Source organism: Phascolarctos cinereus, unplaced genomic scaffold, assembly GCF_003287225.1.
Source record: "Phascolarctos cinereus isolate Bilbo 61053 unplaced genomic scaffold, phaCin_HiC Scaffold_4;HRSCAF=312, whole genome shotgun sequence".
Taxonomy (NCBI): Eukaryota; Metazoa; Chordata; class Mammalia; order Diprotodontia; family Phascolarctidae; genus Phascolarctos; species Phascolarctos cinereus.
In genome coordinates this window covers 408,733,836-408,805,924 of record NW_027555847.1, presented here as the reverse complement: position 1 = coordinate 408,805,924, position 72,089 = coordinate 408,733,836, and the positions used below count along the sequence as shown (strand labels likewise).

The 72,089-nt window shown below is 38.5% G+C and overlaps 1 pseudogene; it reads left to right on the top strand.

Annotated features, from left to right (window-relative positions):
- The first annotated feature begins 45,823 nt into the window (after nucleotides 1-45,823).
- LOC110220388 (large ribosomal subunit protein eL19 pseudogene) lies at nucleotides 45,824-46,425 on the top strand (annotated as a pseudogene).
- The last annotated feature ends 25,664 nt before the right edge of the window (nucleotides 46,426-72,089 follow it).

Below are 72,089 nucleotides of genomic sequence, written 5' to 3'. Positions count from 1 at the left end.
TTATGTTTACCACTGTAAACCTCCATGGGTGCAAAGAACTGGTTCCCAAGCCAATCCCCACATTTATAGGCAATGGAAATTGGGATGATGTAGATGAGGATAGAGGGCTGATATATGTCCAATTGTGGTGCAGCATATGAATATGGCTAGCACACATCACAGGGGAGTTATTGAAATTTGTGCTGAGTCAGTCTGAGTCACCCCATTGTTTCCAGTTTTGCTTGTCTTCCATGTATGTGCCAGGCAATCTGTAGGGAAAGAGGGTGTGTACTTTTATCTCATCCCCTTGTCCTGAAGTACCTGCTAGTCAGCAAGTAGGTTCATGTGCTTTCATCCCTTCTCCTTACCTCTAATCTCATTTCCCTCTGATACAGCAAAAAAGGGAGGAGCTGAGAGATTCTAGCCCATCCTATTTTAGAAATGTGTCCCCATCAGGATTGTTTTTTCCTTATTATGAAATTTGTCTATAAGTGGGGTTTGAATTTGGGGCCTGGCCGCTTTCAACTCCTATTTGCCTTAAGGTGCTTAACAAACTCCTTTTAACTTTCTCTTCTTAAGTTTGCTTCATCATTGAGGACAAAACCCAGACAAAGATTTTCTTTTAAATGTACAGAGTAATAGATTTCATGTATGAGACAGCTGTTTATTTCTTGTATCACAAAAGTAGTCCTTAAAACACAAAAGATCCATAAATACACATTAATGCATTCAAGATGACTTGTGGAATTGCTGAAAAGATATTTCACATTCATTGAGAATTTGTATTGTTTGAGTAGAAACTCAAAGTCAATATCTTCTTCCCAGCCAGGCATGTAAAACTCATCCTCCTGGTAGTGGTCATTATCTTTTCTAAAATGATAGACCTGTAGGGAACACCTTTTGCTAAACAAGCTGCACTCAGTTCAATACCTCCTGACTTTTCAAATTTAGGAGGTAGCTGCCAAGGCTGATAATGTCCCCATCACAGGATTGCTGTGGTCAATTGTGCTCAGGAAAGGAAAAAGGCAGCTTGGGACTTCCTAAGGTTCAGTCTCAGAGTCACTTAGGGAAGTATTGTTCTTGTTGTTATGTTCTCATAGCTTCTAGAGCTGTTACTTGAGTGAAGAGAGAGAAATTATCTTTCTCTCTCTCCCCTCCCCAACCCCCTTTCTTTTGCTGGAAGTCTATGGGGAGAGCTGGCTTATCTACAAGTTACATTCTTAAAAGAGAGGAACTGAGAGAGGCAGAGACTTTGGCCTCTCCTTTTAAGGCCTAATGAGCGAAGGGTTCTTCCTGGCTCAGGAAGCTCCCTCTGCTCTCCCTCCCTCCCCTCCCTCACCTATCCTCCAACTGGTCCCCAGCCTCTGATTGTGTATGTTCTTAATTTCTATTTATTTATAAAAAATCTTTGAACTTTGTAACAGTAAAAGAGCATTTTTGTACATATAGATAAACTCAAAAAGAGGATTCTCTTTTTTTAAAAAGAATTATTTATTTTAGTATTCATTTACATTTTTAAAAATTTTATATTCTTTGCCTCTCCCGCCACTGAGAAGGCAAGAAATATGATATCAGTTATACACATGAAGTCATACAAAACATATTTCCACATTAGCCATGTTGCAAAAACAACAACAAATAAAGGAAGTGAAAAAATATGCTTCAATCTGCACTCAGGGTTTATTAGTTCTCTCTAGAAAGAGGATTCTCTATGAAGCTATGAATTTCCTTTGGATACCACCTTTTTTGGGGGCAAGGACAGTATGTAATAAATTCTACTTATCACTTTCAAGTATGTCCTGCTCGTCTGTGCTTCCTTCTGAATTTCCTTCCTTTCTTTTCTGTGATTTTAAAAATAAATGTTTCAATGGTCCTCCTTTTTTTAAACATTACTATTGCTACTCCTTGCTGCTCTTTTCTTCCAGTTAAATTAGAGAAAAGTTTATATTTAAAATTATGAATTAGGTTTATATTTTCTTCTATTTGTCTTTAATATTGGCTTCCCCTCAAATTATAATTTTTTTCCTTCTTCTACTCTAAATTCAGTTATTTTAGCTTAATCTTCTTTTGACCTTTTATTCATTTTCTTCATTATTTATCTTCCCTTTCTGTCCATTCTAGACTCTTAATCTTTGATTCATGGTACTTATACTTAGTCCTTCTTTATTCTCTGCATATCTCATGGAATTAAAACATTTTAGACACCTATTTTAGGTGCTCTCTTCTGAACAGTTTCTATTATTGTCTTGTAGATCTTGCCTCCTACCCCCCCCCCTTTTTTTTTTGTTATGCCTTACTCTTAGAAATACCAGTGTCCTACAAATGATGGAGAATATTCATGAAAGGATTCTTCTTATCTCCCTGATTGGGCATGTCATTACTGACCTTCAACCTCCCCTTCAGATAATATGCATTGTAAAGTCCCCATCTCCCTTTATAGGATATCTCTTATAGGAGTGTTCTTCAGTGGGGCTCCCTTCCACCACAGAAATAAGTTCCCCACTTTTCTATTTCTCCCTTAGCTTCCTCACCCATTCTCTTGTAGGCTCTTTTATTCCCAAGTGGCTATAGATGCTATTTTCTCTTCATTATTAGCTTTTGACTTGGCTGCAGTACATCATATATTCCCATCTGTCTTTTTTCTCCCCTCCTCCTTTTTGTGCATTCCCTCTACCATTTTGTAATTTAGTCTTACAAAAAATATTCATCTGAAGATGGGGTATTGTGAGGTTTAGTCCATGATGTTTTAGACTATAAACTCCTTGAAGAGCCATCTTTTTTGGTTAGATTTATCTAGTTCTTTTTTTTTAAGGCGATTGGGGTTAAGTGTCTTGCCCAGGGTCACACAGCTAGTAAATGTCAAGTGTTTGGTCTGAGGTTGGATTTGAACTCAGGTCCTCCTGACTTCAGGGCTGGTGCTCTATCCTCTAATGATAACATTCTTAAGGGTAACAAATATAGTTTTCTCACATAAGTAAAAAGTTTAACCTTATTAAATCCCTTATAATAAGTCTTTCACGATTACCTTCTTATGTTTCTCCTGATTCTTGTAAGTAAAATTTTCTATTTAGTTTTGATCTTTTCCTCAAGAATACCTGAAACTCCTTTGGTGTATTAAATATCCATTTTTTCCCCCTCGCAGGATTAAACTTAGTTTTGCTGGGTAGGTTATTCTTGATTGCAAATCTAGCTCCTTACTCTTCAGAATATCATATTCCATGACCTTAGGTCTTTTAATGTAGAAGCTGCTAAATCTTGTGTTATCCTGACTGTAGTTCCATTTATTTAAATTGTTTCTTTCTGTTGTTCGTAATATTTTCTTCTTGAACTGGGAGCTTTGAAACTTAGCTATGATGTTCCTGTGAGTTTTCATTTTAGGAGATGATTGGTGGATTGTTCAATTTCCATTTTATTTTATTTTATTTATTTTATAATTTTTAAATTTATTTTTAGTTTTCAATATTCACTTCCACAAGTTTTTGAGTTCCAAATTTCTCACCCCTCCCCCACCCCAAGATGGCATGCATTCTGAATACCCCTTCCCCTGGTCTGCCTTCTCTTCTATCTCTCCCCCCTCCCTTCTCTTATGCCCTTCTCCTTCTATTTTCCTGTAGAGCAGGATAGACTTCTGTACCCCATTTCCTGTATTTCTTATTTCCCAGTTGCATGTGAAAATATTTTTTTAAAAACACGTGTTTTTAAAACTTTGAGTTCCAAATTTTCTCCCTTCCTCCCTCCCCACCCACCCTCATTGAAAAGGCAAGCAACTCAGTATAGGTTGTACATGTGCAGTTATGCATAACACTTCCTTAGTAGACATGTTGTGAAAAACTAACTATATTTCCCTTAATCCTATCCTGCCCCCCATTTATTCTTTCTTTCTTTTGACCCTGTCCCTCCTCAGAAGTATTTGCTTCTGATTACCCCTTTCCCAATCTGCCCTCCTCTCTGTCATCCCCTGCTTTCTTGTCCCCTTCTCCCCCTATTTTACTGTAGGGTAAGACAGATTTCCATACCCAATTGAATGTGTATGTTATTCCCTCGTTAAGCCAAATCCTATGAGAATAAGATTCCCTCATTCCCTCTCACCTTCCCGTTTCCCCTCCACTGTGAGAGACTTTTCTTTTTTTTGTGAGATAATTTACCCCATTCTACCTCTCCTTTCTTCTCGAGTATCATCCTTTCTCATCCCTTAATTTTATTCTCCAGATATGACCCCTTAATCTTCAACTCACCCTGTGCCCTCTATCTATCTATCTATCTATATATACTACATACAATTTTTTTCCTTCAACTACCCTAATACTGACAAAGTTCTCATGAGTTACAAATATCATCTTTCCATGCAGGAATGTAAACAGTTCAATCTTAATAAGTCTCTTATGATTTCTCTTTCCTGTTTACCTCTTCATGTTCCACTGGAGTCCTGTATTTGAAAGTCAAATTTTCTATTCAGCTCTGGTCTTTTCATCAGGAATGCTTGAAAGTCCTCTATTTCACTGAATGACCATTTTTTCCCCTGAAGGATTATACTCAGTTTTGCTGGGTAGGTGATTCTTGGTTGTAATCCTATCTCCTTTGCCCTCTGGAATATTATATTCCATGCCCTGGTCCTTTAATGTAGAAGCTTGCTAAATCTTGTGTTATCCTGATTGTGTTTCCACAGTACTTTGAATTGTTTCGTTCTGGCAGCTTGCAAGATTTTCTCCTTGACCTGGGAACTCTGGAATTTGGCTACAATATTCCTAGGAGTTTTCCTTTGGGGATCTCTTTCAGGAGGAGATCTGTGGATTCTTTCAATTTCTATTTTGCCCTCTGGTTCTACTATATCAGGGCAGTTTTCCTTGATAATTTCTTGAAAGATGATGTCTAGGCTTTTTTTGATCATGGCTTTCAGATAGTCCAATAATTTTTAAATTCTCTCTCCTGGATCTATTTTCCAGGTCAGTTGTTTTTCCAATGAGATATTTCACATTGTTTTCTAATTTTTCATTCTTTTGGATTTGTTTTACAGTGTCTTGATTTCTCATAAAGTCACTGTCTTCCAATTGCTCTATTCTAATTTTTAAGGAAGTATTTTCTTCAGTAAGCTTTTGGACCTCCTTTTCCATTTGGCCAATTTTCTTTTTAGGGCATTTTCTCCTCATTGGCTTTTTGGACCTCTTTTGCCATTTGGGTTAGGCTGTTTTTTAAGGTGTTATTTTCTTCAGTATTTTTTTGGGTTTCCTTTAGCAAGCTGTCGACTTGTTTTTCATCATTTTCTTGCATCACTCTCATTTCTCTTCCCAGTTTTTCTTCTACTTCTCTTACTTGCTTCTCAAAATCCCTTTTGAGCTCTTCCAAGGCCTGGGACTGATTCATATTTTTCTTGGAGGCTTTGGATGTAGGAGCTTTGATTTTGTTGTCTTCTTCTGGTTGTATATTTTGATCTTCTTTTTCACCAAAATAAGATAATATAGTCTGACTCTTTTTGCGCTGCTTGCTCATGATCCCAGCCAATTACCTGAGTTTTAAACTCTTTGTTAAGGGTGGAGAGTGTACTGTCCCAAGCTTCAGGGGTTTGTGTAGCTGTTTTCAGAGATACTTGTAGAGACGTGTAAATTTTCAGTTCTTCCAGGGTGGTATGATAAGGGGTGAGGCGTTTACTCCTTTCCTGGCCTGTGAGCACAAGTATTCCTTTCTGTCCCATAACTGTGAGGAGGGGTTCCTCTGCACAGCCACTACAAGCTCCACCATGCCGAAGCTCCTCCTCACCCCAGCACTGCTGCCCAGAACTGTGACCCAGATCCACACACGGGCAAAGCAAGAGATTCCTGCCTCAGCACTGACAAAGAGATCCCTGCAGTCCCTCTCCGATCAGCCACTGGATCAGCCAGAAGCTCGGGAAGCAGCTGCCCCCCCCACCCCGGGCCACGCTCTTGGGGAATAGAGCTGAAACCCGCCTTCCTCTCTAACCACCGACAGAAACAGACTTTTCCCACTGACCTTCTAAGTTGTCTTTGGCATTGGTGGATTGAGGAGTCTGGAAACCTCCACAGCTTCCCTTGCTTCAGGTTTGCTGCAGCCTGCGCACCCACACGGCGCTGTGCTGCGCTCCCAGCCCGGCGCGATACACCTTTCTGATCAATCATCCAGGTTGTCTTGGGCTGGAAATTTGTTTCACTCTGTCTTTTTGTGGGTTCTGCTGCTTCAGAATTTGTTTAGAGGCATTTTTTATGAGTATTTGGAGGGGTTTGGGGGAGAGCTGAAGCAAGTCACTGCTTTCACTCTGCCATCTTTCAATTTCCATTTTACCCTCTAGTTCTAAAACTTTAGGGCAATTTTCCTTAACAATTTGAAGTATGGTGTTTAGACTCTTTTTTTAAAAAGTTGTAACTTTCAGGTAGCCTGACAATTCTTATATTATCTCTCCTTAATCTGTTTTCCAGGTCAGTTGTTTTTCTAATGAGATGTATCATGTTTTCTTCTAGTTTTCATTCTTTTGATTTTATTTTGTTATTTCTTGATGTCTTATGAAGTCATTGGCTTCTGCTTGACCAATTCTAATTTTTAACAAGTAAGTTTTTGGATCTCTTTTTCTAATTGGTTGACTTTCTTTTCCTAATTTTCTTGAATTACTCATTTCTTTTCCCAATTTTTAGTGCTGTTGTTTTCTGAGTCCTATCTGGAGGTCTGTAACTTTTTGGTTCTTCCAATGTGTTATAATCCAAGGTCAGATGTGGTCACTGTTCCTCTTGGCTTATGCCTTGGTCTACGAATGACCTCAGGTACTTTTCTCCACCCCTGAGCCATGACCAGGAGCCCCAGCACTACCACAGCAAATACTCTTGTTCCCTGCAGTCCGTGGTAGTCACAAGCATCAGCTTGCCCCTCTGCCCTGGAACTGAAACCAGAGACTCTGCTCTCCTGGAAGTGAATCACAATCAGCAGGACCTCACAACTAGAAAGGTCTCTACTCCTCTGCTACTGCATTCACCTGTATGTGCTTGTTCCTCCTCACCAACAGCCACAGTCTAGTACTGTTTTGCTGTGAGCAATTTAATGCTTCAGTCTCTGAAGAATTAAAAATGAGTATCATGCAGAGGGAAATGGAGAGATGTGTGGAGGGTGTGAAAAGGGCTGCAATATAGAACAAATAAGAAACTTAGAAGGTGTAGTATGTCAAGGGGAAACTGTAGGAAAAGATGGGCTGGTCACACAGTGATGGAGTGAGGCAGACAGTCTGAATCCTCCACTGGTATCCTCATGATGCCAGGAGAAAGAGAAGGTGGCTGTTGTCTGCTGGGTGAACTCCTTATGGCAAACTTGCAGGAAAGTATGGACTAGTTTCGAGCAGCTCTGGATAGGTTCATAATAGAAAGAACCTTCTAAATAGATAAGATAATAGATCCACTTGAGTATATTGAGTATCAACTTTTTGTATATGAAGGAGAGTTTCTATAGTACTTAACAAATTTATTCTTTTAAATAGGTTAAACTTTCTTTTCTAGTACTTAAATTATCCTTTTACTATCTTGCTAGTGCAAAGGCAAACTACTAAGGACTATGCTGAATTAATGCAAATCACAAATTAATGAGGTTAAATTACCAAGATGTTACTGTTTAGAATGAATATATTCTAACATACATTATATAGTAGGAGATACTGTACCTGCTTAAAATATTATTACTGCATGATCATTATTATTATTATTATTTTTATTAGTAATAATAGCTACTATAATAATAAAATGTCTGAGAGCCATAAAGCTGTAAAGGAATTTAGGAGCAAACTAATCAAGTCCCCTGGATAAGGAAATTGGAGTCCAGAGAGATTAAACAAATTGTTCTAAATCACATAGCTAGTTAGTCACAGAATGAAGAGATTAGGAGGCAGATCTTCTGTTTTTATTATACCCCATTATCTTCCCATTCAATCCAATTTAGTAAGCATTTATTAATCACCTACCATACCCAAGACACTATGTTAGAAAAAAGTCCCTGTGCTCAAGATGCTTATAGTCCTTTGTGGTGGTGATTGGGGAACAAAACACTTAATCAGATAAATTAACATAATGTAATTTGAACAAAGAACAAATACTAATTACTAGGGGAATCAGAAAAAGTTTCCTATAGGAGGGGACACTTAAGTAGAGCCTTGAAGGAAGCTAAGGACATAATGGGGCAGAGATGAAGACAGCCTAGATTGCAGATATGGGATAGGAGATGAAAATCTGTCTGTCTGGAACCAAGAGTATGTTAAGTAACCTGAAGAAAGTCTGGAAGGTAGGCTGGGGCTAGACTGAAAACATCAAGGTTTCAATGCCAAATTGACTTGTGTGAGGTGCATGACAATATAGTTAATAGAGGTCTGGTCACTCTTGATTATACTGGCAGGTCATCACTGGGTTCTTTTTTGTTATGCTATGGAAAGAGTAGTAGTTGATGAAATATGTGACCTTGCACATCGAAGTTGCTTAATAAATGCTTATTAAATGGAATAGAATTGAATTGTTTTCACTGAATGTACATTGTCATAAGGGAATGTGTTGTAATGGATAGTGCCCTGGGAAGCTAAGAGATGGCTCTAGTCCTGACTAGGCTAATAACTTAGCTCAGCAGCCCTGGACAAGTGCCTCTCTTTCTACATCACTCTCTTTATATTCAAAATGAAATGTTGGATTCTGATTCGGATCTAAACTGTTTTTATGACATGGACTCTTTGGTAGTCTCATAAAGTCTCTGAATCCTTTCTCAGAAGAATACTTTCAAGTGTATAAAATAAAATATAGAGGATTATAAGGGAAGCCAATTATACTGAAACACAGTTATAAATTTTTTTAAACAAGTTTAGGGAACTCTGGTGTTGTGAGGACTATCTCCTGCATGCAGCACGAGGGTATTGTTGCTCAAAGGTGAGGCAGAATAGACATCTCTAGGCTCTTCTCCACCCATCCTTCTTCAAGGGAGACTTCAGTTCTTGCCAGAAGAGGAAGCAGGAGGGCAAGGATCAAGGATCATCACTCTGCTCTCTTTAGAGAGAGGGAGTACTGGGCTAGAATATCTATCTGCTCCCTTAAATATTGTTAGTCTAGGTGATATGGTTTTCACTTTCAAGGTAATTCTGATCACCAGTTCACTAATGGGAATAAGAGGACCCCAAGCTTTATATCAGAGGCTTGACCCCCTTCCCACCAGCTCCTCAATGAACATGCATAGCAGGTAGCAAGAAACCCATTTCCTAAGTTGAAGAGCAAAAACCAGAAATCAGAGAAAGTATGCATATGAGAACATATACCAGATAAAAAGAGTGAAGGCGCTCTCCCATTGAGAGTTAGATTACTCAGCTCAACTAAGAGAATGTCCCAGATCTTACCCAAGGGAAGTGGTGTAGCAAGGTGGGGGTAGGGACATGATGGAGATTGCCAGCTTCTCTCATGTCACCTTCTTACCAGAATCTTTTCCTTCAGCAACCTGGAGTGAGGTTGGCATTCAGTTTCTCTCCGTGGCTGGAAGACAGTCAGAAGCACTCAAAGTGACTGCAGAGGCTGAAGAGATTCAAAGACTCTTTGAGTTTGAAGAATGGGAACCTCTCCTCTCTCCCACTCTGGCCAGCTCTGTCCCATCCGTCATGACAGGCTCAGGGTATTTATCTCCACCAATGAGGAGAGAGTTCCATCCCAGTGGGAGTTTGGGACTCAGGTTACACAAGTTTTAACCTGAGAAAATCAGAAGGACCACAGAACCACAGAATCTCAGAGTTGGATGAGACTGAAAAGACCATTTAATTTAACCCATTATCTAAACAAAAATCCTTTCTACACCATTCTGGACAAGTGGTCATTCAACATCTCCTTGAAGACATCTAGTGAAAAGGAATCCATTCCTCTGTAAGCAGTGAATTATACCTTTTGATGGTTCTAATTGTTAGAAATTTCTTCTGTTGAATTTGATTACTTTCTCATTTTCCAAGTTTTGCTTTCTTGGGTCAAGCTAAATAAGTCTATGGCCAATCCTTAACAAAACAAGAGACTCTGTCACTGAACTTTTAACTCTTCTAGAACAGGACTTCGATTAAATTGATCAGGGCTCTTTTCGCGGAGCTTGGCTCCTGGGGCACAGGGGGCACTGTCCCAAACTTCTTGTATTGGGGCCCAGGGTCACTGGCTTTCTGCACTGGGGCCTCAGGTGCTGGCAGTTGGCCCACTGGACTGGGGTGCACAGGGCACAGACCTGTCTGTTGTGCCCTGGGCTTGGGGCTGACAGTTTGCCTTCTGTGGTGGGGCTGGAGGCCTCACAGCTGGCCTGCTGTGCCACTAACCTGCTGAGCCAGTACCACAGGCCTCAGGTGCTGATCTGTATTGTTGCTAAGAGCCTGCCATGGGTTTGCCTGGACACTGTCTGCGCTGGGCTGCGCTTCCCTTTTGCCCAAGTGAGATAGATCTTTCCCAAAGTCCTTCCAAGATATCTTGGGCTGGAAAATTGTTTCACTCTGTCTTTTGGTATCTGTCACTCCAGAATCTGTTTATAGGCTTGATTTAACATCGTTAAGTGTTGTTTCTGAAGGAAACTGGGGAGAGCTCAGGCAACTTCCTGGCATCTCTCCGCCATCTTGGCTCTACCCTAATACTAATGTAAAATTAAAATAATTTAAAGATTCATCTAAGCTCTGGTCAGGAAGAGTATAAATGTCTGTACTGGTCACATTGTCCATTGTAGTGGCATATTACTTGGGAAAAAGCTATCCTAGCTACATTGAGCTGTGCCAAACTTTGTCATGCCTGTTTTCTGCTAAGTTGTAGGGTCGTATTCTCCTTTTCTTACCTGAAATTCACTGACATAGGCATAGAGGTAGCAATATTAGTCTATTATCTAATTATCTCATCTTCCTTCTGTATTATAAACAGAGATTACCAAATATTAGGACTGCAAGGGACGTTGGTAATAATCTAAAATAACTCCTTAGTTTAAAAAAATAAGGAAACTGAGCTCAAAAGTACTTAAGTCACATTTTCAAAGTCAGACTGCTAATGGGGGCAGATTCTGGACTTAGAATCCACTCTTTTCACTCTCATTTCAATTTTTTTTTTATTGAAGTGAGCTTATTTGATCCACTACAAAAAGGTTTGTATCCTCAGCTAGGTCCTTACTACTGTTTCACAATCCTTTTATTTAACATTCCTCAACTCTCTATCTTATTCCACATAGCATTGTTTCAAAATTTTCTTTTCTCTTCCTGTGCCCAATTGTACTTCAAAACCTGTAATTGTAGCAGACAGCCTAGTCTCCAACTCCATTGAGAAGACTGAGGACATCTTGACTAAACTCTCTCATCATCCCTACTCTGTTCCACCCATTTTCTTAGTACCAGTACCCTCTCTTTCATCTTTTCCCTTCAGTTACAGAAGTAGAGCTATTTCCACTTCTCACTAAGGCTAATCCCACTACCTATGCCCTGGATCCCATTTTTCCTCTTCTCCTCCAGGACCTTCCTTGTATAGTCATCTATTAGGTTTTTTTTCCATTTGAATGGCTCCTTCCTGACTGTGAACAAACATGCTTAAGTCTCCTCAGTCCTGAAAAAGCCTTCCCTTGATCCTTCCATCCTATTCAGCTACTGGTTCATCTTTTTCCTCTTCTTCATTGTTAAACTCCTTTAAAGAGCTGTCTATTACCAGATATTTCTACTTCCTCTTTGTACCTTCTCTTCAATCCCTTGCAGTTCGGCTTCATCTCTAGACTGGAATGAAATCAAAGGTTGCCAGTGAACTCCTAATTTCAAAGTTAAATGCCTTTTTTTTCAGTTGTCATTCTCCCTGATCTTTCTAACGTTTGACACTATTGACTACCCCTTCCTACTAGATGTTTTTTCCCCTTGGGTTCAGATAGATACACCATGTTTTCCTACTTTTCTTGTTTCTCTGTTTCCTCTCTATCTTTGTACGCTGGTTTCCTACCTTCTCCAGACCTTGAAGTGGGTGTTGTCCAAGGGACTGATCTTCGTCTTCTCTTTTCCCTTTAAACTTTCTCCCTTGCCAATTTCATTCCCACAGCTCTAATTATCACCTCTATGGAGTGAATGTCCAAATTTTTATTTCCAATTATTATGTCTTTTTCAAGTTATAAGAGGATTGATTTGGTATTAGAGGAACTAGGTTCAAACCTGACTCTTTCACCTAATACCTGTGTGACCTTAGGTAAGAAATATCTATTAGGTGTGATCTCTTTGGCTTTGCTTCTTCATCTGTAAAACAAAGATGCTGGATTCAGTGACCTCTATGGCCCTTTCCAGCTCTACATCTTGTGATCCTATGGTTTATGACTCCTAACAAGATATCATCATCATCATCACCATCATCATCATCATCATCATAGCTAACATTTATATAGCACTTACTTATGGTGCTAACACTTTAACTAATGTTAAATTAGTGCTAATACTTTACAGTTATTATCTCACTTGATCGATACAACCCTGGGAGATAAGTACTCTTATTATAATTTTTTGGATGAGGAAACTGAGGCAAACAGAGGGTAAGTGACTTGCCCAGGCTCACATAGTTAGTAAGTGCCTAAGGATGGATTTTGAACTCAGATGTTTCTGACTCCAGGTCCAGTGCTCTATTCACTATGCCACCTTAAAATCTATGCATCTCAAACTGAGCTCATTATCTCTCCGTCCGCAACCCTAAATCATTTTCTTTTTCTGATTTCACCAGTTTTATCTATGGTACTATCATTTCCTCTAGTCTCCTTGTGTTCAGAGCTTTGATATCACCTTTGATCATTCCCTCTCCCTCACCTTTCATATATCTTTAGGTTAAAACCTGTAGATTCAACTCTATGTCATCTCTCATAATAACTCCTTCCTCTCATTTCTTACTGCTAACACTGATACAGATCCTCATTACTATCTGCATTGACCATCATTGCAATAGCCTCCTACAAGGTCTTCCAACCTTCACCTTCTACCCTTTTGATCCATCCTTCATACACCAGAATAATTTTTATTATAAGTAGGTCTCGTCATGTCAAATAAAACATTTTTAGAGGCTCCCCATTGTCAACTCAGTAAATTTTAAATTCCTTTGTTTGGCATTCAAAGCCCTTCATAATCAGGCTCCGTGCTGTCTTTCTAGTCTCATCTCATATTACTCCTTTTCCATTTATTCTACACTCTAGCCAAATTAAAATATTCTCTGTCCTGACCCCATTTAGGATTTTCTTGGCAAAGATACTGGAGTGGTTTGCCATTTCCTTCTCCAGTTCATTTTGTAGATGAGGAACTGAGGCAAACAGGGTTAAGTGACTTGCCAAGCTTCACACAGTTAGTAAGTGTCAGAGGCCAGATTTGAATTCAGAAAGATGTGTCTTCTTGACTTCAGACCCAGGACCCTATGCCACTTAGCTGTCCCATAATGATTATGATTATTCATGTTAGTATCATTATCCTAATAGACTAGATGCTGCTTGAGTCCAGTGATTTCTTTTCTAGGCTTTTTGTATCCTCAGTAGATAATTGTGTTCTGCATAAAATCTGCATTTAGTAAATGTTTATTGTATCCTATCAAATGGTATCTTATTAAGTCACTTGTTTTATTTGTCCTTTTCCTCTCTGCCTATTTACCTCACTCATCAGCAAGAGGCAAGGAAAAGGGAACATTCTCTTCCCCTCACCCCACTCCCCACCTTGCAGAGAAGGGTCTCTCTGCTCACTTTGGTTTTCTGAGGAAAAGATTGTAGGGGGAGATATGTCTTCTTTCTGTATTGGGGAATCAATCACTTCATCTTTGTCAAATCCCTTCCAATTATTTTCATAGCTTTTCCTTCCAGCAACATTGACTTAGCTGGGATTTCTATTTCCTTTTTGCAGACAAAGAAACTGGGACACACAGTGATTTAAGTCACTTACCCAAAGGTACATTCTATGAGAGGTGCAGCACTAGAACTGTCTTTCAATCCAGTTTATCACTTTCCTTGCTGAACAATGTTGCCTTTGCCCAGGTCCTGGAGTGGTTTTATAAGGCTCTTTCATTTTAGGTCATGCAGAGCCCCTTTGGGGTCATATGAGAGAAAATGTACTCCCAAATTTCTGCTTCTAATGTATATTTTTCTACTTGCATAGATGGTGGTAAGTCTTATGGAAAGGCATGGGTAAATAAATGGATCGCTCCCCATTGAAATTGCCTGTGCTAGAATAAGTGCTTTTAAAGAAAGCATGAATAATGACAAGGACAGAGAATCCTTTCGTTTGAACCCAGAAATGTTTAATGTTAGTGATAGGGATGTGGAAGAGTCTTGCTTGAGTGTGTTATAAATTCTTTCTCCCTAATGCCCCTGCCTTATCTGTAGACCTTGCTTAATTTCATCCTCTCCTTTCATTTCTGTCTTCTTTATTCACTGTTTGTGTTTCTCCTTTCTCTTATTTCACTGGCTCAGCAGCTGCAGTAGAATTAAGTAAGAATGCTTGAGTGGCCAAGTGAAAGTGATGAAAGCTGTGACTGGTGAGCCACTTTTCCTTTATTGTCTCCTGAGAAAAGAATCTTTCTATGGGACTGCTATTCTTTCCAAGTTATGTTACCCCTAGTGGTGTTGCCAAAAATCTGGATATGGCGCTTACTTGCTCTGTGACCTTGGGCAAGCTTTTTATTTTTATTTTTTTAATTGCTAATAACTAGCATTTATTGAGCACTATTAAGGCTTGCAAATAAATTTTAACAAATATTGCCTCATTTGAGTCTCAAAACAACCCTGGGAGTTAGGTATTGTTATTATCCCTATTTTACAGGTGAGGAAACTGAGGTAGGTAGAGGACAAGTGACTTGTTGGGCAAGCCTTTTAACCTCTTTGAATAAAGGGAATTGAGCTAACAATAAAATAAAATAAAATAAAATGATTCTAATACTTATGGTGCAACTTACCTCACAGGGCTATGAAAATGAAAGGGGAAAAAAGTCTGTGAAAATGGTCTTATAAAAGTAATTAAATCTCTTTAAAGACATATAAGGTATAATTGGTAGGATTTAGCATGGTACTTCTCATGCAAGAGATGTTTAATACATGTTGAATTATTTTTTGAAATTGCAAAGTCTGTTTAGTGATCTTTCTATGTTATGTTTACTAGGGGAAGGAAAAGGAATAAGCATTTATTAGGCAAATATTACATGCCAGGCACTGTGCTAAGTGTTTTATAGATTTTATCTCATTTGATCACTAAAACTCACTCATGGCTTACCAGAAAATGCTCTTTGGAAACAGCTTGCCCATTCAAATATATTGAATCTGAAAAATTTAAATCACTATAATCATAAGATCATAGATGAAACCTCAGAAGCCATTTAATAATAACTCAGCCTTTTACAGATGAAGAATTAATTTCCAGAGAGGTAGAGTAACTTTCCCATGGTCATACATAGTTCCTCAGAAGCAGAGGTCATAGGAACATAGATCTAGGACCATCTAGTATAAAATCCTTTTTATGATGAGGGAAATGAGACCCAGGGAGCTAAAGTGATTTTCTGTAGATCTTATAAGTAAACTGGTAGAAGAAATGATATTTGAACCCAGGCCCAAATTTGATTCCAAATTCAGAGCTCTTTTCACTATAGTGAATTACCTAATATCTATCTTGACTGAATCCAGAAGCATCACTGTTTTCTTGGAAAATAGTCACCCTTCATTTATCTAGTATGATATTTCTATCCTTAGGGGTTCCTTGATGATTCTCAGGTCCATTTGGAAACTGGCTTAATTACTACAGACCAGTCCCATGCCATTGAGGACAACAGAGTTCTTTGTTTATAGCATTTGGTCCAAAGGGTTTCTTGGTGGCTGAAAAGGTTGGCTTCCTTTCTCATAAGGGCCAAAATTGAAATGCCTAAAATAAAGGGCGTATACCAGGCCCAAGATAAAAGGGAGTACTGATTCATATTTCTGTCATGAATTTGTATCATTGTTAATGTTCGCTTATCCTTAAGAGAAGGGTGGGCAAAAGCGTGGTGATATACAAATCCTCATTTTGTGCATCCATTGGGAAATAAGTTAATTCCATTTAGAATTTTTCAATTAAAAATGGAAATTGGCACTTTGCTATAAGAAAATCATGCATAAATCAAGAAAAAATTAAAATATGCTTTGAATGTTCACCATGGGAAAAGAAATTTGAAACCTCAAGGGAAAAAAATAAAATACCACCTGTCACAGAATGGGAGGAGAGGAAGATGGGGAAGAGGGAGGGAGGCACATATTCAAGAGGGAAAATTCTGACAGATTCCTAGCTTCCTGTCACATTGAGGAAGGACAGGGTAGTTTTAAATTATTGAGATTGTTAAGCAGGAAAATAGACTAGTGCATAATGGAAGCTTATATATGTTTGAAGTACATTTTACCTGACAAAAGTTACTGAGGTACTGAGAGCTTCTGCTATGAACTGATCATCAGGTATTAACATTGGTACCACCCACAGCTTTTTCTGTGATTGTGGTGAAAGCTATTAACAACTGCAGTCACATTTATTCAAGAAAATGAGCATTCTGATTAAAAAGTCTTTTTGTAAAAATGTCGCTTGTGCCTGGTTTTATTTTCAGTAAGCTGCAATTTTTGATTAATTTTTATCTAGCATAGAGAAAGGGAAACCAATAAGAAAGAATAACAACATGGCAGATGTTGCCAAAAAGAGGATAATTTTTAAAAATTTCTTTCAAGATTTCTATTCTTCTAGTGTTTTGTCAGATCTTAGTTAACATCTGTCATTTCTTTTACATTGGCTATACTTGTTGCAAGGTGTTTATGGAAGACTAATTCTACTGGTGGGACGTGATATATGAAATTGGGTCCAGAGTCTCTAGCTTCTTCAGTTCTATTCTCTTCCCATGTTAGAGTAGGAGGCGATGATCAATGACCTTTTGGATATAGAAGGGAGATGAATTACCCTGTGTGATTTCTCTACTCTTCCAAAACCTGTTATTTTCCTCCCTTACAGACTAGGGTGCTTCACTGTAAGTGAATTTAGATGCATTGCAATTCCTTTGTCAGAAATATTTAGCACCATAGACTTCTTTTGTCTAGTTACAGATCTGTTGTGTGCTGTGTGTCCCCAGATTGACAGGCTTCCTGGAATCACTGAGTCGTTACATTTTCAAGCTGGAAGGGGCTTGAGAGATCATCTGGTTCAATGCACTTATTTTCCTTATGAGGATTCAGTCCTGACTCGTATTGTTGCTATGATTCTGCATGGGATGGGAGGAATCTTCCCTCATTGCAAATAATCAATCAACTAATGAGCATTTACGTATCAAATACTGCGTTAGTTGGTGAGAGTGCAGAGACAAAAATGAAAAAGCCCCTAACCTCAAGGACCTTGTATGCTAACAATAGAGGCAATATGTGTGTCTCTAAATACATATGGCCGCTAGGTGTTATAGTGGATAGAGAGCCAGGAAGACATGTATTCTAATCTGGCCTCAGACACTTACTCTTGTGTGACCATGGGTAAGTCACTTAACCATGTTTGCCTCAGTTTCCTTATCTGAAAAAGGAGTTAGAGAGGAAAATGGCAAACCACTCTAGTATCTTTGTCAAGAAAACCCCGAATAGGGTCATGAAGAGTTGGCCATGACTGAAACAACTGATGATATATATATATATATATATATATATATATATATGTATATATATATATATATATATATATATATATATATATATATATACAACATATATGTAAAATAAATTCAAGGTAATTTTTTTGGGGGTAGGGGATGACATTAGTAGCTCAAGGGATCAGAAAAGCTTTATGCGGAAATAGTGTTTAAGCTGAGCTTCAAAAGAAACCAGGTATTCTAAGAGGTGGAAGGGAGGAGGGAGTGCATTCTAGGCATGAGGAACAGTCAATATAAAGGTAGGGAGATGGGAGGAGTGATGTGTATGAGGAATAGCAAGGCTGGTTTTGGTTTGGAATATAGATTGTATGAAGGGGAGCAACATACAATAAGGCTGGGAACATCGATTGGGGCTTAGGTTGTAAAGGCCTTTAAATGCCAGTCATGAGTGTATTTGATCCTACAGGTAATAGACATTGGAGTGTTCTGAGCAGGCAAGTGATGTGGTCAGATCTATGTTTTAAGAAAATAATTTTGGTAGCTATTTGGAGGCTATATTGGAAAGCAGAGAGACCAGGCAAGAAGACCAAATAAGAGGCTTTTGCAATAGTCTAGGTTCCTCACCTCTGGAGATGAATGGTACTGAGGGCCTGAAGTAGAATGGGAGTAGTGAGAAGGGGGTGGATTTGAGAAATATGGATATAGAATTAGTGAAATTTGGCAACTGATTATCTAATATGTGAGGTGGGGCAGAGTGAGGAGTTGAGAATGGTACTGAGGTTGTGAGCCTGGATATCTGGAGGGATGATGGTGTCCTTAACAGAAATAGGGAAATTTGACAGGGGGTGAATTTTGGGGGAAAGGTAATAAAGTTGTTTTGGACATACTGAATTTAAGATGTCTCTGCAACATCCTTGTTCAAATGTTCAATGGGCAATCGAAAATATGGCACTGGAGCTCAGCAGAAAAACAGGCTGGAATATAGCTCTTGGAATCACTGGCCCATATAAATGCATGAAAACACGAACACATATTAAAATATCTTACATATTCTTCTCATAAGTAAGAATAGAGTAACTTTTATTTCCTTGGGAGGAAAGCATTTTACTTTTTAAAGCAGCCCTGATTCTTACCATTTGGTCTAGTAAGGTGCTATGTATGTATGCATTGTTCTGTTTACAGAGCTGAGAAAGACTATCCTGTTTAGCCATTTTAGGAAGGACCACAGGCATGCTTCATCTCACTCAAACCTTGACTCTCTGTAGGCTCTTCCTCCTACCCTCCAGCCACATTGCCCCTTCTGTGGGTAGTAATTTCACCCTTGGCCTCCATCCTCACCCATACCCTTCTTGCTCCCTTTTATACTTTGTCATCCCTCATTACAATAGAAGCTCCTTGAGGGTAAGGATTGTCTTGTTTGCTTGTATTTGTATACTCAGCATTTAGCATAGCATCTGGCCTGCAGTGAATGCTTAATAAATGCCTTATCTATTTATCTGTATGGCTTCCTTAATAAGCTGTTTATACTTGGATACATTAATGACCAGTCCAGTTGCCTGTACATGTACTCCTGGACATATGATGACCAGGAGGGCAGGTCAAAGTAGGGTGGGGGAAGGAAGGGAGGGGAAAGCAGCTGCACACAGTCATGTCCACACCTATCTTTAGGGAGCCTAGTAAAGTCAATCAATCAATGTGTCCCAGGTAATCATTACTGCGGGTCATTCTTAGGTCCTCCCCCATCTCTTTCATAAGAAATCTTGGGTCACATACATTGTGGAGCTACGTACCAAGTTGTTATCTGCCTATGTGTAAGTGAGAGAGGTCCTTTTTTGGGAGAACATCAAGTCATTGAACTCTCATGTTTTTCAGTAGCCTGATTTACTCCACAAAGATTAAAAGTTGAATTTAGTGACTTAGAAATGTTGGATGATAACTTTTGAATTATTAATAATTTCAGAATTTTCTAATTAAAATCCTTATGTTTCCTAAGAATTCTAAGTATAGATGTATCACAAATGCAGACAGGATCTGATTGTGTTGCTATTTAGTCAAGTTCTATGTCATTTTTTTTCTCTGTCTTTTGTTGAGTCATGTTCCTTATCCTAACTGACAAAATATATTTCTTCATTTATTAATCTACTTGTAATGAGGGAAACAAGGATTCCTACCCACCCCAATGCCTAGTGCTCTAGCTATAACATGTCTTATAGAGGGAACATAGAGCTGAGCTGAGCAACCCCTGGCCACTTATGTTGGAGCCATGTATGTTCTAGATTAGTACTGAAGGACTTGGTGCTTTGGGAGGACGCAGTCATCCCTTTGTCCTCAGGATAGCAGCAGGTCAGGGGTAATATGCCAAAAGAGGACTGACCACTGAGCAAGAAAGAGCCTCTTACTTAGTAGGCTTTGAAGGGAGAGAACTTCTCTCACTCTTCCTGTCTGCCAAACATGTGAGGACTCTGTGAGGGTCTCTTGGTTCTTCAGTGAGGAGAGGGAAGAGGTACTTGTCCCTACAGCCCTACCCCTGCCCGTTGGCCCCCATAGACACTGGTTGCATTTGGCAGCTAGAGCATGAACTCATCAAAGTGAACCTGAGGTAGAATCTCAAGATCCTGGATGCCTCTTCTGCTCTGTGTTTCTTTCTCAGAGCATACATAGGTGACTGGGTGGATGTTACCAGTACCTTGTGAGTTTAAAGTGGGGAGCACCTAGGGCCTTCAGTTGGAACTGACTGGCATCCAAGTTGTTACACCCTTCCCAGAGATGACCCCTAACAGGAACATGCAATCAGGTTCCTGGCATAACTTGATAGAAGACATGGAATTTGAGGGAGTTGTTCAGACAGTACAGGTATAGTGGCTATTCAGAAGTGCTATAAAGTATTTTATGCTTTCATTTTTTTTTTTAGGAATCCACCTCCAGAAAGAATATAATCAGAATTTTGGGTTGTTGTTTCATATCTTAAATGTTTGTCAGTACATGCTTATGGGTAATTTTATTTTAAGTATTTCTTTTTGTGTGGAGAAAATAAATGCCTGTTACTTAGCAGATCTACATTATATAAAGAGTACCTTTCTACTCCTTCTTTGAGATATCCTGGACATGAGTCCTGCCTAAGCTTTAGGTGATTTTCCCAGGGGTCTATTGGGTTGGAGTATAAACAAATGGATCTAGAAAACTGAACCCCAGGTCCTCATGTATGTGCTCAGATTTGAGGTCCCTTAGTGGGAGGGCACTTGGGAGGGCACTAGTCTGTCATGGCTTATTCCTTTAGCAAACATTTATTTAGCACCTACCATGTACAAGGCACTAATATAATACTGATTTGCTGATGAAGATTTAAAAAAATCATCTGTTGGGCCAGAGCAGTGGTCTGGAATCAACAGTGCTAGATAAGGAGGATGTCACTCAGAGTGGGAAGAACAGATGAGGGAATATGGATGCCAGGGATGGATAAGGTATCCTCAGAGGGCGGCAGGTTTGCAGTTAGGGTTAGAAGGTGGTTGCAGGATGAGGGGAGTGTATTTATAATAGAATATGGGTTCTAAAAGGCACAGTGAAAAGGGATGGTAGAGATCTGGATTGGGGGTGGGGAGATTTGGAATGTGGAGCATAGGGCTGAGTTCAGTAGGGAAGAGTATGGAAAGAGGCCTCAAAAAAGATAGGTTTTCATCTAAAGCAATAGTTAAATGTAAAAGGGATTAGAGAAGCAGGATGTTAGAAGGCAAGTTGGAAGTACATGTTAGTCCAAAGTGGGAGAAGAGTTCTGGGTAAGTAGAGCTTAGTTTATGCAAAAGTCATTTTAAATAACCAATCTTAGGGTGGTGTGGTGGCCATAGGTTGGTGTCTCCAAGAGAAGATGGTGGGATTATGGCGTCTGGGGGAAAGGACAGGACACAAGCTATTTCTGTGGGCTGTCATTTCCAGGTATGATATTTGTAAATATTGCTGAGTTATTTAGGGCTTGTTCAAAGTCCTCTAGAGTCCATGGACACATAAGTCTTCTCGACTTTGAGGATAGCTCTCTATCCTCTATACAACACTGCCTCTTATATATTCATACATATATTTATGTTTTTATAAATGGAGAGGAAGGGCATCATTATGGATAGAGAACTATGGTCTTGGAGTCTGGAAGACTTTAAGTCCCACCTCAGACACATACTAATTGTGGGACTCTAGGCAAGTCATTTAACCTCTTGGTGCCCACGGCAGCCAACCTACATTACTGAAAAGAATTTCTCCACTGGAAATTCCATACATCAGTGAAATTATAAATTTAAAATATTATGTATTACATAGGAGAAAGAGGCGTTAGGAAAGGTTAGTAGTCTGTGAGGCCTTTTGAATTTTTATGTTAGTACACAAACCACCTTTTTTTTTTAGTGGTATGCTCTTTTTCATTCATGCATTTATTGAAAGACGGTGAACATATTGTGTAGTGGAGAGTGCTATCTTTAGAGTTAGTGGACTTGAAAGTTTCAATCCTAATTCTGCCACTTACCTTCCTGTGGGACAGTGATCAAGCCACATAACCTCTTTCAGCCTCAGTTTCCTCATCTGTAAAATGAGGGCTTTGGACTAGATGACCTTTAAGTTTCTTTGCAGATCTAGATCTGTGATATTATCATGCTAGGTACAGACCATAAAAGACCCCAAGATCCCAAAGTTCTATTTCAGTGCTAAGATTGTTATTTATCCGTCTCCCCTTAGCTTAATCAACTCTTTTGTCAAAGAATCTTCTATGGCACGCAGGGTAAAAATTCTCCTTTTCCTACTGAGACATTCATTTTCTCTGATTCTGAGATTCTAACTAAAGCTCTCACATATCACCACATTTCCTTTTGGACCAACTAACATGTCAACTAGTAGATTTTAAGTATCATAATTGTAAATGACACTATACTCTGCTGGTTCCAAGAATGCTTTAAATGGCCTTAGGCTTATGTGACAGAACTAACCTGTGGGCATTAATCTATCATCATATTTTCCTTCAAATTAAAATCCCAGTTCCTCAAAATTGTCATGATGTAATGAAGCAGGAAAAAATAGTCCAATTTAGTATCCATTTTTGCAAACACAGCACTTAGGCAAAGAGTACAGGAGTAAACAAACTGGTTCCCTTATAAATGACTGGATGAAAACGCATTTATTAAGTGCTTACTATCTGCAAAGCCCTGTGTCAAGTGCTGGAATACAAAGAAAAAAGTAGAGGTAGTCCTTATTCCTAAGAAGACCATATTCTGATAGGAAAGACAATACATAGAGGAGTTTCAGCTGCAAGTCAGATGAGAAGTGCCATGGTCCTTTAAGTAGCAAAGCAGATGGTAATGTCACTTTTTTTAATGTGACTTCCACTGATAAAATCATATCCATTTCTGATGCTGAACCATTTATCAGCACCGAGGACTTTGGTGAGTAGAGAGAGCTGGCTATGGATCCTAGGTTTCCCACTGAGAATTAACCCTTTTGCTGCTCTGATCAGGGAAATTCTACCCCTTTGGCATAGTGTTTTCTTCAACTGTATCCTAGATGAAAATGACTAATTCCTGACTCAGTGTGGCTGAGCCAACTAATGCTTCCTATTCTACCTACACTGCTATGGGCCTCGTTACCTGAAGTACCCACTGCCATTCTATCTGGATGCACTGGCTCTATCATCTAATCCTTCTTTTGCCTTTGACCCCTAGAGATTATACCTGTGCTTTCTCTAGGATGTTACTTATAAGGGGAAAAAGTTTTTACAGAAATATCAACAAATTGTTTCAAGACCATATGCTACTATATGGCAGCCAGACAGAATGCAGTTGCCTCTGATAAATTAAAAGTTAGGTTGCTCAAAGGACACATGATGAAAAATGCTATCCACTTCCAGAGAAAAAAAACTGATGGAATCTGAGTGCAGATTGAAGCATACTGTTTTTCACTTTATTTTTTTCATGGGTTTTTTTTTGGTCTGTATTTTCTTTCACAACATGACTAATGTGGAAATATGTTTTGCATGATTGCACATGTGCAACTTATATCAAATTGCTTACCTTCTCGGAAATGGGGGAGACGAGGGAGGGAGAGAGAAAGAAAATTTGGAACTCAAAATTTAAAAAAAGTTTAATGCTAAAAATTATTTTTACATGCAATTGGGAAAAATATTATTTTAAAAAGTTAGGCCATTGTACAGAGATGTAGCGTATTCTACTCTTTTTATTGTTGTTCAGTTGTTTTTCAGTTGTGCGTGACTCTTTGTGACCCCATCTGGGATTTTCTTGGCAAAGGCACTGAGTATTTTGCTGTTTACTTCTCCAGCTCATTTTACAGATGAGGAAACTGAGACAGAGTTAAGTAACTTGCCCAGGGTCACATAGCTAGTAAGAGTCTGAGGACGTTTAGTGCTCTGTCCACTGCACTACCTGGACCCAAAAGAGAATGGTGCTCAGTGAGCGATCAGCACAAGGCACATTCCACTCATTATTTCCAGAGGTTCCCCAAGAGGACTCTGATAAACTGAAGAATCAAAGCTGCAGCAGACAACCTACCTGTGCTTCCTAGGTCCATTAAAAAAATGCAACAGGCATATAGGTGCTTGGTAAAGGTTAGAGGCAAAAAGAACTTATTGTCAGTCACAGTGCCGGCCCCATAGCAGATGAAGCCTCAGATGGATGTCTATTTGCTTCTCAGCTTATCTGGTTCATGGGTTGCCCAGGGATGCCCTGTACCTGGGAGGATCTTTGTACATGCTTGTTTGTTGAATCAAACTGAATCGCAGAAAGTAGGCTGGGCTTGTTTCTATAAAGCTATGCATTGCTGAGCAGAAGGAATGAAATTTGACTTTTCTTCTTCAGCTCTGATGGCTTCTTTTGTTTGCTTGTTTGAGTGTTAGTGCCAGGCTGATTAAAATTCCAGCTTATACTTTGCTTCTAAAATTCATGAGAAAAATCAATGAATAAACATTTAATGAATGGTTACTATAGGCTCAGCACTGTGCTGGGATGTAGAGATTTACAGAGTATAAGGGTGGGCAGGGACCGCAGAAGCTACCTAATTCAATCCATACTTGAGCAAGAAGCTTCTCTATGAGAAGAATGGAAAGACATCTAAACAGGTGCCAGGACATCAATATACACAATGACTGCAAAAATGTGAATGGAAAGAACAGCCCTCCTCTGACCCCTGAACCAAAACCAAACACTGTGCAATTATAATGTCCAGAGGCATCTAGGCAGTGCAGTGGATAGAGCATCAGCCCTGGAGTCAGGAGGACCTGAGTTCAAATTCGCCTGCAGACGCATAACACTTACTAGCTGTATGACCCTGGGCAAGTCACTTAACCCCATTGCCTAAGCCCCACCCTAAAAAAATTATAATGTCCAAATTGTGGCTCAGAGAAGAAATGAGAATATGCACTTCCCTTCCTTCTTCCTAGAGGTGGCAGACTATTGGTGTGAAACATTGTATACATTATCAGATTCAGTTAATGTGCTATTGTTTTTAGTTTTCAACATTCATTACCGTAAGATTTTGAGTTCCAAATTTTCTCCCCATTTCTCCCCTCCCCTCACCCCAAGACAGCATGTGATTTGATATAGGTTCTACATATACATTCATAATGAACCTATTTTCACATTAGTCATGTTGTAAAGAAGAATTAGAACCAATGAGAGAAACCACGAGAAAGAAGAAAACAAACAAAAAAAGAAAAAAAAAGAGAGAGAGCAAATAGTATTCTTTGATCTGCATTCAGACTCCATTGTTCTTTTTCTGGATGTGGACAGCATTTTCCATCATGAGTCCTTTGGAATTGTCTTGGATCCTTGCATTGCTAAGAAGAGATGAGTCTGTCAAAGTTAGTCCTCACACATTATGGCTGTTACTATGTATAATGTTCTCCTGGTTCTGCTCATTTCACTCAGCATCAATTGATATAAGTCTTTCCAGGCTGTGCTGGTGAATTTTGCTGAACTGTTTCTTTCTCTTTCTTTTTTATTATTAGGGTAGAGGATAGAGATATATTTGGAAATTGAGACACGTGAAAACAAAAGCCATCTCTACTTAAAAAAATTTTTTTTTTAAAAGAAAGATTTTCTTTAGCTTTACTGGCTAGTGGTCATTCAGTCCCCACTTGAAGACCTCCAGTGATGGAGAACTCATTAATGAAGCAGCCCATTACACTTTAGTAGGAAATAAATTGTTGGGAAAGTTTTCCTAAATATTGAACCTAAATATTCCTTTACCATTCCCACCCTCCTTCTGCCTGTCAAGAAGGACAAAGGCTATTATAATCCCTCTTTCACATGACAAACTATAAAATAGTCATGTTTCCTTCCAGCTTTCTTTTCCCCTAGTCTTCTACAGGCTAAACATTCCCTGTTCCTTCAGCCAGTCTTTCCTTTGGAAAGAATCTTAGAAATCACGTAGTTAGACACCCTCATTTTACAAATGAGGAAACTGAGGCACAGAAAAGTTAAGGGGCTTGCTCAAAGTCATGCAACCATTAAGTGAAAAGCTGGGATTCAAACCCAGATCATCTAACTCTAAACTTAGTACTCTTTGAACTATATCACATTCTATGACCCTGGGCAAGTATAACCTTATTCACTATATCACACTACATCTCTATGATTTGGTCTCAAGGTTCTTTACCAATAGGTCACTTGCTTGAGCATTGTTACTGTGAAAAAGACATTAGATTTTCAGTTAAAGGACCTTGGTTCAAGTCCCAACACTCTTGTATATTACCTATAATGATGCCTTGGGCAAAGCGCTTTTCTTCTATAGAACTCAATTTCTTTAACCATCTCCTGTATGGATTTGTGCCTTTGATCATTCCATGCCCTACCCCAAGTCTTCAATCTCTTGTTATTGGCTAGTCCTATTCTGTCTAAAAATAAGCCAAGATCTTTTCTTCCCCATATTTATAAAAACAACATAACACAACAAAAACAAACAAAAAATCTTTGCTTTTGCCTTTCCCTCAAGCAATCATTTTGTATCTCTTCTTTTCAGAGCCAAACTCCTGGGAAAAGTTAATTACGTTTGGTGCCTCTATAAATATTATCTCATTTGATCCTCACAACAACCTTGGGACACAGATGCTATTATTATGCCCATTTTACAGATGAGGAAACTGAGGCAGCAGAGGTTAAGTGCCTTGCCCAGGGTCACACAGCTAGTTTGTGTCTGAACATGATTTGAACCCAGGTCTTCTTGCCTCTAGGCTCAGTGCTCTATCCACTGCTCTGTATTTAGCCTTCCTCTCTCTTGGGCTCCAGTCCAACAATACTAGCTCTCTGAGGGATATTGTCTACCAGGATGTCAGTTCAATTTAATAAGCATTTACTAAGGGCTTGTTGTATGTATTAAGGGGTTCCTTGAACTCATTGCCATATTTTTTTGAGTTGCCATATTTTCCAGAAACAGTGGATCCAGAGTATGCAAGAGGCTCTGATGTCAAATCCAGACTCCTGCCTTTACTAGCTATGTTACCTTGGACAAATCACTTAGCTGCCCTAAGCCTCAGTTTCCACATATATAAAATAGAAATAATACTTGTACTACTGACCTCACTATGTTATCATGGGGGAAAACTATAAACTATAAAGTTTATAGAGTGATTATTAATTTCCTCACTAAGAATTATGCATTCATATAATAAAGAATAAATAAAAGTAGATTTGATTGTGACCCTTCTGAAATGCAGAACTTATATTCCTATTTAAAAATTTCCCTGAACTTAAAATTTTTTATTACAAAACAACCACATACCTATTGTAAAAAATTTGATAATTTTGTTTTGATGAAAGAGATGATCTTAGGGGCAGCTAGGTGGTGCAGTGGATAGACCTCCGGCCTTGGAGTCAGGGGCACCTGAGTTCAAATCCAACTTTAGACACTTAACACTTACTAGCTGTGTGAGCCTGGGCAATTCACTTAACACTGATTGCTTCACCAAAAAAAAAAAAAAAAAAAAAAAAAAAAGAAAGAGACAGGATTCTCCCCCCCCCCAAAGCTTCCCCCATCTCTCTCAAACTCAACATGTTTAATATAGTTCTTTCCCTCTTCCTCCCTAAACCCTCCCCTCTTCGTACGTTCTCTAGTTCTATCAAGGCCACCTCTAGACTTCCAGTGACCCAGGTTCTCAGCCTTGTAGTAATCCTCAACTCTTCACTCTTCTTCATTTTAAGGCATATCACAAAAGTATCAGCTTGTCAGATCTAAGGAAACAGTTTTTTCCTCCCTCTCCCTTTTCATTCTAGGAAAATAGGTGTTTGCTAGCTCTTGATAGGTTTATTCCATCCTTGCCCAGGAGTCTACTATGCCTTTATTTTAAGGCATGGTCCAGAAATCAAAATCCTGCTCTCAGATATCAACCAGTAAGCTAGCTAAGCATTCACTTACTGAATTTGTCTTTCTCTTCTCAATTGCTTGCCTTCAATCTGATATAGTAATGAAGCCTATGTCCTTAAGTCTTAGTTTCTTGCCTAGGACCTACTAATTCCCATCTTTCTGTTTAGGTTCTATTTGATGACAACATTTTCCCAAATATTAATTACTGGAAATGGTTAGAGCTTTTCAGATTTGACAAATCGTATATACATCATGTTATATATAATATGTGATATATATTATATATAGTATGGTATATAAAATATTATATATAGTATAGACATCTTATAGATGTGTTATAGACATTAGCCAGGGGTTTTTAATGTGGGGGTCTATGAATTGGTGTTTTAAAAAAGTATTTTGATAACATATTTCAAAATGGTTTTCTTTGTAATCCTATGTATTTTATTTTGTGCATTTAAAACATTATTCTGAGATGGAGTCCACAGGTTTAACTAGGCTGCCAAAGGGGTCAACCAATAACCAGCAGCTCTAAGTGGGACGTAACCAACCACCATTACTTGTTTATTTGTCCTCTGACTATTATTGGTTGACTCTTTCTTGATGACACGCTTGAATTCTTAGCATTCTTCCTTGGAGTATTAGAAACAACTTCCCCCTTTGGTAATATTTTCTATAGAAGGAGCTTCAGATCTCTTCCTGGGCTCCAACTGTGATCTTTCTTCCTTTGCTTTTGTGTGTCACATTCTTTTGTGTTCCAATACCCTGAACCAAGTTAGAATTTCCCTCTCTGTTTACATCCTATTTTCTTCTTTGTTTCCTCTTTGAGGGTCCTACATTATTTTAAGGAAGACTTAAATTTTCCCAATTACTTGGAAAGTCGATATTTTCCTCTAGTCACTTCACTTTGTTTTCTTTAAAATGGAGCCCAATTTGTACTTTGTGGACACACACTTGTTACTTGGTACTGGCAGAAGTGGAAACATTGAGTACTCTCCACAAGTCCGTGCAACATTCTCCTTACCCTCTATACCTTCTTGAAGCATGATTCTTAGGCCTTTAGTCTTCTTTTCATTTGATCAATTGGCTTATCTTTGTGACTAACTTCTGTGCTTAAAAGCTTATTTGACACAGCTTTCTGCTACCTGGGAGGGCTCCTGAGTGAGGCTTAATTATTATGCCCTGGTTCCCACCTTTTCTGATAATGATGCAATATGCTCACCTGCATTTAATTGGCAGTTAGCACATTCCTACCTATGGTTTAACGCAGACAGTAGCCTACAGAAGCCATTCCAAAAGAAAAAATACAATTATCTGATTAGATCTACTCAATTTATTACTCCTTGCTATGGATCTCTCTCTCTCTATTTCTCTAGCCTCTTGGTTCATTCCCCACTCACAAACAAAGAGTAGGGGAAACAAGACTAATACATAACAAATAATTAGTGAGCAGTATAAGCTGGCATATTTTGACTAAGTGCTAAATTACTTGACATAGACTATAAGTGTTATAGAAATTCAGATTTAAAGAGTGATTGGTCTCTGAATCTCTAGAATTTCTTTTCCCCAATGGCTTCCATAACTGGGACATTTTGGGTATGGCTTTGGTGCTATTTGGCCTGTATTGATTTTTTAGGGAGGAGTGATGGTAGATTCTAGCCTGTGGTCTCCAGTTGAGGAGGCACAGCAGCGAGGGCGTGATAGTGAACTTTATGGCTTTGTGGAGGCAAAAGACAATTGTCAGCCATGGCTCCTCTTTCTCCCCCTTCAGCTTGCGAACATTGAGGGCTCTATTTCTCTCCTCAGATTCTGGCAGCCATGAGTTTTTGGCCTTCCCAGGGAAGGGGAAAGCTGGAGTTGCCAGGACAATAGAATTAGAGCTTGAGAGGGGTGGTCCTAAAGTCATATTTGCCTAGTAACTCTTCTCAGAATAATCACTGAACCCATCTTGTGTCAGGCCCCAAGGTCTATCGTCTTATACTGCTACCATGTTGTGACTGAAATAACCCTAAATGCTTGCTTGTGTGGTCCAGTAGGAAATATGTCATTCAACTTGCTAGTTTACTCTCTGGCACCTCAGAAGTAACCTGATAATATCTCCAGGGAGAAAGTGAATTCATAATCTTTTATCACTTTGGGGGATGGGGTGCTGCTGGGAAGAGATGAGATGGTATAGTTGAGGCCATGAACATTGGAAGTGCTTGCTAAAGATGTATTTTCTTGAATGCTTGCCACATTAAGCAAAATATTTTTGTTGTTTAATGTCTTTATGTTGCAAAGCATCTGCCTGCTTTTTAGTCCTGTGGCGTTTCTCTAAGGGTTTAGCAGAAGATAGATTTTCCTCTATGTTTTTGTTAAATATGAGCTTGACTTCTACTATATGCATACAAGGATCCTTGTTTTTTAATTCCTTTTTATCCTTTCCCCCACTCCTTACTAATTTCATCATATCCATTAGCATACATTGTAGCACCTGAAATCCAGAAATCCCGAGGAACTAGACACACTATAGAGGGAACTTCTTCGTGATGTCCAAGAAGACATGGCTATCATCCCAGGTATTGAAGGGGAGAGGAAAATTTGACTGAGAATGTCAAGGAGGGCATGGACTTTTTTTTGGACTTTGTATATGCCCCGGACATAGCACAGTGCTGGCATGTAGTATTAGTAAATATTTGTTGATTAAAGAACTTGTTAACCTTTGTCAATTTTCCATGCCTTAATTTTTCTGTTGGCTATAAAATGGGCACAAAAATGACTTTTTTTTGAGGCAGGCAGATTTTCCACTATACTAATATTTCAGGTTTAATTATTTAGTTTAATGATTAATTACAAATCTTCATGTCTTTCCCCAAGTCCCACATACTATCCCAATACCTCTCTTCTTCGGTAGCTTTCTTCACATATTTTTCTGAGAAAATCGAAGCCAACATTTCCCCTACTCCAGCCACACTCTTCTTCTTTCTTCCAGTCTCTGAGAAAGAGGTGGCCTTTCTCTTTGCCAAAGCCAAGCCCTCTATGTGTGCTTTCTATCCCATTCCATCCTATCCCATCTCATCCTATCTCATCTCCTTTGTGAACTTTCATTTTTGTTCTTGCTTCCACTTTGTCTCTCCTGTCTTCCACTGCTGCCTGTCTGCTAGCTCCTTTTCTGCTGCTCACAGACTTGCTCATCTACCCTGGCTTTAAAAAGAAATATCCAGTTAACCCTGACACTCTCTCAAGCTATTTTTCTGCTGTTTTTCACTGTCAAGCTCCTAGAAATAATGATCTAAGTTTACTGCCTACACTTTCTCATCATCTTAACCACTTGTAGTCTGACTTCTCATCCTAGCATTCTATTGAAGCTATTCTCTCTGAGGTTACCAGTGATGTGTCAAATGTTAAAGGTGATGACCTTTTCTTTGGCTACTTTGGGAGCTGGTGGGTTCCCCCACTTTGGAGGTCTTCAAGCAGAGGAAGGAGATCACTTGTTGGCTATGTCGTAGTAGGGTATTTCCTTGCCTCCTTTTTCCATTGCCAATCATACCTTTTCAAGCTCCAACTCTGGATTACTGTCACCTCCCACCTCCTTTGTTATTACTCACATAGTGCTAAATAGAGCTGGAAGAATTCATAAAACTGTGCTGGCTGGACTCACTACAAATTTACATTAACTTATCTCATCATCATAGTCTTCTTCATCTTCACCTTCTTTTTTGTCTTCTCCTCCTCCTCCTCCTTCTTTAAATGTATACTGTCTCACTTGGGGCAGTTAAGTGGCACAGTGGATAGAGATCCTGGAGTCAGGAAGAGTCTTCTTCCTGAGTTCAAATCCAGCCGCAGTCACTTACTAGCTGTGTGACCCTGGGCAAATCACTTAACCCTAGTTGCCTGAGTTCCTTATCTGTAAAATGAACTGGAGAAGGAAATGGCAAACCACTCCAGTATCTTTGCCAAGAAAACCCTAAATGGGGTCAGGAAGAGTTGAACAGGACTGAAAACAACTGAGCAACTACACTATCTCACCTGGTGCTTTCATCAATTCCAATGGGCTCAGTTATCATCTCTGTACACATGCTTTCCAGATCTATTTATGCAGCTTTAGTCTCTTTCCTGAGCTATAGTCTTGTAACTATCTGCCTTTTGGCTATTTCAAACTATATGTCCTTCAGACAGCTCAAAGTCAACTTGTTCAAAAGAGTACTCATTATTTTCACCTCCAAACCCTCCCTTCTTCCAAACCTCCCACATACTGTCAAGGGCACCTTCCAGTCACCCAGGCTCACCACCTTGGTGTCATCCTTGCCTTTTCACTTTCACTCACCCCATTCTGTTGTGGAATTTTGTCATTTCTACCTCTACAACATTTCTCAGATATATTCCCTTGTTTCCAGTCATACAAATGCTATTCTATTTCAGGCTGTTACTGCCCATGGCAATGGCATTTTAATTGATCTCCAAGTTTGATTTTTCTCAAGTATTCTGACCATGTGTTCCCCCTGTTCAATGAGCTCAAGTAGCTCCCTATTACCTCTAGGTTCAAATATAAAGCCATCTGTTTGACATCTAAAGCTCTTCACAACCCAACTTTTCCTTACCTTTCCAGTTTCCTTATATCTTACCCCCTTCCCCAAGCTCTACAATCTAGCCACATTGGGTTGCTTATAGTTTCTCAAATAGGACACTTCTCCCCTCAGTGTCTTGGTTTTGGCTGTCTGCCTAACAACCCATACTCTGTACTTTGACCTCTGTCTTTTCATTTCCTTGGCTGCCTTCAAGACCCAAATCCCACCTTCTGTGGGAGGCCTTTCCTGATCCCCTTAGCTGTGAATGCCTTCCCTTTCAGATGGCCTTCATTTACTTGGTAATATTTTGTATGTATCTAATTATATACATGTTTTCTCCATTAGAATGTGAGCTTCCTGAAGGCAAGGACTGTTTGTTTGTTTGTTTACATTTCTTTATATTATCAGTGTTTGGTACAATTCCCAGTATATTATAAGTGCTTAATAAATGTTTATTGACTGGCTCACTCACTTTTAGCTTTCTTGGTTTCTTTCAAAACTCAGCTCAAATAGCACTTTCTGTAGAAGGCCTTTCCTCATGCCCCCTTACTTCTATCTATCTATCTATCTATCTATCTATCTATCTATCTATCTATCTATCTATCTATCTATCTATCATTGGACTGATCTCAAAAAAATGAAGGAGTGATAAAGAGGGATTCATGGAAGAATGGGGAAGGGACAAGTAGAATGGGTAAAATTTTCTCACATAAAAGGGGCTTGCGTGGAAGAGCTTTTATAGTGGGGGTGGGGGGGAAGGATGGGTGATGCCAGTGCTTGAACCTCCCTCTCATTGGAATTGGTTCAAAGGGGAAAATACACATATACACACAGAGTTGTATATAGTAATCTATCTTACCCAATAGGGAAATAGGGAAGGGGATAAGAGAGGGGGCCGGAGTGGTGATTGCAAAAGAGAGAGAGGATGAAGAGGGGCAGTGGTCAGAAGCAAAATAGATTTTTGAGGAGGGACAGGATAAAAAGAGAGAGAGAAGGATAAATGGACGAAAATAGGTTAGACGGAAATACATAGTTAGTAATCATAGCTATGGATGTGAATGGGATAAGCTCACCCATAAAATGGTAGCAGTTAGCAGAATGGATTAGAAACCAGAATCTAACTATATTTTGTTTATAAGAGACACACTTGAAACAGAGAGACAGTTGAAATAAAGGGCTGGAACAGAATCTATTATACTTCAGCTGAAGTAAAAAAGGCAGAAGTAGTAATCATGATCTCAGACAAAGCAAAAGCAAAAATAGACTGAATTAAAAGAGAATCAGAGAAACTACATTTTGCTAAAAGGTACCATAGACAATGAACTAATATAAAAAATTTGTACAGCAAGTTTCTCTGATACAGGTCTCATTTCTTAAATACATAGGGAACTGAGTCAAATTTATAAAAGTAAGAGCCATTCCCCATTGAGAAATGGTCAAAAGGATATGAACAGACAGTTTTCAGAAGAAGAAATCAAAGCTATTTATAGTCATATGAAAAATGCTCTAAATCATGATTGATTAGAGAAATACAAATTAAAACAACCCTGAGCTACTACACACCTATTAGAAATAACAAATATTAGAAGGGATGAGTAAAAAATAGGTACACTAATGAATTGTTGGTAGAGTTGTGACCTAGTCCAGTCATTCTGGAGAACAATTTGGAACTATGTTCAAAAGGCTATAAAACTGTGCATGCCCTTTGATCCAGTAACACCTCTACCAAGTATGTATTCCAAAGAGATGAAAAAAGACCTATGCATGCAAAGATGTTTATAGCAGTTCTTTTTATGGAAAATTGGCAGGATACTCATCAATTGGGGAATGGCTAAACAAGGTATGGCATATGATTGTGATGGAGTACTATTGTGCTATCAGAAATGATGAGGGGGTGGTTTCAGAAAAAAGTGGCCAGACCTATATGAAATGATGCAGAGTGAAGTAAAAAGAGCTGGAGATCACTGTGCACAGTAACAGCAATGTTGTAATGACCAATTGTAAAAGACTTGGCTACTCTGATCAACATAATGATTCAAGACAATTCCAAAGGATTAATGATTAAAAAAAAATAATGTCCACCTCTGGAGAGAGAGAGAGAGAGAACTGATGAACAATGAGTGATAATGAAAGTATATTTTCTAACTTTTTTTTTGCTTTTTTGGGGGTGATATGGCTAATACAGAAATATGTTTTGCATGATTTCACATGTATAATTGATATCATTTTGCTTGCTTTCTTAGTGGATTGGGGAGGGCTGGGAGAGAAGGAGATAATTTCATTCTCAAAATATAAAAAGAAAAGAATATTAAAAAGAAAAAAAAAGAATCAGTCCAGTTACCAACTCCCCAATACTTCCCCTCCCTCCATTTCAGTGTTTGATTCCTCTTAAAAATATTTTTTTCATACTTATTCATGTACATATTCTATCCCTTCTGCATAATGCAAGCTCCTTGGGGTTAGGAGTTATGTAGTTTTTATCTTTGTAGTCTTATTGTCTAGCCAAGAGCCCTGCACTTAGTAAGTATTTGTTAAGATGAATGAAATTAGCGCCTAAAAGGAGTTTTGGAATATTGATATTCTGAAAGGTACTATTTTTATGAATAAAATTTACAACCTAGCTCACATACTATTTGTGACAACTTCAGTAATGCCTTATTAGCCAAAGGGAAAATATGACATGCTGCCTTATCAATTGTGTAATAGAAAATGGCAATTTAAATTTTTATTTCATTAATTATGACAAAAATGCAAAATGCTATTAATCTCCAGTTGATGGTTACCTTTAGTGCATCCAAAAAATGGTTAACCTAAGATTGTCAGTATTCCTCATTCATTTCAGTTGCTCTGATTGAATCTAAATGACTTATTAAATGAAGAGCATCATCAATATTACATTCATCACAGATGAAAAGATGATACCCGTGATTACATGTAATATCTATTCATTGGTTTATAGACTCATAATAGTCTCCAGAGAGTTCTTTAAAGTCATGTGATATCTGAAGTCTGGAGTCTGTATTTATGACTTAGAATGAACTACAAGATGTTTAAAAGAAAAATCACAGTACCAAGCTTTTAAAGATGATGCATAGTTTCAAAAGTGCTTAGTGTAGCTCACTCTCAACACCCTTAGTTTTCAATATGTGTGGAGGTGGACAAGAAACAAACCTACATTCAGAGAAGCAGATTAGCAATCTGAAGCCTTAGGTCAGAGATTTTAGTGGGGCATTAGGAAAATGATTAGCACTTCAACTTGTAGAAAATATGTTTCATAGGGTTCCTAGGAAAGGGTAAGTGGCCAGGGAGGTTGGGTAGCCAGTGGAAATTCTACAGAGCTGTGATTTAGATTTAGAGTGACTTGGCAATGGGAAGGATGCTTAATTAGCTTCAACTGAAGAACAGACATCAAAACCCAGTAGCTCGTTGAATCATGGCTACAAGAAGAAATGCTGGGAATGAGTTAGTTGAAAATGGCTCAGGGGAGGCTAGGAAGGCTTTTGAAAAAAATAAGGAGCATGGGCACAAATCAGCATTTATAGGAGAACTTGGGAATATTCCTCCTGGTGCAGTCAGTGATTAGTTTTATTCACGTAAGCTTTTTCAGCCAAGTCTCTGCTCTTATATTCAACTGTCAGAACAGGGAGCTCCTTGTCCTAGCTAGCTACATTGCCATTACCTTTGGATCTAATGACCAGACAGTGTACAGAGGGGTAGCTACTATGCAGAGCCTCTCAGGAGGACACAAACACATTTCTCTCTTTCGTTTGATTAGGTCTCTCTCTATCTCTCCTCTCATTTTGGGTAACGAATGCTTCAGTGTATACTAGAAAGTGAATTGGAACAAGAGTCAAGATTTGGGGATCATAGTATCTGCTCTGTTTCTGCTCCACTCTGTGAGCTTGGAAACCTTGCTCATTTAGAGAATGCAAAACTTGGACCGAATCTTCAGGATCCTTTTCACCTTGAAAATTCTAACATTCTTTGAATCACAGTGGTAAGAAATGTTTTAACAATTTATATGGAAGAAAGTGTGAGGTGATATTAGCAGAATATGGATTTCTTATCCTTTAACCTATTTTTCATTATTGATATCCTTTGTTTTTATATTATCTTCATTTCCAAATATATTCCTCTCCACTCCCATCCAGAAAACTATCTCTGATAACAAAGAATAAAAAATAAATTGGAAAAAAAAAGATCAGCAAAACTAACCAATATGTCAATTACACCTATAGTTCCCTATCCTTGCAAAGAAAGGAGATAGATGTTTTTTCTCATCTGTTCTCCAGAGATGGCTTTCCTTGTTATAATTACATAGAATTCAGTTTCAGATCTTTGTTCTTTCCATTTCTATTGTAGTAACTGCATATATTGTTTTCCTGTATATATTGTTCTGCTCAACACTCTCTATATTACTTCACATAAGTCTTTCCATTCTTCTCTGAATTCTTCATATTTATAGTTTCTTGTAGCACAATAATGTTCCATTACATGTTTTTAGTCATTCCCCAATTGATGGACATCTGCTTTGTTTCTTCTTCTTTTTTTTGCAACCACAAAAAATATTGTGATTATTTTGATGTATATATGACCTCCTCATTATATACACCTCGCAGTAAGATCTCTGAGTCAGAGTATTAACACGTAAATCACTTTTTAAAAGCTTAATTCCAAATTGCTTTCCAGAATGCTTAGAGCAATTTACAGTTTTACCAATAGCATATTAGTGGATTTGTGTTTCTATAGGCTCTCCAACACTTGTTATTTCTGTCTTCTGTCATTTTTGATAACTTGCTTGGCATAAGGTGAAACCTCTGAGTTGTTTTTATTTGCATTTCTTTTATTATTAGTGATTTGTAGTAATATTGTTTTTAATTTGCTATTTTTCTTTTGAGATTTTTTTTTCAGACCCTTTGAACATTTATCAATTGGGATGACTTCTGATTTTATATTTGTGTTAATTCCCAATATATCTTGGATTTCACACTGATAGTTTTGATACACAAATATGTGACTTTCTTTTGTTCTTTAATGTCAGTGTTGTATCTATATGGCCCATGCTGGTATTGAAATCCTAGGGAGAATTGCCAAGGGGTTGGCAGAGGGCAGGAAACCTTCAAAGATAGTGGAGTGAGAGGAGGCAAAGATCAAGGAACTACCAGACTGAGTGGTAATTGGGAAATATGAAGTGAAATGACAATGAGGGCCTTTTCCCAGATGAGGTTAAATAATACAAGGAGACAACCAGAAATTTGTGAGCACCAGGAAGGAGATTTGGGCAGGGAGGTCTGACACAGAAGCCTTCTAACATACAGGCTGTAGCTGAAGCCTGAAATTGTGTCATGGGATTAGGGATCATGGACCAGAAATGAGCCTGGAGCTGTATTGTTCTGACCCTGGAGCTGAATTGAGCTTTCTGGTCTTTGGACTGGGCCTCAAGTCTGAAGATTTGTACACTGGAAAGTGAATTTGGAGTAGGAGAGAACCTGATATTCTGTTGCCCTGAATCCTGTACAACCTTCCAGTGCCAATCAGGTGTAAGGGTCAGCTATCTACTAAAGCTCTGATTAAGGGTCAGCCTATAGCTGTGTTGTCTAGACCTTTCAACAAGAATTGGGATCCTGCAAAACACAGACCAGGAGGGGTGTGATCAAACCATAACCTAGATAGAAAACTTCAGGAGCTGTAACTTCATAATTTACTAGCTTAAGCTGGCCTTGAAACCTTGAAGATCACAACACTTAATGCCCAAAGGAAGCAGCAGTAACATCTCAGAAAATACATACCACATGCATACATAGTCTCACACTGACACAAAATTCTGATTTGGGAATCAAGGCTTGAAAATGAGTAAAGAAAGGACAATACTGATCAAGCAATATTATAGATATAAGGACAACTAACAGGCAGGTAGGTGGTATAGTGGATAGAGTGCTGGCCTGGAACTCATTTTCCTGAGTTCAAATATGGCCTTAGAGCTATATGGCCCTGGGCAAGTCACTTAACTCTGCCTCAGTTTCCTCATCTGTAAATGAGCTACAGAAGGAAATGGTAAGCCCCAAATGGGGTCACAAAGAATCAGACAGGACTGAAAATGACTGAACTGAGAACAATCAAGACCCAACCAAGAAGAAAATAACTCCACAACATTTAAAGCAAACATTGAAGCAAAGCCTCAAACAAAAACACAGCTGGGACACAAAATCAACTAGAATTCCTGGATGAAATGAAATAAGAGCTCTGGAGAAAAGAATTTAAAAAGAAACAAAGGTTCTTGAGGAAAGATTTGAATGAATAAATTCTAGGAAATAGTATTGTGTGGAAGAAAGAGTGTCAGATTTGAAGACATATTTGAACTCTGCCACTTACTACCTGCATGTGACAAGTCACTTAGCCTCTCTAAATAAGATAGGTCTCCTAGACTCAGAAAAGAAAGTTCTTGCCGCTAAAGTCCTTGGCAGTATCAAAGGTTCAACATCAGAAACTGATGTGTAGTTTTATCAGTGGGAATGATATTGAAGAATATTCATTACCATCTGCTTTACTTCTACATTCTGAGCAACATGGGACGTTTCCATCTTACTTGCTGTTAAAAGCTTCCATATGTGTTGTCTCCCTCATTAGAATGTGATCTTCTCAAGAGCAGGGACTATCTCTTTGTATCCTTAAACACTTACCAGAATGCTTTGTCCATAACAAACACCTAATAAAGGCTTCATTCATTCTTCTTGGTACCAAGATATATAGAAAGATATAATTCAGGTCTCATTGTCAAGAAGCTTAAAGTTTATTGAATTGGAAAAGAATAATGATATATGTCCATATGACCATGATTCACTGGAGAGCAAGAAGTGCAAAAGAGAAGGTCAAGTGCAGTTAGGATTTAGAGGGGGAAATTTTTACTTTTAGCTAGAGGATACAGAAGGAGGTGAGAAAAGATTTCAAGGAGGAGATGATACCTGAACCAAGCTTTGAAGAAAAGTAAGAATTTTAACAAAGAGGTTGAAGGTGACAAAGAGGGTTTCATTCCAGATAAGGGGGATGGCTTGAGCAGAGGTATGGAGTTAGAAGAAAGTACAATGAGAATACAATTTGAAAAAAGGGCAAAGTTGGCTTTAGGCGTGTTTTAATATGGACCTTGTGAAAGGAGGTAGTATGAATTGACTGGATGAGTGGTTTGAAGGCAAATTGTGGAAAGTCCTGTACATCAGGATGAATTATTTATGGTTTATTCAGTAAGTAATGGAGAATTGCTGAAGGTTATTGAATATAGGAAGAACAGCAATTTGGGTGTGGCTGTAGGAATGCAGGACAAAGATTGCCAAGTACATCCCACTCCTGCAGTTTGGCTGAGCAAAGTTCTCCCGGACATCTGGATGGCTTTGTACTAGCCACAAGGACATAAGGGGAGCTGAAAGGAATTTACTCACCCCAACCCAAATACCATACAGGTTCGGGGAAGCTGCAATTGAGAGGGAAGCAAAGTAGTTAAAAGGCAGATTTGACCCAAGGAATTCTTGCTATGCTGGCCAGGTATAGCTGTGGGTTTGACTCATAAAACAGTTATGATCTCTGAGGCTACCTCACAAAAAAAAAAACTGGAAACACTCTCTTTCTTGAGAATGGCTATGTAGCAGCCTCAATTAAGCACAGAAGCAGAAGATAACAGTTTTATAACTCAATGGAGAAGTATCATATGGCAGGTCAGCAAAGAAGCAGCCCAGCAAATGATACTAGCAGCTCTTCAGGGAAGCAACAAATTTCAGTTCCAGAGGCAGAGATGTGTTCCCATTAAAGCAAAACCCTCAAGCGTGAGTTTTCTGGGTCACGTGTGTTCTCTTGGATGATTACGGCATCTTCGGGACAAGGTTTCCCTGTGTGCATGTTGGGTGTGGGGTTAGGAAAAAAGTTTCCTTGTTATTTTCCTTGTTATTCTGTTTAATCAGAACCTCTCCAGTTGAGTTAATGAAAAAGCATAGCATGAGAGACACATGAGCTGTGATTACGAATAAATGCTGACCCAAATTGTGCACCAAACTTTAAGGTAGCCTTCAGGGACCTGAACTGGGAGTGGTAGAGGTGGGGTGAGGTGGGAAGAACCTAAGCTACATGAACAGAGAACAGAAAAGTGAAGTGCATGGAAAGATTGTTCCAGGCAGCAATGAGGATATGTCAAAAAAGAGATAGACTGGAGTGAGGAAAACCTCTCTTACAAATCTTGATACACAAATGAATAGTTGAGCTATCTTTCTCTCTTTTCCCCTTAATTTCCAATTACAATATCACTGTCTCCAAAATGAATAGGAAATTACAATGAATATTTAAAACAAATTCACAGGGCGTGGTGGGCTGGGAAGTGTGACTACTGACAGGGCCTCTGACCTTATCTGACTAGCATTTGATCAGCATTTGTTGCTGGTGATGATGAGGAAGGTAGTTCCTTTCTCCACAATGATTCCTCCTCTCATTGATGGCTGTGGCGACTGGACTGGAAGCTGGTCTGGTGGTTTGGGAGGCAATTGCTCTTCCCAAGGCTCTTGGGCTCAATGTCTCCCAAAAAATAGGTACCTAATATATTGTGTTGAATTGAATGGAGTGCTGAAACTTAACTGTTTTCTGTCTTTCAGAAATTATGTCTAAGGCTTTTTATCTTCTCCCTTCATCGCCCCCACCTCACAAAACCTTAAAAGGTTTTAGCAGCTCATTATTCTCTTTTGCAACCCATATTTCCTCCAGGAGAAATGCAAGACTGTTTGTTATATTAGCTACACACCACTCAACATGAGCCCCTCTTATCTTTTCCTGACTTTCCCTAACTGAGGTATGGATATATTCAAATTGCAGCTTATCCTATGATGTTTTTCCTTCCCTCCAACTCTATTGAGATCTTCGATTACAGAGGAATATCTTTGAGGATTTGAAAGGTGGCAGTAGAGTATATCATAACAGTTCCCATTACTGGCTAGGGGCAAACACTAAGTTTACAACAGTGCAACATGAGAAAGAATATTAAGATAAAGAAGAAAAGATGTATCTTAACAACTGTGAATCATCTCCACTTGGTTAAATATATGTGGAACTGTCTTGCAGAAGCTATATATTATGTCATAATCCAGATTTTTTCAGACAGTCTGCTTAATGTCTCAATTTTTAGGAATTATAAAAAAAGTCAAAATACTACAGTACAGTAAACTTGATTGTAATTCCCGGCAAAATTCTAAAATATACTATTAAATGAATTGTTAACGAACATCTAGAAATGGACATAGTGATCAGAAAGAAGCAACATGGAATCATGAAGAGCAGGCTATGCTAGACTGACTTGACTCCCTCTTTTATTGACAGGTGACATGAAAATTGTCCAAAGATTTGTTGATAGGGATTGCTGCCAATCATACTTATTAACACAGAGGAATTATTATAACTGACATTATATTCTTGAAGCATAGACTTATAGTGTGCAGAAACCAAATTAAGTCCCAAGCAGCTCTTTTCAGCAACCTTATGGATATATTTATAAGGCAAGAAGAATACAATAGAATTTTACAGAGAGCATAAGGGAAAGGTAAATATTTATACATCAAAGAACAGATAGCAGAAGGGGAAGGTCTGCATCAGGTAAAATTATAAACTAGTCAGCTAACCTAGGGATAAAGCTGGAATTTGTACACTAACCAGAATCATTAACCCTGGAGATAGCTATTTGACATGCTTATCTTAAGTGAATAAAGGTAATAAAATTATGTTATCACCAACTAATTAATCATCTGAGTTAAAAATTTGTGTCTCAGCTATATTCTGTAAGCTCTAAATAATGATGTAACTTTCTATATCAAGCAAACAGCAGCAGTTCTAAAATTCTCTTAGGATACTGGGTTCCTAGATGAGAGGGATGCTGTTGATATGGTTTAACTACAATTTAGCAACACATTTTAAAAAGTCTAACATTGTTTCTGTGGAAAAGATGAGAAATATAGACTAAACTAGTCAAATAGTGATATGTTAATCATAAGCAGTTATTAATGGTTTATCTCACCATGGAAGAAGGTATATAATGAGTTTCCCTAGGGGATCTGTGCTGGGCCCTCTGTTGCTTGATATTTTTTCAAAATCTTGTATAAGATATTATGCTTATATAATTTGCAAATGATACTAAGCTGAGAGAGATCATTAAAGCGTTAGACAACAGAGTCAGGATTCAAAAATATCTTAATATACTGGAATTGGATAAGATAAAGTATCAATTTAAAAAAAAATTGGACCTGTGATTTCATTAGTGTAGGGAGCTTCTAGGGAGGAATTCCTTCTACCTGTGCAGATTCATATGTCTCTCAAATTTTTAAAAAAAACTTATTTTTAATTTATGGAATAAAACAAGCATTACCATAACACAGTATAATAATATGATTTTACATGAAACTTCAAATCTGCTATGCACAACTTGCTATTCCTTTCAAATATACAACAAAATTATCATGTAAATTTCTTTTTTTCTCCTCACTCCCTTCTCCCTCCCCCACCCTAGAGATGGCTGCCATTAGACACAAATAGGTACATATATGTAAAATTGTTCTATTCATACTTCTATTTATCAATTCTTTCTCTGAATGCAGATAGCTTCTTTCTTCATATGTCCTTTATAGTTAATTTGAGTATTTATGATAGACAAGATAACTTATTTGTTCAAAGTTGTTCTTAAAACAATATTGTTGTTACTATATACAATGTTCTCTTGGTTCTGTTCATTTTGCTCTTCATTATTTTGTGCAAGTCTTTCCATGTTTTTCTAAAATCATTAAGCTCATTATTTCTTATAGCACAGTAGCATTCCATCGCAATCATATACCACAACTTGTTCAGCCATTCCCCAAATGATGGACATTCCTGCAATTTCTAGCTCTTTGCCACTACAAAGAGAGTTGCTATAAACATTTTAGAGGTTCTTTTCATTTTCCTCTAAATATCTTCAAAAATAGAATGAATAGTGGCATTGCTAGGTCAAAGGGTAGAGGTAGTTTAATAACTTTTTGGGCATTATTCCAGATTGCTCTCCAAAATGATTGGATCACTTCACAGCAATATCAGTCTACTATCTCTTCTTGCAGAGTTTTGTTTGCGGGATGTAGGAATGCTGATGATTTGTGTGGATTTACTATATATCCTGCTGCTTTGCTAAAATTATTAATTGTTTCAACTAACTTTTTAGTTGAGTCTTTAGGATTTTCCAAGAATATCATCATATCATCTGCAAAAAGAGAGTTTTATCAGCTCATTCCCTATTCTGATTCCTTCAATTTCTTTTTCTTTTCTTATTACTGTTACTGGATTTCCAATGCAATATTGAATAATATTGGAATGAGCATCCTTATTTCATACCTGATCTTAATGAGGAGGCCCCTAGTTTATTCCCTTTACAAATAATGTTTGCTGATGGTTTTAGATAAATGTTTTTTATCAATTTAAGGAGAAATTAAATTATACCAATACTTTCAAATGTTTTTAATAGAAATGAGTGTTGAACTTTATCAAATGTTTTTTCTGCATCTATTGATATAATTCCATGATATTTCAAACTTTTACTATTGATGTAATCAATTATGTTAATGGTTTTCCTTATGTTAAACCATCCCTGCATTCTTGGTAGAAATCCCACTTAGTCATAATGTGTAATCTTTGAAATGTATTGTTGTAATCTTTTAGCTAGTATTTTATTTAGGATTTTTGCAACCATATTCATTAAATTTTAATCTGAGAAGTTTGCTTAGGGTGCTGAGAAGCTAAATGATTTGCTTAGGTTCATATATCCAGTATGTCAGAGGTGGGATTTGAGCTAGTTCTTCCTGACTCTAAGGTCAACTCCTTATCCACTCCAGAGCTTCCTAAACTTTTTCTACTCTCAACTTTAGCACTTCTTAAGCTGTAGGTTGTGATCCCACAGTTTAAGAAGCACTGCACTAGACAACACTGCCTCTCAAGATGAGATCTAATAGTAATAAATGGAAAGTCTTACATTTTGGTTAAACAAATCAACTTCAAAAGTAGAAGTTGGGAAGGTGTAGCTAGACAGTAATTTTTTTCCGATAAAAGAGGTGAGTGTTTTTGTGATTAAAAGCTCAATATGAGAGAATACTGATATTACAACCACAAAAAGGCAAATGCATTCTTAGGCTGCATTAAAAAAAAAGAAGCAGTGACTAGGACTTGTGAGGTTATAGTACCAATGTACTTTGCTCAGAGCAGTCCATATCCAGAGTACCATATTCAGTTCTGGGCATCCTACAGGGAAGACATTGATATGGTGGAGAAGATGCAGACAAAGATAAACAGGATCATGAATGACCTCATGATCATGCCAGATTTTAGAGGTGAGCCTGAGGCTAGTACCATGTTCAGATTCAATTTTGGAGCAAATGAGGAACTTGTAAGTGATTGGAGAGTTAAAGGGAGGTTTACTTTGCCCTAACACAGCAAGGATATGTAACAACTTCTATAGATGTGGTCCTCCTCATCTCCATATGGAAATTTATCTGGTCATGGTCTTTAGACATCTGTCAAGTGGGAAGGGCCCCAACTCCATGTAGGTGGGACTTTTTATATGACCAAAAAGCTGTATGGAAGGAGTCAGGGGCCAATCAAGTTCTGGAACAGCTTTGCTGCCTTTTAGGGAAGACTAATCCTTGTTGTGTGGAAACAGGAACCCTGTCCTATCATATGATATGAGGAAAAGTTTCAGGAATTGGAGATGTTTAGTCTGAAGAAGACTGTGTAGTCAGAGTTGGGCATAAGAGTTTCCTTCAGGTACTTGAAAGGCTGTCATATGGAAGAAGGATTACACTCATTCTCCTAGCCCTCAGAGGGCAGAGTTAGCAGCAATAAGGAGAGGTCTCTGAAGGGCAGATTTAGGCTTGGTGTAAGGAATAACATCCTTACAATGAGAGCTATCCAAAAGTACAAGAGCGAAGCTGACAACTTAGTATAGCTCTGCCTTACTCAAATCTAATTCATGGGCAAGTCAGGACATTGCCTTGGTAATGTCATTGGTCCTCTTTGAGAATGAAGGATGAACAACAACAATCCAAAGGTACAGTAGGATATCTCAAAAGGTAGTGAGTGCCACCTCACTAGAGGTAGTTAAGTAAATTTAAGTAAAGTGACCACTTGTAGAACAGATTGGTATCCAGGTATGGATTAGACCAACTCTTTTTAAACTGTGAGTCTTGACCCCATGGGATTTTGACACACAGTTTAAGAAGTACTGAAGGGGTCACTAGTGGAAAACATTTAAGAATTAAACAGGTTTTCTATTTGTAATGGGCTCTAAAACACTGTAGATAGCTCTCTCCTGTCCTTTTCTATGCTGCAACTGTAGCCATGAGTGTTCTCAGGCTTTAAAAGAGGTTTGTCTCCAGAGTTCTGAGGGATAGAAAGATTTCCCTCTTCCCAATGAAACCAATGAAACCTCTAATGCCAATTGCTGTCAGCTGATCTGGAAGCTAATTAAAGATTGATTGATCATCTGAAAACCTGTTTCTGCTTTCTCTTGTGTCTGTTGCTAGAATCCCTCCCCCACAAACAACATTTTAGCTCCCTAGAAGGGCAGGCACATGGGTAATGGTGAGAGAAAAGGCATGGCCAAAACTTGTATGCCTGAGAAGGTGACTGGGATGAGGAGAATGAGGACTCTGTGCTATAGAATCTATAAATCCTGGGAATCCAAAAACATTTACCACAATATGTACCACAGTCTGTACTTGAAGGGGAAGGGAAATGTGTTCAAGAATAAGCAGATCCTTGTGGAGCAGGCTCATAAACCAAAAGTAGACAAGGTCCACAGGAATCTCCTGTTTGATCAGGCCAAGGGTCACAGGTCCAAGATAAAGGAAGCATGAAAGAATCAGGAAGAGCATCCACAGGTAGAGGCTAAGAAAGAGATCATCAAAGTTCTGTCCATGAAGGATGAGACTAAGAAATGATGGCCAGCTATCCTCCCCCATCTTATCTCTACATAGTATGAAACTAATTCAATAAAACCAAATTTTGCAGATGCTATGGCTACTTATTTTATTCCCACCTTATTGTCATTTCTAACTAATCCATTGGCTTACTTTAGTGTAAACTATGGATACCTGATATTTAACCTTCAACTTGCAACAAAAATTTGCTCATGGTTATTGTACCTACTCAGCTACAACAGTATATTTCAGCTCTTTATAGGTGCTAAATAAGGAAGGGAAAAAAGAGAACCAAGAACAAGAAATTTAAATAAAGTGATTGGAAATGAAGAGTTAAGAAAATGTGGAGACTTCTTCCAGGTCCCCAGGAGTGGCTGTCATCTAGGCATAATGTTAGGTAACTTAGGACAAAATATGGCTTTTATCACTAATCACCATGGTCCTTTTTCTGTAGCCCATATCACAGCTTCCTTACATCTCTTCATCAACATATTATTCTATAAAATCCTTGTGCTTGATTTGTAGTTGATTACTCTGAAACTGTCAGTAGAAGCCCTTAGACCAAAAGGTGTAGCTGAGTTAAGAGGAGACTTGATAGACCAGACTTCCCATAGTCCACTCTCCTATCAGTGCTGGGTGAGGAGAACAAAGACAAGCAGTTTTTATAAAAAGACTGAGATTTTGCAAGAGAATCTGTACTCACAAATTTACTTGATATTAAAAGAATCTATAGAGGATAAAGGATTATCTGTTTGGGAGAATGTTCTATTACAGACAAGAGTAATTTTCTGTAGGTTGGAAAGTGGGAAAACCTTGAGTACGGGTCCAAACAGGGTGATGATATGACTGTCATTTAAAACTCAACTGAGTTCGGTTATGAGAGATATATCACCAAAGGGTTGGCCATCAGGAAATACATTCTTTTTCCTTCCTTCCCTTCCCTTCCCTTCTTTTTTCTCTGTTTTCTCTTCCTTTCTTTCCTCCTCACCACCCTCCTCCTCCTCCTCCTCCTCTTCTTCTTCTTCCTCTTCTTCTTCTTCCTCCTCTTCTTTTTCTTCTTCTCCTCTTCCTCCTTCTTATCCTCCCTCTCCTTTTCCTTTTCCTTTTCCTTTTCCTTTTCCTTTTCCTTTTCCTTTTCCTTTTCCTTTTCCTTTTCCTTTTCCTTTTCCTTCCCCTTCCCCTTCCCCTTCCCCTTCTCCTTCTTCTCCTTCTCCTTCTCCTTCTCCTTCTCCTTCTCCTTCTCCTTCTCCTTCTCCTTCTCCTTCTCCTTCTCCTTCTCCTTCTCCTCCTCCTTCTCTCTCTCTCTCTCTGTCTCTTTTTCTCTCTCTCTTTCTCAGCAAAGCAAGTCATGAAACCATCAGCTAAGCTAGCCATGGGAGTTGTGATCCTATGGTGGAAGGAAGTGAAAATCTACACTATTAAAATCAGAAGTCCTTGAAATAGAATTCTTGTTTGTCATTAAAATGGAGTAGGAAAATGATTCCTTGGAACAGTACATAGAACTCTAGGATACATTTAGAAGGAAATTTAGTTGATATTAGAAATTTGGAGCTGGAAAAGAACTTAAAGGTCATCTATTCTACCTACCTATTTTGCAGTTGAAGAAACTGGTCCCAAGCTGGAGACAGAGACTAACTTCGAATCCTAGTCTTTCTGTGATTTCCTATGATTCTATGATTTTCACCACTATAACATTCCATTTATTTCACATAGAACTGGCTACTATATCTATATTTTGTGCCTTCCTTCTCTTAATTATTTATTTATCCTTTATATAGCTTGCTTTGTATATATTCATTTGTATATTGTCTCCTCCATTAGACTGTAAGCTCCTTAAGGACAGCTATTGTCTTTTGTCCCTTTTTGTATTACCCAGCACTTAACACAGTGCTTGGCATATGATAGGCATTTGATAAATATTTACTGATTAGTTGAATTTATTGTAGGTTGAGTACTTGAAATAATGGAAAGATTTCAATTAAAAGCTTAATTTCTAATTCCTTGACAAGACTCCCTTCCTGCCCCAACTATGAAGTTAGTTTTTACTCCATGCTACTTCTATTAATTGAGATAGTTCTTTGATCAGAACAATATTTTCTTTATGTTAGAGACTATATATATATGTGTATATATATATATATATGTATATATATATATATCTCCATAAATTTCCAATTTACTGCAATGCTTGTTTCACATTCAGCATGAAAACATTTGCTAAATACTTAAATGGTGAATTTTTAAACAATGAATTTTGGGAGCTGCTACTAATTACTACAATTATTTATTTAAACAGCATTGTAGACATCTAAGATGCTTTAAAAGAGGTCAAATATCACTACAAAGGATCAAGGACAAGATTGCTCCTATTCTCTCAGGATTATGCTTTGAATGTATAGAAAGTCTGTCTACATAGAGTTCCACAGAGAAAGTGGATGTTCAAAGGAATAGCTGTAACTATGGCAGGTCCTTGTAGAGATAGTTTGGGTGAATTTTTGTAATATTTAGCTGTGTGCAGCTAAATTGTTTCTGAAAATTATTATATCTTTTTGTTTAGCTCCTGGAACAGCGTTGTGCAATTAATGTCTCATAGGCTACAGAAAGAAACTCAAAGACCATCAAGTCCATTACATTCATTTTATACATCAGGAAATAGAAGCCTTATGGAGGTAAAGTAACTTGTCCAAAGTGACACAGAAAATAAGCATCAGAGGTGTAATTTGAACCTTGGTCCTTTGACTTTAAAGTCAGTGCTCTTTCCACTGTAGTGCATTGCCTCAGCAAAAGCTTTCTGATGATGTAAATGTTGCTAGGTGTGTTTTTGTTTTCCAATCTCTCTTCCACTGACTCTTGAAATCTGTCCAAATTTATGTTTGTTGTTTCCATGACACTATTCAGTAGAGAGGAAGAGATTTAAGATGCATAAGAAATAGCTGATAATTAAGGAGAGGCATTCCGGGAAGATGGTGGAGTAGGTCAAAAATTTCCAGGCTCTCCAAATTTGACAATTTATGGATAGGATTGGTGTTTGTCCTTCATTCTCAAAGAGGACCAATGACATCAGGAAGGTGATGTCTTGATTTGCAAGTGAATTGGATTTAAGTGAGGCAGGGCTATGCAAAGTCACCAGCCTCACCTTCTCCTCTACAGCCATCTGGGGCTACTGGCAAGACATAGATCTGGATGACTTGAGATGGCCCTGGATGCAGTGGGAGACCCTGGCCTTTTTAAGCTAAGGTTTTTCTCACGTGTCAGTCTGTCTGAGGCCATGCCTATTCAGTTACTAAGAATAGGTAAGAAACGAGATTAAAAAATGGCCTCTTTTACCTAGTTAAAAAATCAATCTGGAAGGGGAAGACCCTTAGGATTTCTGGCTAAAACAGAAACAATTGCTATTTGAACTCACTATGAGCCATCAACACTGATCTTAAAGACTTAGCCTTGGCAAGAAGGAGGGTTTCCTCTCTTGAGAAAAGAAGAAAGGAGAAAGAGATGAGTAAGGATATATAGGTTTAGAGGGGTGTAAAATTGGAATGGTCTCAGTTGATAAAGTAGATGAAAGTGATGTGGTAGGGGGCAGAGATGGCAAGAAAGAAGAGCTTTGGAACAGCCACAGTGGGGAATGTGATTGTTTATATAGGAGGAAGAAAAGACAGCAGTGAAGCAGTAAGAGTGTAGTTGAGGTTAGCCACATCAATTTCTGGCAGATTCAGGGTGTAAGTTTTCAGGATTCCTTCTTGGAGTCCTACTTGACAGCAGGGAGAGAGAAGAAATTAAAAGAAAAGTGTCAGTGGGCACAGAGTGGAAGAAATAAATCTGTAAGGGATCAGAATGGAAAAAATGATAGGACTTGGTGAAGAATTAAGCATGGAACTGTGGAAAGAACTGTCAGTCATTAAGTGCCTATGATATGCCAGGCACCATGCCAAGCTCTAAGGATACAAAGAAAGGCAAAAGGGAGTCACTGCTCTCATGAAGGTCACAGTCTTACAGAGGAGACTGTATGCAAATGACTACATACAATCAAAATATATACAGGCTACATTAGGGTAGTCCCAGAGAGAAAACACTAGTATTAAAAGGGATCAAGAAAGGCTTCTTGTAGAAGATGACGCTTTAGCTGAGACTTGCATGAAGCCAGGGAATTGAGGAGGTGACAGTGAGGAGGGAGAGCATTCCAAGCATGAGGGGCCCCCACTGAAAATTCTGGTAGTTTCGAGGGAGGGACAGCAAGGAGGCCAGTGTCAAATGAATTGCACAGGACATGGAGAAGAGCAAGGTATGAGAAGATAGGTTTAAGAGTCAGAAGACCTTGGTTCAAATCCTGAGCACTATTTGTGCCCTTGGACAAGTCTCTCAATTTCCTCTTCTGTGAGCAATTTGAACTGCATGATCACGGAGGTCCCTTCTTGCTTTAGATCTATGATTCTAAGAGTCAAAGATGACCTAGGGCATTCACTGAAGTCAGCCTTAGGACTGACACTAGATATTTGTGTAACTCTGAATACCCTGGTGCCCACTGCCTAAAGGCCAGCTATGTTAATAGCAAGCCCCTTATGTTTGTCTGCTAAATGGAAACAATCATACTTACCACCTAATTTGTAATGCAATTGTAGAGAATTGTCAGTTACTGCTACTAAAGCACTCAGAAACCATGAAGCAGTTTATTTATTTTGAATACAATAAAATCATGTAATCAAACAAGATGCTTCTGGCATCCCAATAACTCTATCCTTTCCTAGCAAGATGGCTACTACTGCAAAGGAAAAAACAATCAGTCATTTTATTTTCCCACACAAATTTGAGCTTATTCCTGGGGAGAAATATTCAGCTTGTGAACTAATAATTTTCTGGGCAAAGCAAATGGCAGGAGTCCTCATTTCAACAACTATTCTCTCTTTATGGTAGATTTCTTTTGGTCTAGAAAAGCTTCCTGTAACTCCATGGCTTTGATGCTATGGGAAAAAGCTTCTTTGAAATGCTTTTAACTTTTTCAAAAGAAGTAACCTGTTGGGATACATTTTCTTGTGCTGGGAAATCAGGGTTGAATCGACAATCCTCAGTGGCCTAGACAAGATCAGGAGCAGACTACATCCTTGAAGCAGACTAGGAAAGAGGCCAGATGCAAAGCTGAAGGGAGGGTGACATTTGGAGTCCTAAGCCCCACAGATAAAAGAAAAGCATTGTTGTATTGCTGTCACACCAGGATATGCAGACACCACATGTCATACCAGAGTATGTCACACCAGGCAGCAGAACAGATCTGATCAAGATGGAATGGGGATGAGTGTCCAGCTCTTCAACCCAGTTAAAAGCATCAGGTCTCTGACAACTACTACAGATCCAGGCAAGTAAAGGAGGAAGTCTAGGGTAGTTAATTATGGAAGGAGGGAACAGATGTGTTACTTGACCTCCAAGTGGGCAAGGGGTCAAATTGAGGAGAGGTCACTTAAAGCAGGGGGTTTAGGTAGGCACTGTAGGTATAACTTTTCAAGGTCTGTAGCATAGGTGAGGCAAAGTAAGGCAATAAACGTTTGTTAAGCTCTTACTATATGTCAGGCACACTGCCGAATACTGGGGATACAAATACAAGTAAAAGAAAGGTAGTCACTGTCCTCAAGGAGCTTACTTTCTAATATGGGAAGACAACACACAAGAGAAGGGGTTAATTGGGGGCAGATGGGAAGATACTCGTACCCATCATGATGTTGGAGTCCAAAAAGTCTAAAGTAGAACCAGGTAGGGAATGAAGGTCGGGAGGCTTAGGAGCCCAGAGTTCTGGAGAGGAAGTCATCAATGGGAGAAGGGGCTGGCATGAGGCAAGGATGTTCCAGGGTGAGGAGGCCCTGGGTGCTAAGAAAAGTTCCAGGGTGAGATATCAACTAAGGGTGGTGTTGAAGTCCAGAAATTCAGTAGCAGAGTCACAAATGAAGGAAGTCAGAATTATGAAGGTAATAATACTTAACATTTATACAGCACTTACTATGAGCCAGGCACTGTGCTGAATGCTTTCTGATTATTACCGCATTTCATCTTCACACAACTCTGGGAGGTAGGTGCTATTATTATCATCCCCATTTTACTAATGAGGAAACTGAGGCAAAATGAGGATTGGCCATTAATTCTGGGACAGAGGCTGCTCCATGTCTTGTTCTACACCATGGAGATAGCTAGATATGCGAGGCACTGAGGCCACAGGTGTTGGATGGAGACAGAAGGAGATCGGAGATAAGCCACCTGCTGCCGTATAAAGAGCACTGAATGTGAAGTCAGTATGTGTGGTTTGTACTTTCAGCTCTGGTCTCTATACCTGTGTGATCTTAGGCAAGTCACTCTACCTCTTGAGGCCTCAGTTTTGTCATCTGTAAAATAGGGAGTCATCTCTTCTAGTTTTAAATCCTGTGATTCTACAGATGAGCCCCAACCCTGCTTGAATCAGAAGCAAGGTTCTTAGGGTCCTGGGATCAATAGAAGGCTGCCACATTCTGCTTTCAATCATATAAACTAGATCTAGACAAAGGTAAGATTGCAGAGAAAAAGTCTGCCTTTGGCCTTGCCAAATCCCTTTTCTCGGTGCCTATCCCATTTCTGATATTCCTCCTCTGGCTCAACCCATGTTCCAATAACTTTAGAACTATTTTTTTTTTAGTTGCTAACTAATCCATGATCAGCTGAGTGGGTCAAGGTGGTATTTCCCAAGTACTAGCCCGTATACCATCAACCATCCATAGCAGGTTTTTACCAGGCTATATACATCATTAACTACCAAAGATCTTTATGAATGTAGCCTCTTCAGCAAGCTTCCAGGGATTAATGAGATAATTCCCTTGCGGGGAGCTTCAGCCCTTTTGATTCTCATCACTATTATGTCCTGCATACATACCACTTTCCATCCTTCAGTGAACCTTCCTTTGTAATGAGGTAATACCTAAGCAAAACCAACCAATCCAGTGATTGTTTCTGACAACATATATCACACTTAGTTTCCCAGCTCTTCATCCAAACAAAAGACATGCATTTTTTTCCCATCTCATTTTGGGGAGCAAGATTGACAATTCTAATTATACAGCATTCATTTTCATTTTTATTGTTCTTTTTGCATTGATTGTGTGTTGTTTTTCTGCTTCTACTTATTTTGCTCTGCATACATCTTCCCATATTTCTGTGAATTCCTCAAATTTGTCATTTCTTAGAGTGTAATAACATTCCACTACATTTACATAATAAGATTTGTTCGGTCATTCTTGAATTAATAGATGCTCATGTTCTTTCTTCCTTTCTTTCTTCTCCTCCTTCCTTCCTTCTTTCCTCTTTCCTTCCTTCCTTCCTCCCTCCCTCCCTCCCTCCCTCTCTCTCTCTCTCTCTCTCTCTCTCTCTCTTCTCTCTCTCCTCTCTCTCTCTCTCTCTCTCTTTCTCTCTCTCTCTCTCTCCTACTGCAGAGAATACTGCTATTAAGATTTTAAAACAGTGGACTTTTCCCCCCACCTTTGCATTCTTAAGATGTGTACCTTTCAGTGGAATCTTCAGGTCAAAGGGTCCCTAACTTTCAAAACTGTTATTCTTAAAAAAAAAACACCTGTCTCCATAAATCATAGATTTCAAGTTTCAAGGGACTTGAGAGCATGTGTAATCCAACCCCCTCCTTTACAGATGAAGAAACTGAGATACACACACACACACACACATACACACACACACACACTGGGGGAAGAGGAAGTGCATTTCCTTATCCTTTCTTATGGGACAACCTTGGTCACTAAAATTATATAGTATCCTAGAGGGGTTTTGTTTGTTTCCATTTACTTTGTCACAGTTATTATATGTGTAAGCAGAACCGAGAATTCAAGAGTCTGATAATTCATATGTCTTCCCATGCTTCTCTGAATTTTTCATAATCATCATTTTTATGATGCATTAATATTTCATTATAATTATGTACCATAATTTGTTCAGCCATTTGCCAATTTATAAGGATCTACTTTATTGTCAGTTCCTTACTAATATAAAAGTGCTATTGGGAATGTTTTGGTATATATGGGATTTTTCTGTCTCTGATCTGGTGGTGATGGTATTAATATGTCTAACCCAGCAGTGGGATCTCTCATCAAAGGGTATGGATATTTGATTCACTTTTTATCAGCATAATTCTAAATTGCTTTCCAGAATAGTTGGGCCAATTCGCAAAACTACCAATAGTATATTAGTCTGCCAGTATTCCTACAGCTCCTCAATGTTACTATTTTCATCTTTTGTCATCTTTGCTAATTTGCTCAGTGTGAGGTGAAATTTTAGATATGTTTTAATTGTTGATTTAGTTTAATCACTTTAAACAATTATGGTTTTTATTAATATACATGCTCCTCATGCAAACAGAAAGCCTTCCCATCCTAATAATTTCTAAGTTTACTGTGGCCAAAAAACCTGAGGTTGGCGTTCTTCTGGGGATAATTCTCTTTGAATTTAACTAGGCTGGTTCTTGGATGACAGGCATTTCTTTTGCTCATAGCTTTTCCATTTTAGTGTGGGACCTGGCCAGAGTGTAGACTGGCCTAGCATAGCCTTGGACAAAATAGATTCACCACCATGCCACAACGAGAAATGAGGGTAGGACTTTTGTGGAGGGATATTTAACTTTGATCCATTTAAATTTAAAATATTATTGAAAAGTACATTTAATTTAAAACTAAATGGACAAAACTAAACAGAATATGAGGATCTGAACCAGTTTGGTATCCTTGTGAGTAGAGAAAAGAAATAGGAAATATTGATGTAGAATGGGTAAGCTTTGGCATCCAGTTAGATATGTGATTTAGTTGGAGTCGAGCCTTAAGTGCTGAAATGCATTGTGTTAGGTGCCAAGGATACAAAGAAACACACCACCTAGGTGCTGACTACTCTACTTACTTCTAAGCTAGGCCAGTCCTGTCCAAAGAAACAAGTTGCTTAGCTTTCTTTTGTATTGTACACAAATTAAGCCTTCTGAGATTACAAAGGATAAATTTGGAAATTCCTCCAAATCACCAATGCCTTGATTGCTGTGTTCAATACTTTTGCTATAGGTAATTTCAAGCACCTGATCTTTTAACTACCTCTAGCAGAATCTTCCATAGTCACAGCTACTCCTTCCTTTGAGCACCCACTTTCTCTGTGGAACTCTACCTTGATAGACTTTCTGCACGTTCAGAGTATAACCCTGGGAGAATAGGAGCAATTTTGTCCTTGATCCTTTGTAGTGACATCTGACCTCTTTTAAAGCATCTTAGATGTCTAGTGTGCTCTTTAAATAAATAATGGTGGTAATTAATAGCGACTCCCAAAATTTGTTGATTAAGAATTTGCCATTTAAATTAAATATTTAGCAAGATGTGTATGTAGTATATGATGAAAATTAATGCTAATGATTATTACTCTTGGACATTAAGAGATTCTGAATTCTTAAAAAAGAGTTGGTGAAAAGACTAGTGACCATATCACAGGATAGTGATAGGGCTTAAAACCATATCAAGTGAGGATCAATGGAAGGGACTGCGTATTCTCATCCTGGAGAAGAGAAGGCTTAGTGAAGACATGATTACTCTTTTAAAGTATTTGATATTCTGTTCCACAGAAAAGGTATGAGATTTGTTTTGTTTAGTTCTAGGACAGAAGACTAGGTGGAAATTATAAGGAAGCAGATTTCATCTTTATATAAAGAAGAATTTCCTAACAGTTGGAGATTTTAGAAAATAGAAATGGGCTACCATATTAAATAGTTAGGCCCCCCATCACTGAGGATGGGGCAAGCAAGCAGAGGCAGGGTACCCACTTTCTGGGAATATGGTAGAGATTTATGCTTTAGAGGTAGGTATTAGCTTCTCAAAGAACCTTAGAGCTGGCCATCCAATCAAACAATACAGAATCTCTTAGAGGCCATCTCGTCTAAACCATAGAAGGCACAGAAACACTATTTCCCAAGACAGCTCATTCCACATTTTGGATATTTCTAATAGGAAGTTTTTCTTTGTATCAAGCTTAAATAGGCCACTGCAACTAGTACCTTTTGCTCTTGGTTTAGCTCTCTGGGGCAAGCAGAACAAGTTTGATTTCTCTCCTGCATAACAGTCTTTCAGATACTTGAATACAGCTATCCCATTCCCCTTAAATATCTTCTTTTCCAGGCCAAACATCTCCAGAGACTTAGATGACTTCAGATGTGCTCCAATTCTAGAATTGTCCTCTATTTGTTATTGTTGTCTTTCAGTCACATCTGACTCTTTATGATCACATTTGGTGTTTTCTTGGCAAAGATACTAAAGTGGTTTGCCATTTCCTTCTCCAGCTCATTTTTGCAGTTGAGGAAACTGAGGCAAAGAGGGTTAAGTGGCTTGCCCAGGGTCAAACAGCTGGTAAGTGTCTGAGGCCAGATTTGAACTCAGAGTAGTCTTCCTGACTCTAGGCCCTGTATTCTATCCATTGTACCCTGAAAAGAAGAATAATATATATTGTAAATATTTTCAATGCTGGTTGAAACAAAAAGAACAACCTTCACTTAAATAGATAATTCAATTAATTAGAACACAGGATTCAGAGAAAATTCTAGTTAGCCAGATTTTGAACGAACATACTGTAGTATATGATAGTCCTTGAAGTCTATTTGAATTCTTTCTGTAAGAGTGTACTGAACACCTCTGATTCAAATTAGCTAAATGGATTTGTGGCAGAATTTACATAATACTCTCTTGTTCTAGACATCCATTTCTCCCTGTCAATAATATCGATCTGTTTGTTTTGTCGCTACAGGGCAAGTGTGGGAAATATTCCTTGAACTGTTGAGAATATTGTATGAGGCTCTGAACTGGAAGAACAAATATGAGATATAATATAGAGCTCCAGCTGTGGCAGGCACGTTTTCAGACTCAGGTTGAAATGTCTTTATTTAGGTTTTATTTTTGCTAAGTACCTTTCATAAATTTTTAAATTTTTAAATGATTTTAGATAGTTGTTTACAAGTCAGACTTTGAAAGTAAAAAACAAAATCAGCCAGAAACAGGCTGCTGCTTTGAAAACATTTCTTAACTCATGGCCATACCTGGATTTTAAAACCACTAACTCTACTTACAAAAGAAACTTTAAGAAAATCTCCATTAGGAAAAAGAACCAAGTGCACATTCAGCTCCTTAAATATTTAATATGATATACTTTCACTGGCATTTTCTGAGGACAGATTTCTTTGGCAATCAACTAAATAAACTCAGTTTAAGAACAAACCAATTGACTTGCAAAAATGAATAAAATAGATAAAAACTGTGGGGTCTTTTTGGTTTGTTTTTTGTTGTTGCTTATACGGGAAAATGCGAAGATTAGTTAAATACCTTTGGCCTTGAACCTAGACTCACAGGTCTAACAAAATTGCTGAGAGTAGTGCTTAGGAGAATCTATTCTTCAGTTATTTTTTTTTTAGCTGAGCTCTTTATTATAGAAGTGTTGAGATTGAAGGGGCCTTTATAATTTATCTAGTACAACCCTTTCATTCTGCAGATGAAGAAACCGAGTCTTAGGCATCTTAGGGAGTAGAGTTGGGACAAGGACCAAGATCTCCTGATACCCACACTAGGACTCTTTTTATTATATCACATTATGTCTACCTCTTTCTTTGCCCTCCAAGGTGACTTTTTTTTGAGAGATGTTTCTTCAATTCTCAGTTCTCATGTTTATCTACCTCTTTCCCAGAACTGAGGATAGCATTAACAAAAAGCAGTATGAAATTGCTGTCTGAAACTGATAAGGTCTGTTTTCAGTTTTGCTATGATATATAACTGGTGCATAATAAGAGCATTCACATATTCAGTCCATTTAGTGTGTACCTGTGGTTTGCCCATTTGCGTGGTCAGCATGAGGTAGGTATTTCTTACTTGTTTCAATCTGTCTTGCCTTGTGGTACCAGAATATGAAGGAGCATCATTTGCTTTGCAGTCCTCAGCTCAAATTGATCACTGCAATGATTTCAGATAAGGCTAGCCTATGACTCTGTGTGGCCTGGCCTATCTCTGTCACCCAGAGCAGTCACATCAAGCTGACTTGGGTGTTAACACAATTAATCATTGGTAATTGCCACAGTGTGATTTGCCAGAGTGTTCTTAGGATTCTTGCCAGGCCTTTACAACTCCCACAGTGATCTTTTGGGTTGCCTTCAGCTGCCTCAAACTGAAGCTTTGCTATGCGTCCTTGAACATGGAATGTCCACTCTGGCTGACGTTTCTCACCTTTGCCTTTAAAACCCTCTGTGTAGCATAGTCCGGAGGTTTGAGTTTTTTGGTTGATGTTATTATATTTTGGTAGGCACAGTTTTTAGGTTGGTGTTCCAAGCTCACTCCACTTGGGCTTCTGCACAGTTGGGTGGTTTCAGTTGTATATGACTCTTCCTGACCCCATTTGGGGTTTTCTTGGCAAAGATACTAGAGCGGTTTGCCATTTCCTTCTCCAGTTCCTTTTGTATGAGGAAACTGAGGCAAACAGATTAAGTGACTTGTTTACGGTCACACAGCTAGTAAGTGTCTGAAACCAGATTTGAACTCAGATCTTCTTGAATCTAGGCAGCACTTTATCCACTGGGCCATCTAGCTGCCATATTACACATAGTTCAGCAGGTGTTTAGTAAACATTTGTTGAACTTGAAGTAAGTAATTTAGTTACTAGACTTAAGACAGTAGACATTCAGTTTCCAGTGTAAACAGAGGTGTGCTTACATATTTTATATAATAGCTGGGTTTGATTAACATTGGTTGAAAGCCTAAGATGCTGTGGTAAGGGCTCTGAGGATTTCAAAGAAGTGTGAGTTGATCTATCCTGTGGTAGCTTACAGCTTCAGTGGGGGTACCAATACAGGGCTTGGCACATAGACATTTAAATGCTTATTGAATGATTTGGGAGACAAGATATTAAGACATAAAAAGATAACTATTAGCACAAGACAGTATATGGTGTGAAATGATGGGTGTGCACACTAACTATTATAATAGTTCAGAGGAGAAATCAATGAGGGCCAAAAGGATCAGAGAAGGCTTTGTGAAGCTTCATGGATCTTGACCTTGTGCTTGTGGGATGGATAGGATTAAGATAGGAAAAAGAAAGAAAAAGAAAGTGTGTGGGGGGGCCCAGAAAATTCTAGAGAAGAGCAGCAGTATAAATTTAATTACCAGCTGGCACTGGTAGCTACAGTGTCTGATTATCCCCAGTGGTTGCAAATCTCAGCTGATACCACAGGGTGCTCTGGGGGCAGCACCAAACTCTCTCTGTTGGGCTCAGAGGCTGGACTCCTTCCTTTTGCTTTCCTCCTTTTATGGGAGGGGAGGAAGTGGGGCTGCATTTGAGGACCTAGAGGCCCCATGTGGCCTCGAGGCCAAAGGTTCCCCACCCCTGCAAGTCTTAGGCTCTAAGGGACTCTGCTCTTCTTTCTGTCCCTGTTGCATCCCCTTATAATTATACAAGCTTGAAATAATTGTAAACTGTTCTTTAATCATGACCATAGGAAAAGAAATAAAACCAAATACATTAAACACAGTGCAGACTGGCTGCTGGCATTACCTCCCAGACTAGGCAACCTGCATCCTTTGTCTGCAAATAAACTAAAACAAACAACAACAACAACAACAACAACAAAGGACGGTTTTACACACACACACACCCACGCACGCATGCACGTGCACACACACACACACACACACACACACACACACACACAGAGTTTAAGTGCTTAGCATAAAATCTTTGTGAGGGCAGCCTGGCTTTTAGTCTAGAGGTGGCCCAAAACTCTGTTCTGACCTGTCCAGTTTCTGCATGGATTTTCTACTGGCTCAGCTGAACCAGGTCAGGACTTCATGGTCCACATTGGTGTGTTCCTACCTCATTCCTAATGCACAGCTTCCTCTTCCTTCTGTCTCCACAGCTATATTTGCTTCTCTGCTCTGTTACAGAGGGATAACAAAGAGGAAGGAAAGGGAAGGGATCAGTGTTATATTAGCAGTAGCAGGGAGGGAAATAGGAATACACAAAGTGTATTTGAGAGATAAGTGGACCAATTTGGCTATAGCAGAGAGCTTCTGTAATAAAACTGGGAAAGTAAAGTGGGCCCTGGAATGCCAGGTGAAAGAATTTGGAAAATGTAAATTGAAATGACATAAATTGGCTGATATTTTGAATGAATTAGGAAAGGTCAATATTTTAAAGTAATCTTTTGTTGTACCGAGAAATCAGTGAGCAAGACCCGGACGTAATTTAAAATGTGGATTTATTAGCGTGCGGCTGCAAGGGGTATGCACACCCAAATCAAGCAGCCCCGATCAGGGCTCGAGCTAGGGTTTATATGGAAAAGAGCATGGGAAAGAAATGCCAGGAACACTGATGAGGTAATCCAAAGGTGCAGGTGTCTTTGGGGGCTATGGATGGGAAAGTACAGGGAGTATACAGGACAGGGAGGGGGATGGATCTTTGGAGTCTGGCAGGAGGAAGAGTCCTTGGGCTGGCCAATAATACCCCTCTCCCTCTGTCTTGATGAGAGAATGATCTGGACAAGGGAAAACTTTCTCACAACACAGGAACTTACTAAGGAATTGGGAGGCTTCCAGAGACATGATTTGAGGGCTGGGGCCTCAGCAGCCCAGCTCTGTGTAGCTGTACCAGGGAGAGAGATAAGGGTCATGCTGAGGCCCATGCATGAATAACTGCTAGGCACAGTGTCCTTGGGCTGGGGAGTGGTTGTCAGAGACAGTGTTTCTGAGACTAGGGAGAAATTGGGGCACAAGTACAAGCACAAGCACCCGAGCACCCCATCATTACAGGTCAGAGATCACACAAACTAGTCCTGGTCTCTGTTATAAACATAATTATCTAAAGCAATTATATTGCAAGCTTTCTTATCCATTTGCGTTGGAGATACGGGCTATGCTGAGCTATGCAAGAGTACATTTCACTATTGTTTAGATTTAGGAGAAAAGAGGTGTGGGGCAAGATTAATCAGTAATTTCTGCTTTCCATGACATAAAGGGCCCTACTACCTAAATGGTAAAATAATGTTCTGCATTACACGAGACCATTTAAAGAAACCTTATGTAATGCAAATTATCACTCTTGCAATTTTATATGTTTAGATTTTTTCATATTGCATATTTTCTTGAACTGAGTCATTCTTGTGCTTTGATTTCCATTTTTATTATTTGGTAACAGCAACATCAAAAATAAGCATAAGAAGATAAAGAGAAGATTGTTGTTATTGTTCAGTCATGTCCAACATTTCATGACCACATTTTTTTTTTTTTGGCAAAGATATTAGAGTGGTTTGCCATTTCTTCCTCCAGGTCATTTTACAGATGAGTAACCTGAGGCAAAGAAGGTTGAGTGACTGCCCCAGGGTCACAGATCTAGTAAGTGTCTAAGGCTATATTTGAGCTCTGGTCTTTCTTATTCCAGGCAAGTACTCTGTCTATTGCATCCCCTAGATACCCCTAAAAAGAAGATTAAACAGTTAGAGAAAAAGAGGCTGAACTATGCTGGAATGCTTGAAGAAAAAAATAATTGTCTTTGTGCTTTACTTTAATAGATTTGGGGGTCCCCACCTTTTATGAAAATGTTTCCAGTATACATGATATGAAGAGAAATATTATGTCTAATAGTGAGCTATGTGATAAAATAAGACAGTAGTAAAGTGCTTTGTAAACCTTAAAGCCCTATCTAAATGCTAGCAATTATTATCATATGTAGGATATGCACTGTCAATCTCTAGAGTTTGGTCTAAGAAAGACAAACAGAATTAGGTTATATATGTGTTTATTTCTCTTAAGCTGGCATGCATGCGGAGCTGCAGTTGGAACTGAGCTTACTTTGGGGTTAGGCTGCACAGATTATATGGCCATGAAGCAAGGAAGTGCCCTTGACTCAGGATGTCTGGCCTTTTGTCAGCCAAGATTATAGTTTCTCTAAGCAAAGAAGTGCCCCTGATTTAGGATGTCTGTGCAAATTTAATCTGGTCTTGTGGTTGTTGATATAGCAGGGGGATTTTGGGTTTACTCAGAGAGCATTGCAAAGGATTATTGCTACGTCAGTCTGGAAGGGCTCAAATTGTCCTCTCAATTGGCTTAGACTAGCCAATAGGTTTTCAGCCTTCAGGTGAAGAGGGACTCAAGAGAGTTTCACAGCACTCTGAATAACACTAAAAGCTCCTCATGGATGGATATTGAATGCAGAATGCAGGGTGTGAAAAACAATAACTCCCCCCAGCCAAGCATTTGAATGAAGACTGCAAGAAAGACAACCTTCCTTAGACTTAAATTTTTTTTTTAAAGCATAAATTGGATGATGGTGGAGTGGATGGAGTGCTGAACTTTAAGTTAGAAAGAGGTGGGCTCAAATGTTACCTCTGACATTTTCTAGCTGTGTGATGCTGGGTAAATCTCTTACTCTCTCCAAACCTCACCTTCTTTACCATAAAATGGGAGTGTTGGATCAGGTAGACTCTAAGGTCTCTTCCAGGTCTACATCTATGATCCTATAGATTCTGGGCTCCAACTGATAAGATGAGTTGAGCCTATACTCTAAGCGAGGAGAATGGTGTAATCCTTGCCCTGTAACCTAAGGAGCTTGAATCAAGGATATGTAATTTCTTTGTGAGTGTGTTTAAATACAACTATTTATAGAAAACTTAGAGGTTAAGTGATTTGTCTATGGTCACACAACATTAGTTTACTATCATTTTAGCTAAAAAAGCTCATTTTTAAAGAATGTGGAATAAGGAGCTAGGTTGACTAAATTTATTGAGTGGAAGATAAAGAGAACAGTTTTGTGCTGTGAGAGAGACTGGTGTATATTTATAAGTGGCTTAATTTTCATGGTAGGGCAAAGTAAGAATTGTCAAACTGGGGTGGTTATTGGCAAACTGCAGAGGTGATTGATTATGAATCATTAAAGATGAAACTACTGCTCAAGTAGCAAGGCTTCAGTTTGTGGGGACTAAAGGCAGCCCAAGAGATAAGTCTAGAAGTCATATATGGTTATCCCTTCCATGTCATGATTTTCCCCATTGCAGTTTCAATATATTGAGGCTCAGCATAAGACATTAAATGAGAATTTTTTTGGGAGTTTTGTGGAAGCTGCAGCCAACATGTGAAGGCCAGCAGATGACAAAGAAAAAGTATTTTTACTTAACATTGACCTCCATATAGCCTATGACCAAATACTTAACCCAAATTTTACAATAAGGTACTATAAACACCCCATAAAAGAAAAAGAAAAAAATCCAGACTTCTCTGTTATGAAGGGAGGCCCCAAAATTTTACACAGATTTTCCAGATGGTGGGGGTACTACACCCCTAACCTTGCCATGTGAAAGGGATAACTGTATTCCTAATAGCTCCTCTAATCCAAATAAGGACCCCCATTTCCTCCTTCCCCATCATTCAACAACAAAAAATAATTTTGGAGGTTGAGTGAAGTATCTAAGTGAAGCCTGTATGTGAAACCATAGCTTCCCAGCCTGCAGCAGATTTAGGAGACACGCATCTGCTACAGGGGCACAGGATTTAAAAGCAGAGTTAGTTAGGCATAGACATTGTTGACAGCCTTGGGTGTTTTAAGTAAACCCACTCAAATGTTCAAGTGGCAGTAATTAGGAACTCAAAAGCATGGAGCCCAATGGAGACCCACCTCCAGCATAACTTGGTGTATGCAGAGGCTGAGGGGAAAGTGTTGAAAGGAACAGATTTAATAAGAAGTCCCCGGTCTGGTACTACAGCCTTTGATCATGGTCTACTACAGTAAGTCTTTCCGATTTTTGTCACTTGATTTGTTGGAGGAGTGGAAACAAGTAGCAGAGTAGTTTTTTTCCCCTTGTCTTGTTAAAATAAAAGACTGCTGTGCTATAGAGCGAGCTATTCTTTTCTCCTTCCCATCAAGAACTCAGCAGGCGCAATAACAGCAGAACAGCGCCTGGAGCCATCTTCCAGGAATTGTAGAGTCATTCTGTGGAGCCAAAAGCTCCTACCAGCAAGCAGAAAGACTAGACTGGTGAGAAGCCACAGTCAGAGGAGCCCTTAGACAGAGAGCACTGTAAGGGATGATATTGGATACCCCAGCCTGGCCTTTGGAGCCACCAAATGCCTCTGATTTTAGGGCTACGTCAATGAATCTGTCAATATTTATTAAGCACCTACTATGTATCAGGCACTGTGCTAAATACTGGGGATGCAAAAAGAGGCAAAAGACCAATCTAGTCGGAGAACAACATTCAAACATATATAAAACAAGCAATATACAGGATAAATAGGAAATAATAGAGGGAAGTCACTATAATTAAGAGGGGTTGGAAAAGGCTTCCTGTAAAAAATGAGATTTTAATTGGGATTTAAAGGAAGCCAGGGAAGTGAGTAGGCGGCCTTGAGGAGGGAGAACATTCCAGGCATGTGAGATCCAAGAAATGGAATGTCTGCTTTGTGGAATAGCCAAGAGGCTAGTGTCACTGGATCAAAGTGTACCTGTTGGAAAATAAGTGTATAAAGATTGGAAATACAGGATGGAGCTGTGTCATAAAGGACTTTGAATGCCAAACAGAGGATTTGGCTTTTGGAAAAATCCCTTTGGTGGCTGAATGAGGGGTAGTTTGGCATGGGGAGAAACTTGAGGCAGGCAGACCTACCAACAGTCTATTGCACAGCCCAGAGGTGAGGAGATGAGGGTTTTTAGTAGGGTGGTGGCAGTGTCAGAGGACAGAAGGGAGACATATTCAAGAGATGTTAAAGAGATGACGTGGACAGCCCTTGGCAACCACGTGGATGTTGGGGAAGAGGTGTGAGAGATAGTGAGAAGTCCAGGAAGACTTGTGAGCCTGAGGGTCTGGGAGGATGGTGTTGCCCTCTACAGTATATGGAAGTTGTGGGGGTGGGGTAGGGTTGCATGAGAAACTTTCTTCAATTTAATTCAACTTAACATATTTTTTTAGCACCTACTATGTGCCAGGTCATAAGCAGCATAGGGATAATACAGTTTGGAAAATCTGGATTCAAATTCTGACCCCAGTCAAGATATGACCTTTGTCAAGTATTGGACCTTTTAGTGCCTGGGACAATTTAAAGTCTGAATTAGAGACTAGCTGCTCATCTACATTGCAGTTTTTTCAGCTGAAATCATGGGTATGGACAAAAAAAAGTTGAAAGCCATGAACGAGGCACTGGGGAGTCAATGGCAAAAAATGAAAACAGTCTCTCCAGCAAAGTTCTATAGGAAGTGGCTAGGAAGTGGCACCTGTTGCTCCATCTTGAAGGCAGCTAGAGATTAGAGAAATAGGCATGGGGGAATACTTGTAAAAAGGCAGGAAGGGTGGAAGATGGCATGCCGAGTAACAATAGTGATAGCTAACATGTATATAGTGCTTACTGAGTGCCAGGCACTGTGCTAAGCACTTTATAGATATTATCTTATTTGATCCTCACAACAACCCTGGGAGAGAGATGCTATTTTTATTATTCTCATTTTACAGATGAGGAAACTGAGGCAAACAGAGGTTAAGTGACTTGCCAAGGGTCACAAATAGTAAGTGTCTGAGGCCAGATTTGAACTCAGATCTCTCTGACTCTACACCTGGCACTCCATCCACTGTGCCACCTAGCTGCCTGGGGAATACTTAGATGATTTTGAGTGGATAGGGTGGAATGTATGATCAGATCTGTGTTTTAGAAATACCAATTTAGCAGCTGTGTATAGTATAGATTACAGAGGTTGGAGGCTTAGGATTTGTGATGATTGTTGCCATCTTTGATACTTTCAAAGGAATGTGAGGTAAAATCTTAAGAGTTTCTTTTTTTAAAGATATTTCTTATTATTAGTGATTAAGGACAGTCTTTCATAGTATTGTTGATTGTCTTTCATTTTGTTTTTTTCGTGTTCTTTGACCAGATACTTATTGGGGAATGTTTTTCTTTTTTGAATTTATACTGCTTATTTGAGTCAATGCTATCTTTCACCCTATCTTTACTTTAGCATCTCATGGTGGTGGGAAGTTTGGGTGAAACCCTGTGATCTGAGGAGCAGGAATGAGATAGGCTGGGTGTTCAGTGGAGCTGAACAGTGTGTCTCATGGTCTAGGGTACAATTTCATCCTCAAGAACTTTAACCCTGGCTTTGTAGAGTTGAGGATGAAGTTAGAGCCAAAGTAGGGCAGTTGTGTGAGTAGGTGGGGAGGGGAAGGAAGACCTGGGTCAGAAGGGCACTATGTTGAATTGAGAGGAAGGTTGCCTCATTAGCATCCAATCAGCCTCATGGAAACTCTTTTTCAGGAAAACACCCATCTAGTCTAAACCTTTCATTAAATGGATGAAGAAATAGAGAGCCAGAGAAATTATAGCTCCTTCAAAGTAACACAATGATTTGCTGAGTCAGGATCAGTCTTCTGACACTTTTTGGGGGGGAGGGGAGGAAGTTTTAGTTATACTATTTTATATGAATGATTTTTCAAACATTGTTGTCATTGCCCAAAAAACGCTTCCTCTACCCCCAAAGAACCTTCCTTTTAATCTTAGAATTACAATTAAGTAAAATGAATCAGCACGTTAACTGCCCAATAGTGTGTGCCTCATCCTATCACCTCTATTCTGAGACACATGATTTACCATCCATTCTCTGAAGTGATGATTTGTTACTTCATTGATCAGAGTTCTGATGTCTTTAAATGATATTTTCCCTGTTTATAATAATCGTATATCCCATCTATTCCTGCCTGTATCTCATCATTTCTGGTTCTGTTTACTTTTCTGGTTCTGTACCAGTTGGTATGTTTTACCAGATGTACATGAATTTTTTATATTTCTCATTTCCTATGGTCTATTTTTTATTACATTCATGTACCACAACTTAAGCAACCAGTTTCTTCTTTGAGGATAATAAATGGGCACCTACTTTGTTTCTAGCCCTTTGCTACCACTAAAGGTACTGCTAAAAATATTTTGTCTATATGTTTTCATTTCTTCTGTCTTTGACCTTCTTGGGCTATTTCTCTGAATCAAAGGGTATACATTATTTAGTGACCTTTCTAGAATAATTCTAAATTGTTTTTCAGGGTGATTGCAGTTCTACCAATAGCACATTAGTGTATCTCTCTTCTTGCAGATCCTCTAACATTGTTCCTTTTTATCTTTTGTCATCTTTGCCAGTGTAACAGGTTTGAAATTAAGCCTCGATTTTTAAAAATTTACACTTCTCTTATAATTAGTTTTAAGGCATTTTCTTCTTTCACTACCTTTACTCCCTAATCTGCAGGAGTTTTGATTAAACTTTTTAAACCTGAAGATAATTACTTAGCTTGTGGATAATATTTTCTCACAAGCTAAAGTGTTTCTGTTAAACTTCTTAGGTAAGATCTGCATCATTTCAGATGAGACGTTTGCCAAACATTTATCAGGAAAAAGAAAAAATGTTACTATTGAAAAGAATCATAGTAACATAAGGGGGAGGAAGGGTATTTGAAGTGGAGGGTTTTATATATGGCAAGCCTGTCAAAGTCAGTTACATGGCTTTCAGTTTGATCTGAGCAGTTTTCACATAGCATCCTGTGGTGGATTTCACCTTGTATCTGTCAAGAGTATTACTTTGTTCATTAACGTGTCACTAAAATTTAAAGTGCTACTTTTCAGCTTCCCAGGTAATTGTTTCAGACAAGTTTAAGATTTATTGTGAAATGTCAGTTTTAGAGGTAGAAATGTTTCATTGAAATACATCAAAATGAAATTTGTTGGCTTTTAACTACTGTGTTGGTTCGACAACTAGTTAATTGTAGCTACTAGTACCATTGTATTTTCAATGGCATCCAATGAAAGTACTTCTATATATTTCTTTTGTGGAAATTTTATCCACTTCTTTGAATAAGAATTTGTACTAAATAAGTAATTTAGGTTATTCTATTATATTTGGAGAGGGGTGATTACCTTGTCTGTGACAGAGAAATGACTTTGCTTTTTTCATCCTCTTTGTTGTTTTGTGCTTTTTCTACCCCCTACCCTTCATTTCTGTGGCTATGAATAATAGTGAGCAGATATGTTATACAGAGCAAAGTTGTCCCCCCCCCCCCGGCTTCAACATCCTGTCCTGCTGAGCCATTCAGAGGTATTGCTCAGTCTACAGTGTTAGTAAGGGTCACAATGAGATGTGAGTAGCTAGCTATTGTTTTTCCATTTTCTTTGCTCATAGTTTTTTTTTTAAATTATGATATAGTCTTTAGAAAATGCCACAGTATGAACAGAGCAATAAAGATGTCCTGAGACTTCTTTATTGTTTCTTTGTGATGACGTGAGAAAATCTATGTTATATTAGAATACTTCATTTGCTTTCATCATTTGGCACTATGCAGAGACAGACAATTACCTTAAACTCGAAATATTTGTGTTATGGAAATCTCTCTTTAAGAATCTAACTCACAACTGTTATCTTTCTTTGTGAACCAGGGCTGTGGTCATTCAGGCAAGTTTGAGTTTCATTTTGAAAAGTAAGTTTCATTGGAGAAAAGTTTCCCTAAAGAATATAATGTGACTCAGAATAGTGAAGAATCAAACTCTAATATCTATGTACTATGTTAATGAAATCTATATCAAAGTGCTTAAACCATGTATTTTTTTTTTTTGTTTCCTGTTGCACTTCTATAGAGAGAGCAGGGTGAGACATGTCACTGAGGGGAGAACAATGGTCAACAACCTAACAGAATTTTTTCGCTAGCACAATAATTACTATTTTGCAAAGAGCAGAAAAGCTACTGGATGAGGTTAAAGCAGTTTCCTTACTACAGTGTCTTTTAACCCCATTTCTGTTTGAGGACATAGAGCTATGGAGAGATTTAGCTCAGCCAAGGGGGTACAATAAGTCTTAAAAACTAGGATGGGTTTTTGATCATGTTATGTGATAGCTGAAATAAGAGATCTAGGGTAGACAGTGGAGGACAAGGTAGTTATAGAAGTTCAGAGAAGAACTCAAAAGAAGATTTCTGAGAATTCTAACAGGTGATAGAAGAATTCTAAGGAGAATTGCAACCTGATCTGAGCATAGGCTTCTATCTGAGAGATGAGAGCTTCATAATTGTTGGCTGAGAAATTTATCAGAGAAGCCTGACTGAAAAACCTTCAGATAACTTCATGGCTACTGGGAAGCCTAACTCTACAGCTGAAACAAGTTTCATAGCTGTTGGAGAAGGTTGAGTAGGAGTAACTGTAGCTCTTGTTGAAAGGGAATGACATTTATAGAAGACACTGGCAGCTTTTAATGTGTTGGTTACCTTTATGTATGTGTCCTGGTCAGAGATGTTCCCAGCATCCTAATGTGTAGATGCCCACATGCTCTCCTTGTATGAATGTACCATATGTACTTCCTATAAAGGTTACCTCTTCCCACTGGGTATGAATGTACTTGTGGGAGAGTAAATTCAAGTTCATCGGAAAGAATAATCTGTAATTGCTTTATTTACATTGACATTTAATTGAATTCCTGCGTTATGAGCTAAGTATGTCATCTTAGTCTATTTGTTATCCTCCTAATTTTATCTGTACGTTACTTTTTACACTGGTAACAAGAAAAACATATTAGGGAGAGTTTGGAGATTTGGTTTGGAAAGGATTCCGACCCATAAAATATCTAGAACCTAGGACATAAAATATCTAGAACATGAGGGGAGGGGTTCATGAGCTTCACTTGTTTACTAAATGTGTGGAGTAAGTGGAGATCCCTTTTTAATATCTCAACTCTTTTTGACCTCTCCTATGCATTTTTTCTCATACCAGCTTCTATTATACTTAGCTATGTAAATGTCTCATCCCTGTATAAAATCGGAGGCTTTTGGTACAAACTTCATCAGTTTTGGTCTTTTTTTTTATCCCCAATTGCCTACTTCATATACTTTAGATCATCAGTGGATCCATAGTCTCATTTATCTGGAAGTTCTCTCCAACAATGCAGGTCACAATCCAATTATGCCATCTTATTTTTTTCAGCTCTTGTCCTTGTTCTCCTATAATTCCTTCATAGAGGATCAATGCATCTCACTTCCTTAGATTTTTCAATATTTCACAGACAGCAATGCAGTTGTCTGTTACCTCTCAATCTATACAAACATATATCCTACCATTTTTTTTTCTGACTATACAGTCCCTGGATGGCACATAGTAAGTGCTTAGTAAATGCTTATTGGTTGTTAATTGATTGGATATCTCTTGTATCTCTGCCTTAACTGAAAGTTCTACTTGGCATTATGCTAAATGAAGCCTTTTCACAACTACAAGGAATCTCACTTTTGCCCTTTGGGTGACCCACAATTGTAATTCTTTAGAAATTGTAGTATTCTATGATTCATAGCCATTAGTACCATTGGGAGGTATTAATAAGATGGTGGTAAATATATTGACATTAGAAAGGTACAAAATCCCTAATAGATAAATGGTTAAAGGATATGAACAAGCAGTTTTTAAAGGAAGACATTCAGATTGTCAATAGCCATATGAAAAAATGTTCTAAATTACCATTAATTAGAGAAATGCAGATTAAAACCTTGAGAATTTCCCTTACAATCATGAAGGCTAGCTGATAAAGACAATAGAAAAGGAAAATGACAGTTGTTGAAGGAACTGTGGGAAAATAAGAAAAGTAATAACACATTTTTAGTGGAGTTGTGAATTATCCCAGCCATCATGAAAAGCAATATGGAGATATGTCCCTGAGGTCACTAAACTGTGTGTATTCTTTGACTCAGCAATTTCACTATTAAGATTAAAGAGATAAAATTAAGAGGCAAAGTACCCATATATATGTATATATGCATGCATACATACGTGTACACACATACATATATACATATATCTCAATTCTTTTTGTTATAGCAAAAATTCCTCTGAAAACCAAGTGAGTGTCCATCAATTGGAGAATGGCTAAACAAATTATGCTGTTTGAATGTAATGGGATATTATGGTACTATAAGAAAGGAAGAAAGGGACAGTTTTAGAGAAAGCTGTTTTTCCATTTTTTTAGAGGAGGGGAAGGGAGAGTGAAGGGAGTTGAGTGTGAAAGGAAGCTTGAGGATAGTGTTGTCAAAAAGAAAGAAAAGTGTCATTGAAGTATTTTTCAAAGTGCACATAAGAGAAAAGGAAAGCCAAAAGAAAAAAAAACAGGATAGCTTTTTTAAGTTACTTGTCGAATTTATTATATACTTCAAAAGCAAACTGAAAATAATATAGATTTGAAGTTTCATATACAGTCCTCTTTTTCTATTCTATTTTGCAAATTGAAATGCCCTTTGAGATCTTGAAAATCAATACCAAAGTGTATTTGAAAATTTTCACTTTCTGCATTTATTTCTTCTTTGTGCTCGCTCTGATACAGTCATTCTTCTTAAGCATCATTTCGACTTGCTCATTTAATATTGTAAGGATTGATATGTTAGAGGTCAAATGTCTTTTAACTGTTATCAATGATGGGAATTTGTCACTATAGAAACACTGAAAAATCTGTTACATTTTCCATTTGTTGTCCTTCTGGTTTTATCTACAAATATTCTTAGTTGATCAGGATTAGTTGGGTCTCATCAAGTTTTTTTTATAGCTTCATTGTCCTTTCCACATCTTTTCACTCTTTTGTGGGGCAAAATTGCTTATAATCTTCTGTCTTCTTTCTCCATGATATGGTTTTCATTCTTT